This window comes from Medicago truncatula, chromosome 7 (assembly GCF_003473485.1).
Source record: "Medicago truncatula cultivar Jemalong A17 chromosome 7, MtrunA17r5.0-ANR, whole genome shotgun sequence".
Classification (NCBI taxonomy): Eukaryota; Viridiplantae; Streptophyta; class Magnoliopsida; order Fabales; family Fabaceae; genus Medicago; species Medicago truncatula.
The window spans coordinates 50,701,192-50,752,524 of record NC_053048.1 but is presented as its reverse complement, the minus strand read 5'-3'; the positions used below and the strand labels follow the sequence as shown (position 1 = coordinate 50,752,524).

General features: G+C 33.3%; 6 protein-coding genes, 2 long non-coding RNA genes and 1 other non-coding gene across 17 annotated transcripts; 6 read left to right on the top strand and 3 right to left on the bottom strand.

Moving 5' to 3' along the window:
- Nucleotides 1-221: 221 nt before the first annotated feature.
- Nucleotides 222-6,817, bottom strand: LOC25499554 (carbon catabolite repressor protein 4 homolog 1). Of its 3 annotated transcripts, none has more exons than XM_039827474.1 (12): nt 6,100-6,817; nt 4,008-4,752; nt 3,163-3,252; nt 2,991-3,074; nt 2,832-2,918; nt 2,654-2,740; nt 2,147-2,200; nt 1,973-2,064; nt 1,766-1,880; nt 1,478-1,622; nt 1,232-1,395; nt 222-740 (listed from the first exon to the last, which is right to left on the bottom strand). In XM_039827474.1, exons 1-11 carry the CDS (start codon nt 6,255-6,257, stop codon nt 1,247-1,249), a joined length of 1,806 nt encoding a protein of 601 aa, XP_039683408.1. In that variant the 5' UTR covers nt 6,258-6,817; the 3' UTR covers nt 222-740; nt 1,232-1,246. The 3 variants fall into 3 exon arrangements, with proteins under 3 accessions (XP_039683408.1, XP_039683407.1, XP_024626168.2); XM_039827473.1 differs by having other exon boundaries at nt 251-745; nt 6,100-6,815; XM_024770400.2 differs by having other exon boundaries at nt 251-745; nt 3,166-3,252; nt 6,100-6,811.
- Nucleotides 6,818-11,472: 4,655 nt separating this feature from the next.
- LOC25499553 (protein argonaute 4A) lies at nt 11,473-15,137 on the top strand. Of its 3 annotated transcripts, none has more exons than XM_039828342.1 (5): nt 11,473-11,810; nt 11,897-11,995; nt 12,603-12,744; nt 13,045-13,268; nt 13,985-14,103. In XM_039828342.1, the coding sequence occupies exons 1-4, from the start codon at nt 11,635-11,637 to the stop codon at nt 13,096-13,098; spliced, it is 471 nt and encodes a 156-aa protein (XP_039684276.1). In that variant the 5' UTR covers nt 11,473-11,634; the 3' UTR covers nt 13,099-13,268; nt 13,985-14,103. The 3 variants fall into 3 exon arrangements, 1 of the variants encoding a protein (XP_039684276.1); XR_005643268.1 differs by adding an exon at nt 14,859-15,137 and having other exon boundaries at nt 11,553-11,810; nt 11,897-12,744; nt 13,985-14,339; XR_005643267.1 differs by adding an exon at nt 14,859-15,137 and having other exon boundaries at nt 11,663-11,995; nt 13,985-14,339.
- LOC112416346 (uncharacterized) lies at nt 13,897-15,256 on the bottom strand. Its single transcript, XR_005643269.1, has 3 exons — nt 15,117-15,256; nt 14,867-14,959; nt 13,897-14,742 (listed from the first exon to the last, which is right to left on the bottom strand). It is a non-coding gene; the product is annotated as an uncharacterized lncRNA (long non-coding RNA).
- Nucleotides 15,257-17,871: 2,615 nt separating this feature from the next.
- On the top strand, nt 17,872-22,793 carry LOC25499551 (uncharacterized). Of its 5 annotated transcripts, XR_005642933.1 has the most exons (7): nt 17,872-18,461; nt 19,295-19,676; nt 20,135-20,188; nt 20,308-20,469; nt 20,586-20,734; nt 21,598-21,724; nt 21,819-22,793. It is a non-coding gene; the product is annotated as an uncharacterized lncRNA (long non-coding RNA). The 5 variants fall into 5 exon arrangements; XR_003006870.2 differs by having other exon boundaries at nt 17,872-19,676; nt 20,308-20,417; XR_003006872.2 differs by having other exon boundaries at nt 17,872-19,676.
- Nucleotides 22,794-23,784: 991 nt separating this feature from the next.
- Nucleotides 23,785-26,516, top strand: LOC25499550 (MATH domain and coiled-coil domain-containing protein At3g58370). The gene is made up of 4 exons (XM_013594837.3): nt 23,785-23,856; nt 24,598-24,733; nt 24,835-24,998; nt 25,501-26,516. Exons 2-4 carry the CDS (start codon nt 24,609-24,611, stop codon nt 26,346-26,348), a joined length of 1,137 nt encoding a protein of 378 aa, XP_013450291.1. The 5' UTR covers nt 23,785-23,856; nt 24,598-24,608; the 3' UTR covers nt 26,349-26,516.
- Nucleotides 26,517-34,610: 8,094 nt separating this feature from the next.
- Nucleotides 34,611-38,280, top strand: LOC25499549 (probable pectinesterase 30). The gene is made up of 2 exons (XM_013594836.3): nt 34,611-34,939; nt 35,680-38,280. Exons 1-2 carry the CDS (start codon nt 34,633-34,635, stop codon nt 36,357-36,359), a joined length of 987 nt encoding a protein of 328 aa, XP_013450290.2. The 5' UTR covers nt 34,611-34,632; the 3' UTR covers nt 36,360-38,280.
- Nucleotides 38,281-43,242: 4,962 nt separating this feature from the next.
- Nucleotides 43,243-44,563, top strand: LOC25499547 (ubiquitin carboxyl-terminal hydrolase 13). Its single transcript, XM_024769637.2, has 3 exons — nt 43,243-43,370; nt 43,439-43,598; nt 43,757-44,563. Exons 1-3 carry the CDS (start codon nt 43,368-43,370, stop codon nt 44,059-44,061), a joined length of 468 nt encoding a protein of 155 aa, XP_024625405.1. The 5' UTR covers nt 43,243-43,367; the 3' UTR covers nt 44,062-44,563.
- A 574-nt stretch (nt 44,564-45,137) lies between these two features.
- LOC25499546 (uncharacterized) lies at nt 45,138-48,319 on the bottom strand. The gene is made up of 8 exons (XM_013594833.3): nt 48,104-48,319; nt 47,829-48,029; nt 47,585-47,726; nt 46,957-47,027; nt 46,648-46,675; nt 46,418-46,544; nt 45,794-45,893; nt 45,138-45,503 (listed from the first exon to the last, which is right to left on the bottom strand). The coding sequence occupies exons 1-8, from the start codon at nt 48,315-48,317 to the stop codon at nt 45,409-45,411; spliced, it is 978 nt and encodes a 325-aa protein (XP_013450287.2). The 5' UTR covers nt 48,318-48,319; the 3' UTR covers nt 45,138-45,408.
- Nucleotides 48,320-48,372: 53 nt separating this feature from the next.
- TRNAR-CCU (transfer RNA arginine (anticodon CCU)) lies at nt 48,373-48,445 on the top strand. The gene has a single exon. It is a non-coding gene; the product is annotated as a tRNA-Arg (tRNA).
- Nucleotides 48,446-51,333: the final 2,888 nt, after the last annotated feature.

Sequence of the window (51,333 nt, the reverse complement as noted above, 5' to 3'; positions counted from 1 at the left end):
TTATGGCAATAATGAGTTCTTTAAATTTTACAGGTAATCCCAACAAATCACATCATAGCTAGAAAACATGTAAATGAATCTTTCACAGAACATGGAGCAAATTTTCATTTGCCATCAATATTGCCATTTTAGAGGCAGTGTGGAAAATTCAGGTACTAGACTTGTAATTTCCTTTGTAACAAAGCATTCGAAGAGATAATAAAATCAATGTTGTGAAGATATTTTATGCCAAAATAGAAAACTCACCCTGTATTGGTAAGTATTTCAGTGCATTTAAATATCAGTAGTTCACCCCAAAAAAAATATCAGTATAGCATTTCAATGTTGATATCTTAGTGATGAACATAGCAGGTACAAAAGAATGTAACTGAAGATTATCACTGCAATTATTGGAGATACTAATGCCCTAAGCTCATCAGCCGCACAATCGGACTGGCTTGAGGATGGGATCACTAGCAAATCGCTACATGTACTGAGCTAGTGAAAGTATAAGAAGAAATTTTTAGTTAATAAGGAAATAAATAGATTGGGGAGGGGGTGGGTGAAGGAGGCATATCAGTAAGGCATTATCATTTTTTTCTATAAAACAAAGGTGGCATAATACAAAGCAGATCATTGCAGGGAACCCCACATGGAGATACCTGAGAAAAAGACAAAGGCATGATCTGCCACTACTTTTACAACAATAACTTATCAACGAGATGCTTCTTTCGACATTTTGTCTTTACGTGTCACTGGATCTGTCCTACAAAAATCAAGAGCCTGTCATCAATAACGAACTGAAGCATCTTGCCATCCAGGCATACAAAAAAAAAAAAAACGACTCAAGCCCTGTCCAATGGGATATTAAAGCAAAACTAAACCAAAGACAGAAACAAACACAAACCACCAGCACTTCGGTAAAGTGCAATCTTGCAGCAAAAGGTTACATAATACTGGTGTAAATAATCATGCATAGTATGATTCATGATACATTTTGACTCAATTGGAAAAATTGGCCTTCCAATTCACAGTTCATATCCTGATCTAACAACCATGTACAAAAACGCTTTAAACCAATAAGGCGTCCATCAAATGATAACATAAAAATATGAATGCTAAAACAGATCTCTCCATAAAAGGATTGGTAAGTGAGAATTTGACCTTTGAAAAACCAATGCAAATAAAGCATATATAATACAAAGGTATATACAAAAATGAGATTATATGGGAAGAGGAGGAATAATGGTACCTTATTAGTTAAGAGTCATCGCCTGGGTTTATTTTTGCAGCAGCGAAACTCAGCTAAGAGAGCTATATGATCTGAGGACCATTCAGGAGAAGGTAGTGCTGTGTCTTTCCTCAAACTCTCCTCATCCAATAACTCTAATAATGACTCCACAACCAATGAATCCGCTGAAAAACAAAAAATTCACTAAATAAAAGGCAAATAGGATGTTGAACTGATCAAATGAGATGATGTTGCAAGATAGCTCACCTGTGTAAAATATATAATCAAGAGAGCCAATAAAATCTCTAGTGACATTTGTAAATAAAGGTTCGTTTGTTGAGCTATCCATTCTCCGCTTATGCTGCTCATATCCAAGACCAACCGTTCTTGCAAACGAAGAATAAGCACTGACCTGAAAATGTAATTAACCAACAACCCACAACCAATGAATATAAAATCAGGACCAAAAATTGAGGAAAGAGCACAATTACAGTGGGAGACCTGGAAAAAGTACATAATATTAGACAAACTATTCCAAGTTTTGCTATACATTACCAGTGGCAACTGGTGAATCAATTTGCTATGAGGACGCAATATGTTGAGTGGGTCAACTGCTAAATCAGGGTGGGATGGGTCTACCTTGCCCATTGCAAGAAGTGCATGAGGAGCACTACAACAAAGTCAAAACATAACCTTTAAAAACAGATTTCTGATAAGAAACTCTTGCAGAACAAAAGTATTGAAAAAGAGAAGCGATCAAACCTTCCCGGAACTGAATTGAAATCTCCACAAACCAGCATTGGAATGTCTGCACTGACGGCAATTTTCTCCAATCCTTTCAAGAGAGTGTGCACCTAAAAAGGGTAGTAAATTAACACGTGTTGCATTCAAAATAAACACACCGGTCAGAAATAACAAGTAAAAGAAATGACTTACCTGCCAGAGCTTGACATCCTTTAAATCTTGGTGGACATTTACATGTGTATTTGCCTAAAGCCCACAAGCAACATGAGAGTTAATAATAGATATTTATATCACCGATAAAAAGGTTTTAATCTAAACCAACAAAAGAAAAAAGCATGGAGAGATGAGAATTACAACATCTTCAAATGACGAATATATGAATAATGATTTTTTAAATACTTGAACCACACATATAGTGTTATCTCTTTAGAATTTTTTTGAAGAAAAACAAGCATACACCTCATAAGTTGGCAGAATAGTCATCATTTCTATTGTAAATGACAACCTTTACTGACAATACACAAGAAAAGAATGTTCACGAAGCATGACAGTAGAAAAGGGCATATCATTCAAAAGATAATACATGGTACAACTAAAAACAGGAAAATGGAAAAAAAAATTGAACTCATATGCAATGTAGATATAAAATACAGTATCACAAATTGTGGGCCTTGAAGGCAAGAGTAGACATGACTATACCACACACAGAAGTTGTCTTTTCCCTGGATTATCAACAGGCTGATTGTTAACTTTTGCTTCTAAAACAACTATTAGTGCGACATTATCCTAAAAATTTAAAGAAAACTTTGTAAGTACAGGTTCCAAGAAGCAATGACTTTCAGAAAACATAAGTGCAATATTTGGTAAAATAAGCTACCTTAACCAGCCGATTCAAGGCAATTTTCTTCTGAGTGGTTGGAATCATGGCATCTGTTAAAGACTGTGCAGCCTTATTAAACTCAACCTGCAAGCAAGCAAACAATAATTATAGTGCACAAACTTACAAGTACTACTGCACACAAAACCAAATTCCAACCTCATATTTCTTCACATGTGAGAATCTGTCTCTACGGAAAAATGTTGCACAACCATCAATTGTATTTATGTTGCCATTATATACCTGTGAACCCACCATAAATACATTAATATAAAAAAGTATTTAAAACTTGTGAGTTTAAAACTATAAGAAATCAGAATACTGTAACAACAACCTCGTTTGTTTTTCTCTTGTAAAGACCGTGATAGCCATGTTTGTCCAGTTCAGGAGCGAAAAATTCATCATAATGATCACTTTGAACCTGAGAGCAAACAGAATGCATGTTAGCTGATAGAGAGCCTATTAGAATATACGATGCAACATACAAATACGAAGAATTTAGTTGAGTTAGATTAACGGGGGAAGAAATGTATTCTATCACAAAATGACTAGGGTTAACTGGATCATCCCACCACAATACCACAGCCCAAAAGAATCCACCTATGATTTTAAAAGGAAAAGGAAATTAGACAGGCTCAAATATACCAAAGGCAACATCAGTCAAGCTTTTGCGATCCAAAAACATCTATGTTAAGACTGGTAATTCACTAAATTGAATTACTTACTGTTCACAAGAAATGGTTGAGCATCAATGGGGCAAGAACTAAACCAGAGTAAAAAATGAGAGCACACATAAAATGAGAATCTACACTCTAAAACATTTGAGAGGCCTTTTCTCGCCTACACAATATGAAATACAGCAAACTGTTTTCTCACTACTAACTGACTCCTATTTATCCTTTTCAAGTAACTAACTTCCACTCTTCTAAATAACTCCTGTTGCTGCCTCAATGATAGCTGTTACAGTTATTGATTTCCCTTTAAGTCCTCTTATTTTGTCTAAAATACACTCTTTTAATTAATAGGGGACTATCAATCTCATATGGAACAATAAAACAGATGTTTTTTATTCAACATCAACCCAGAAATATCTTGAATAAGATGAGTTGAATATCAGCACACTTATTAATTTAAGTTTCTCAACAATAAAACCATAGACAAATAACATTTATATACCTCCTGGAGACAAATAATATCGGCACGGTAACCAACTATTTCTCGTAACAAGTTTTGTCTGCGATACGGCCAGGATAGAGCCCATGAAGGGCAGTAATTGTATAGATCATTTGAGGCATATGAATCAGACAATATGTTGTATGATAAAACAGTAAAAGTTCCTGATGATGTTATACGCCCATCCACATCCAAACTACCCATCGCGTCAACAGGTATCAGTTGGCGAGGGATAGGTGAGGGAGCTGGAATGACCCGTGAAGTTAGTATAGTGTTTGTGTGCCCCACGGTAAGTTTTGTCTCTGCATCAACTACAACACACTCAAATTTAAGGACATGACCAACGTCATCGGCTGATGGGGTATATGTCTTTGATCGTCCAACTTCAAACCAAGTTTCACCGCCATTTCGTTGTGAAACAGTTGTAGGATACACAGTTGCAGACCCATTTGTCAGGTTAGCACTAGAAGCAGACGAGGATAAGCTGGTATTGATTGACCCAGACCCAGAATTATTAAATCTCCCAAATACCTCCTCCTCCTCATTTCCATTTTCATTAACTGCGCTTGCAGCACGGTCATGTAAGACTCGGTGGTGCTGCCATGCATCTGAGAAACACTTTGGACTGCAATGGTAACTTTTGGAAACAGGTATTTTAGCCTTAAGACAACCTAGGCACTGCAATGTGGCCTGCTCGGATGGATGCACACTACAAACAGCAACCTTTTTATCACTCTGTACACGATACCTACCAAATCAAATGATATTGTTAAATAGGAGACGTAAGAAGTTCAACTTTTATAACAGATCAACAGGAAAATTACACAAGGTATTCTGGATCAAATTGGTCTTGAACATAATCAAAATAATCATAAGCAATTATTTAAGTAACCAACTTTATCTGCTAATTAAATTTCTTGCAACACTAGTCCAAATTTTGACCCATAATGCCATAATCTTCAATAATTATCTATGTCTAAATTTCATGAAGGACCAGAAAAAGCTGATGTCACCCAACAAGCATGCTGAATCATTGATTACATAGAAAGCATACCCCATACCGTTTTTGTAGTATAGCTGGACTTTATTTATGCTTTATATTGTGTTTAATTACATTCAAAAAACGACAATTCAAATGATCAACCATACCTAGCAGAAAATGTAGGATTCATTTTACAGTTCAAAAACAATATAAAAACTTTAGGAGAACTTATAACCAATCCCATTTGTACAAACCAAAACGAAAATATCCATCTCCACTCTCCGCGATGATATCAGTGAAAGAGAAATACCATATCCTGTTGGTGTTTATGGCTAAAATTTAAATGACACGTGATTTATTGAGAAACAATAATATGTACAACACATACTTGAATTTCGATATATGTGAATAATAAAATCATGTGCACGCTAATACTGCAAAGGATAAGACCTGGGACATGAATGTGAATAAAACCATGCAAAACTGCATTAGCCAGTGGAGTACACACAGGAGAATATTTGAATGATCGCATGAATTAGCAAAGCTGATGCAAAATAGCTTCCAAAGAAAAGTAAAGTAGAAGGTAACAAAATATAGATTACACAGGAAATAGTCCAGAAACTACAATCTTAGCTCGAGCTTCTGTTATCCAAAAAAATAATAATACTGGCATTAACAATGCAAACAAAACTAAATTAATAACATGGGGGAAAATAAATAAATAAATAAATAAATTTGATTGTACTGTTTCAACAAACATATTGAAGCTCAAAGTATCACTCCGCAAGAAAAACCTGATAAGCTGATAGATACTGGATATTTTTTTTATAACATAAGCAAAAACAACTGAATTAACTACCCAAAGTCACCAAAATTGAAAATTGAATATCCACATTAGACAAAATGACAATAGAAAAAACAAACATAACTTAAGGATATGTTCAGATTAACTTATCTGAGCTTATCAATCACACAACTCTTCATATCTTCTTATAGCTTATATGAAAAACATTTTGACTTTATTTTATTTATGATTTATGATAAGTGCTTATGCAATTAAGTTATTTATCCAAACAGGGCTTAAAAGAGGGAAATGAATTGAGAAACACTGACCACTTATAGCGCAAAAAATGACCATCTAAAGGAGCGGATTCGGAGACATCGTCGGTTGTAACAGTCTTGTCAGGCCGGCGTAAGAGCACATAAGGCGTGAGCTCACAGCCTACAATGGGAATATCAGAAGGAAGATGCACACGCAGCACGTTCAGCATTCTTCACTTTTCACCGCAATCCAACAACAATCAATGGTAACAACACCGCAATTCAAGCAATTTTTATGGTGGCGGATACCAGGCGGATCCGCCATTTACTTCACCTCAATACCCGCCAGCCTTGAATCACCTCAATTCAAACCCTAATTCAATTCAAAACCACCTTTCGATCTAATTCGGAATTTCAGGGAAATTGAAAGTGGATGAATAAATCGAGCAACAAATCGGATTTCGAAATTTGTTCGTTAGAGAGATAAAATTGGGTTTTAGAGAGAGAAAGAGGAAATGGGATCGAAATTAGGGTTTTACAGAGAAATTGAAAGTAATTGCATAAAAAAAATGCGAATTGCAAAGAAGAGATAGATGAGGCTATAGTTATTTTGTATTTGTTTATGTCTATTTTCAGTATAAAATGATTTTTTATAAAGTTTGATTATTTACCTCATCAGACATTTTTTAGTCAAAAATTCTCTGTTCCAGCAAAAATTTTACCACTCTTGGTTGGATTTCAAATTTGACCGTTTTCTTCTTTCTCTTAATTTTGATTCTGAATTGAATGAATAAACTTTGCAATTTTATTAGTATCTTTCTTGAATAAACTTGCTGGTACTCATAGAATGTATACTTTGAGATTCTCTCAAAATAGAAAAAAAATGTCCATTACAAAGCGTGGGGACAAAATGTGCAATATTTTATCCTATGAATAGAAGTGACAGGAGTGCCAAGTGTGTTTGTAGTTGTACTGTAGGATCGCTTCTTTTGTGTTATTAGGACATTGATTTCTTTTCTCTTCTTTCATGTAAACATGTCTAAAAATTTACACAAGAAAAGATATATTTTGGATGTAAAATGATGGTTTAATTATCTCAGCATTGTGAGTTGAATTATATATATATATATTTTTTTAGGGATTCTGAGTTGAATTCTATGAAGCCCGGATACAGATACGAGTGCAGGTAGGATATGATACGGGTACGTGGATACGCGAATTTTTTTAAATTTAGAATACGATACGGCTAGGATACGTTGACAAATTTTTTATACTAAATCTTATATGTATGTGAAATACTTAAAGAAAATAAACACTGATTACTCTTAATTATTATATTATTATAAAAGTCGCGATTTTTGAAAAATAATACATGTGATCAAAATAAAAAATGTAAAGTTTTTTTTTATAAACCATATTATATTTTCATATGTTGGGATATCGAGAGAAGCATCATTAAAAAAACTCAACACAAATTTGCGATGAATGTTTGAATAATATCAACATCATCAACTGACTTGAATATCTCCCGTTCGATATAACATATCATCAAGTCATTGAACCACACATCGTTGATCATGTTGGTAACAATTCTTTCTCATAGGCTTATAAGATTATTTTACTAGCTTATTGACATGAGTTGATAACTGGTGTACTTCCAACTTTTGTTGATGTTGGTAATAGCTTTGGTGCACCCGCTATTGTTGAAGATCCACGAATTAGAAGTTAAAGTCTGATTTATTATGCCTTGTTGTAGAAGTGATTGTAAGTTTTTCTATGTATAAAGTGATTTGTAAGTTTTTTTTTTTATGTATGAAGTGATCGTTACCATATTTTAAATGAGAAATGGAGAATATACATAGATTTTGATCTATGTGAGTATTGAGTTTTGATCTGGGTGAATGGTATAATAGTTCATAGTTAGGGAGAATTATTCTAGTTAAGTCACTTCAACAATTTATTCTAAAAATTGATTATAGTAATCGATTTTAAATTCCAATGATATTGATCATAATATTTTATTATACTGATTAAATTAATTTTAGTGGTAATTTTATGAATTATTCATCTTTAGAATTTATAGTAGAATAGAAAATATAAAAATAAAAAAATAATGATAAGTTTTAGTGACAGCTAAACCGTAGGTAGAGGAGGTCCATAATGTATTTTAAAATGGTCACCTTAGAATCACCTACATTTTTTTCCGTAGGTAAATGTGGGAAACATGTAGTGACAGCCATTTGACAATGACAAACAGATTTGAATACGGAAATTTGCCCTATAGTGACGGATTTTGGCTGTTACTATAAGTCAAATTTCTTGCAAATTTCTTATAGCGATACAAAGAAAGTATTGGTTGAACCCGGGCGTGTGCCCAGGCTAGCTGGGCCTTAAAAACGCCCATGTTTGTAGGGTTTAGGAAATGAAAATCGACCGGACGAGGTTGAATGATCTTCTAACCCATTTTCTTTGTAGGGTTTGGAAAATGAAAGTCGACTCGGACGAGGTTGAATGATATAAGCACCATGAACTGTTGCACGTACTACAGATGTGTGAGCATGCCACCATAATGTTACTCCTTATTGTGTCATATTAAATTTGTATGTAAATTTATTTTTAGGAAGAATTGAACATTAGGTTATATATTCAGGAACATCTGCCCATGCACTAAATAGCTGGAATACTCTCTCTGGCTTTACATACATAGTTCAAAAAATTCATAAACAATTAGATGTTAAATTCAATATTTTTCGTCAACAAAAAAAAAAAAAAATTTAATTCAATATTTGGCTTGTAAAAAAATAGTCTCCATTCATGGATCAAGCATCAACTATAGAGACTGGATATACTTTTTAACTGTGACAAACCAAATCTTGGAAAAAGTTACAAAAATAATAGAAGCGAACCAGCTTTCAATTATTTTACACCCATCTTTCAATATTAAATAATAGGCTAAATTGCATTTTTGGTCCCTTAACTATTTAGGTGGTATTGTTTTAGTTCCTTAATTAAAATTTGATTTATTTTGGTCCCTTAACTTCTCTCTATTACACATTTTGGTCATTTCCGTTAGTTTTAATTCAAAAACGTTAGAGTTTCTTCATCTTCTTCTCCTCTTTTTCATCTTCATATCATCTCCATCAACCTTCAACAACAAGAATCACAAAAAAATTTCAGAAGAAAATGAAGAAAACTTAACATTTTTGAATTAAAACTAATGAAAAGATCAAAATGTGTAACAGAGAGAAGTTAAGGAACCAAATAAATCAAATTTTAATTAAGGGACCAAAGCGAGACTACTTAAATAATTAAGGGACCAAAAATACAATTTAACCTAAATAATATCAAACTTTTTTGTAGAGTGCATTCGCCTGAGCGTCGGCTCTTAGGGGTATTGCAATGATAGGATATATTAGATTTTTTAAGTGGAATAGTAGAGTTCATTTGCATGAGTGTCTGACTCCTGCATACACCAATTGAGTTATGATAATACAACATCATATTAGATTTTTGGGTTAAATATGTTTTTAATCCTTATAAATATACCAACTTTTCGTTTTAGTCTCTCTAAAATTTTCCTTCAACTTTTAGTCCCTTCAAATTTTTTTATCTTCACTTTTGGTCCCTCTTTTAAAGTAAACTCATATATAGAATTAATATTTTTTAATAAAATTTTCCAGAAAAATTTATAATATTATAAGAATTTCTCTCAAAAAAATTTAGAATTTTTTAACAAAACATGAATTTAATATGAATTTTTATATTTTTGAAGGTTAAAAATTCATATTTAATTTATGTTTTGCTAAAAAATTCTATTTTTTTTTACAATATTCTTAACATTTCTGCACAATTTCATTTAAAAATACAAAAATTAACTTAAAAATAGGGACCAAAAGTAATGGTTGAAAATTTTATAAGGACTAAAAGTTGAAGAAAATTTTTAGAGGAACTAAAACGAAAAGTTGGTATATTTATAGGGACTAAAAACATATTTAACCCTAGATTTTTTATATTAAAGTTTAACTAAATTCTATAAACTCATTTTATAAGACTAAGAGTGAAACTCTTGATCTATGCTCACATAGACAACCAAAACTTCAAAGATTCGGAAATTAACAATTTTGTGTGCATGGAGTCTAATTTCTTAATCAATGTGACAAGGTCACATATCCATCATAGAGACTCAATTCACCATCTTTAAGGAAACTCTCCACGTGAAACTTTTGTACATGACCTATGTCTCCTTTTCTTCATCCATTTTCAGGAACACCCCAAAATACCCTCCATACATCTTTATCACATGCTCTGAATCCTCTGCACACAACAACAACACACCAAATATCTTCTAACCCCTTTTCTTTGTAGGGTTTAGGAAATAAAAATCGACTCGGACGAGGTTGAATGATCTTCTAACCAATTTTCTTTGTAGGGTTTGGAAAATGAAAATCGACCCGAACGAGGTTGAATGATAAAAGCACTATGAACTGTTGCACATACAACTGATGTGTGAGCATGCCACCATAATGTTACTCCTTGTTGTGTCATATTAAATTTGTATGTAAATTTATTTTCAGGATGAATTGAACATTGGGTTATATATTGAGGAACATCTGCCCATATAGCTGGAATACTCTCCCTGCCTATACATACATACATAGTTCAAAAAATTCGTAAACAATTAGATGTTAAATTCAATATATTTCATCAACAAAAAAAATAAAAATTTAAGGCTTAATTGCACTTTTGCCCCCCTAACCAATTAAAATACAAAACAGCCCTGTATGTATTGGATCTTTGGCAGTTTTGGCCCCCAAAACCACTTTTGACTTAGTCTTCCCTGACGTGGCACCCACAATGGTCGACACGTGGCACCTCAGCGAAGACTAAGTCAAAAGTGGCATTAGGGGCCAAAACTGCCAAAGATCCAATGCATAGGGGGCTGATTTGTATTTTAATTAGTTAGGGGGCCAAAATCGCAACTTTTGAAAAGATATGGGGCTTGTAAAAAAATAGTCTCCATTCATGGATCAAACATGAACTGTAGAGACTGGATATATTTTTTAATTGTGACGAACCAAATCTTGAAAAAATTAGTCTAATACCCAAGATTGGTGAAAGGTTTAAAAAGTGTTATAATATCACATGAACTCATGTTATTCAAATTGTTTACCAATGAATTATTTGCTATGGGTTTAAAAAATGTTATAATATGTTGAATTGATTTATTTTCTATATAATTTAAGAACTCCTTGTTAAAAAAAAACAAAAAGAGAGTAATAAATTATAGCAACACTACAGAATAATTCATGTGACCCATGGATGGGTATGGTTTTAGGTACCCTATGCATCAGCCATAACGGTAGTCACTAGTCATTATGAACTATGAACAATGGTGGAAGAGATTATTTTTTGGGTTGGAGTTAAGGATAGCTTTACCTGGAAGAAGATGATGATTTTATTTCTAAAACGCATTAAAGATCTTGAGCCGAAAATGTTGAAGAGAGAGATACTTAATGGTGGAAGAAAGAGAAAAGAGTTTATTTATTTTTTCTTTAAAAGTTAATTATATATGACACTCTTATTTGTTGTTTATAAATAACAAGTGTTATGTGCGTCTCTTCTCTTCTCCTTACTTATTACTCAATGTTTTTGGTACAACCACCCCACCACATCTCAACAATACTCTTGCACCTTCCCACTCTCCCACCACCTCACCAAAAATCTCTTGCAACTTCTCTTATCAATTTGAATCTAACAAGCTATGTCTGCTCAAGCATCTCTAGGTGTGGAATAGAGTATCAAATTCATCAACATACTTAATTGTAAAAGGCTACTTCGATTACTAATTCATGTTAACATATTTGATTAGTCTCGAGAACCCAATTGAAGAAGAATCAGAGGATAAAGTTCTGCCGCCAAAATTCAAGTTCAAAGTCTCAGGGGTTCTTCAATCCTCAATGATTCCCTTGTGAGTAATGATACTGGGGTCCTTTGCTTTGTTATCATATTTGCAACATTTAAATAATATGACATCTGAATGTGCATTGCAGTGGATTTATAAGGCACACATTCAATTGGATTTTTCTAAGTACTTGCGTGCAGACACATGTTAGTGCTCATCTGTCTGCTTTTTTTTTGGTAGATAGACGAAATGGCAAAGCCATTATAAACTCACACACACAAGTGGAGGAACCGGGGTTCGAACCCCAATCATGACATCCGGCTTAACAATTTTGGCATTTTGCCAGTCGAGCTAGGACTTGTGGATGTCTGCTTTACTTAGTCTATATATCATTTATAAATTTGTAAAAATATATTAATGGAAGTTACGAAACTTTACGCGGTTATTTGAAAAAAAAATTCAGTTATTTGATTGGGTAAAAGGACATAATTGTGAATTGAATGATTTAAATTAACGGTAAAATTGAAGAAAAAAAATGTTTACACCAGAACTTGGCGCCACTTTATATATTTTCGATCCCATTTTAAGTTGAATCCTGTTGATGTGATATCCATTTATTAACTTTCTTAATGCCTGGATTCACAATTGTTACTTGAAGATGTGGGTATTGTAGGTTTACCTTGAAGAAGAGAGGTGCTCTTCCTGGAGTTTATGACTATTTCGATAACCAGCGAAAAATTGCTTTGCACTACTCAGCTGATCTGCCATGTATTAATGTCAGGAAGCCAAAACGACCCACGTATGTCCTAATTGAGGTAAATTACCTGATTTATCAACAGCTCACGATCTCACCTAGTCTCTCTGTCACTCTAGAAATTTATCAATAACTCACATCTTTACTGTTAAGATTATAAATTCATTTTCTCAAAGAATTCAAGGATGAATTCACAAACTAATGTTCCTATTTGATGTAGATTAGGTGCTTGACAATTCAAAAGAATCAATGAATGAATTAACAAACATTCAATTTTCTTTTCTTTCTGAAACTCGAATGATGTGCAGATTTATCTTTACTGTTTGATAACTATTTTCAACCATTTATGTGTTTTACTTAGATATGCTCATTGGTATCCCTGAAACACTACACCAAAGCCCTGTCCAGACTTTAATGATCCTCTCTTGTGCAAAAGTCAAGGCAGAAGCCTAAGAACGGATGAGGGTACTGTGGGGATGTAAGTCTCTTTGATATATATCGAGTAATGAATTGTCATATGAATGTCGCATCACTGAATATCATTTACAGGCGTTAAAAACAAGAGACTATGGCTCTGAACCCATGGTACGTATCTTTTGTTATTGTTTTCCTGAAAATCCCTATTTTTTTTCATGGTCATCCCCCATTCGTCTTTTATTGAGAAGCTGTTAGCGAGTGTCTGTTTTTTATTTTTCTTGAAAATATTGCAAGAAAAGCCACACAATAAAGCTTTTACTATCTAATTTGAGCGATTGAATAATAAATGGCTGTTTTTTTTTTAATGCTTAGCATCATACTTGAAATTTACATGTGTGCCCTGAACTTCTCGATGATTTTTGAATGTTTAACATCATTTTTAAAAGTTACATGCGTGCTCTTAACATTTTGAAGTGATTTTTCTGTTCCTGTTTGATAGATATAGTAAGCTCATATGGCTGTGCCAATGTTTTTCCCCACCATCTCTTTTATTATTTGGTGAAATTTATGTTGTAAAAAAAAAACATTAAATTTTTGGGATTCACTTGAATTTTACTTAATATATAAGTGTGCTAATTGTGTTGCTAGAATTGCTTCTTGTGAGCTTGAAACTGTGTACAACTAATGGTTTTATCTGTAGTACGACCATCTGCAAGCTGAATCCATACTCTCTTGTTTTAGATATATTGTTGTGCATGTTCTTTAGTGAGATGATGTTTTACTTTCTGGCTAATTATTTGTGTCAAATCTAAGTTACATTTTTATTTTTTTGGCGTTTGTCATCTATAACATATTTTTCCTAATGATTCGAATACTGTTCCCAGAAAATTGTGCAACCTGTTAAAATAGAGAAATGGTATGTGGTGAACTTTTCTGCGCGATATGATGTGCAGGGACTTGTGAGGGTTCTGATCAAATGTGGAGGAATGAAAGGAATTGTAAGTTCTATTACAGCATATTTACTGAAATATAGATAGGGGCTAACTCCATTCTGTTTCGTTTGCTCTTGGTAACTTGTTGAACAACCTTTTGATGTCTTTGAAGAAAATGGTCAGGTTAGGCTTGCTCCGCCTGTGGTCAGAGTTGAGAAAATGCTTGAACCCGTTCAGTCTAAACTTCCTGGGGCTCCCAAGTTTCTCCTTTGTCTGCTCCCTGAGAGGAAGAACACTGATCTATATGGTTAGTTCCTCGATACATTTCCATGATATATACGTGTTTCTAATGCATATCAAGAACACTCTAATTAACTGGGGTATAGGAAAACCTTAGAACATCAATACAAATAACATTTAATTTCTTCTAAAAAATCTCAGCTTATACCATTGGAGTTTTTTCTTCAAGCAAATGAATAAGCTGAACGAGATTTGGTGAAATATTGAATAGAAGTGCAAAACTCCTACTAGGTAGCAGCAACGATTATTAAGCCACTATATACAGAAATTCTTAATACTTACTCAACTTTACAAAATTGGCTTGTGAGGTGAGGGATGCTTCCCAATTACAAACATATTTTCAAGCCATACTCAGCTGCCCATTTTATTTGATCATATATAACTTGCTTTAGTCACCACCCCACTAGTATCTGAAAAACGTTGAAGAAATATGTCATGCCTTAATAATAAATTCATTTTTACAACATCAAACTTAGTTTTCTCTAGTATGACAATTGAAGTTTAAAGATAAGTTCAACTATTGCAGCTCTCTACCTCTTCAACAAGTCTGATGTCATCATAACACGGAAGATAAATCATGTGCATTCCAGGCGGCTCAATCTGACCACCAAATTGGATAACCTCATCCTACAATCATTGGACAAATGAGTATACAAGAAAATGCAAGGCAGTCATGTTGTTTAAGGATTTTATTTAAACTAAAACACCACATGCAAGCTCTTGAGCTCAAGGATTCTAGACATTGTATAATGAAAAAAATATTGTAACATTCAACATATTATACCTGCGCAATAAGGGCAACCAATTAAGGTCAAGATGAACTACCACTAAATGCAACTGCAAAACTAAAATGAACACAAGGGCATTACTTTGATTAGTAATTATATATTAACAAGCAAATTAACAAATCATTTGACATCAGCTATGTCCTACTCACGAAACTACAATACCAAACATGTGTTAGACTTAGAGGTTTTAGTAAGATGTTTAGTTAACCATAATATCTTTGTCACACTTATACACGGGGATGGATCTATGTAGTCCCCTTTGTAGGCATATGCCTGCACTATGTTTTGAAGTTTTTTTTATTTTTTTTAAGGGGTATAATATATTATATGTTAACCTCCCATTAATAGCCAAGATTTGTTGATCTTGAGTGTATTCAACACTAAAATCTCAAATTCTACTTCACATAAACAACCGATTATACAGTTAAAAGAAATCACAAATATCTAACTGGAATATGCCTATGAATAGTAAGTAAATCACTGAAGTAAAGACCAATGTTGTGGACAATATTCAGAATCATCCCTCTCAACCTCTTTCAAGCTCATGTTAACGCATTCATCATATTTGTCTCTTCAAAAGTTTAAAAGTCGTGTAAATGTAGCCAATAAAAGGGACAAACTCGTTAACAAATTTTGATCCTTCAAATGCTCTAAGGACGATAACTAAGTGACACATGTTTTTGGTCCCAGGATAATGTTTGTGATTTTCTTTAACCCAAAATTTGATCATGTGCTATATCCCATGTACTATGAAGTACAGAAAAGAAAGTTTGATTGTGGGATATGAAGAACCAAAATGCATGAAAAGTGGGAGGTGATGTTTAAGTCTTGTGTAATGAATTTTGAAAAGGACATAAGTTTTGAGAATTACACATCTTGGTTTTAAATTTGACAACTATATTGTGTTTTCTTCGTTAAAGTAATTTTTGTCCTGCAGTCTCGTCAATTTATGTGTCATAGAAATCTGATTTTGTTTTTTATTTTATTCTAAGACTAAAAATTTAGATAGGTAAACTAGGTACCTGACCGGCTTGCGGATTATGCACTTTCAATACATAGTGGTATTTATTATTTAGATCATCCATCATCTGGTTGTGTTAACCTTTTATAGCACGATGTAGTCAATATCTATTTTAATCGTCGTGTTCGTCTCTAATTTAGTTCAACAACCTCCTTTGTATCGAAAAAAAAGAGTCTGACTAACGAATGTCTCATAAATACATATGGAAATACTATATTGATTTTTTTAAAATACTCCCTACGATCGTAAATATTAGAAAAAGTTGAATCAATATAAGTTGATGGATTAATTCAAATTTTAAATCAAATGAATCAACTTTTATTAACCAAATTTTTATTTCATATGTAGGATCTAAGCTAGGCATTGCATGAATATGCCACTTTGAGACATAAGCATGTTTAATAAAAACGTGATTGTATGTACTGAAAATAGAAAGATGTCCCTAATGAGACATTTAGACCTATATGGAGCCATACATAAGTCTCAAAGTATTGATTATTGACGTTTAATTTGTTCTATACGTAACAAAGTCTTCTGTCTGAGAAAAAACGTAACAATGTCTTAATTTGATGAGATGAGAGCCTGTAAATAAACAATTAGGGAATTAAGTTGAAATCTAGACCAATAAAAAAAAGACATATTTTATTCTCATGTTCACATATGTGCTCTATAAATACAATGCGATTTTGTAAGAATTTTTCACTCACCCTCTCTCTCTTGTCTCTTGTTATAGGGTGAGTCTCTTTTAACTTTTAAAAAAATATATTTTATGTTACAAAAATTTAGAGATTTTTTTTTTTTTTTTATAGATTTTTTAAAAGAAATCTGAAGCTAACTTGTGTTTTTTTTGAAGGAAACTTGTATTTGTTTTTTATCCATAAAAATAACTTAAAAAAAAATGTTTTTTTTTAACTAGGTCATATGTTATCTCCTTGTTTTTGAAAAAAATAAAATTGATTGTGAGTTAAGATAATCTTAATAGATTTTCATTTAGAGTTAAAATAGATTTTTTCTAAAATCCTAAACAAACAATTAAAATGACAAAAGTGATTTTTTTTTATAAGAAAAATAGATTTTTACGGGGCCTAAGTTATTCACATTATTATTATTATTATTATTATTTGACTTAATTTATTTTGTATGTAGAATGAATTCATCAACTAATTCTTCCCGCACGCACAAATCATATGAGCCGCTCGAGTACACGGGCACTTCTAATGGCATTGACAACATGCTGAATGGGACTCATGAGGCTCACCACCACTTTTGGAAATGGGGGAAATGGGCGATATATATATTTTTGGCTGTTCTTGCTATAGCGGCATTAATAATTGTTTTTTTTTTCGAGAGTTTACCGGCGTTGCCTCCCGATTTCAAAAGAAGTTGACGAGGCAACAACATCACCACCAAATCAGGCGGTGCAAGCACCTGAGGGAGGGCTCTAGTTAGATTGTACCATTTATTTATTTTTTTGAAAGAAAGAAATTGTAGCATGTTTTATGAATAATAATAATGTTTTCATTAAGTACTCATAACCGTCTCTTTAAATATTGATTCTAATTTTTGTACATTTATTATTTTCATCCTTGATTTTTAATCTTACCAAATGGTGACAATTGACATTGGGAAGGATGGGCAATTTGGACTTTATACTTCATAATAATAATCTATAATGAAAAAGGAAACCACAAGTGATTCATAAACTAAGCCCTGGCCGGCCTGACCTGCTACCGTGACATTCAAAACCTACAATAGGACCGCAAAGCTCAGATTGAAAAAAAAGAAGCCAAAAGAGAGAATCCATTACTCCAAACTTTAATATTTCCACTTCAAGGTAGCAACAACAGTAATCCAGACTACTATCTATCAGCATCAGTTTGTGATGATTCAAACACTGCAAGTTACTTCAGCAACAAACCAAGGCTCACTCAGAATTGACATCCAACACCATGTTCATTTTTTAAATTTATGTAGTTGGAGATTCTAATTTCATTCCATAGTCATATATTCATACAATTTGAAATGATTGTCATGAATCTACTAAACTTGTTGGATGGTGTTGTTTTTAAATGTATTGGAGAGGCCTGATCTCCCCAAACCATGATGGGTTTGCTGGAAAGTAAAAAATATAATGGAAATAAATCTGTCCTTGTAATGTAAATAGATTTTTCTCATGGTTCAAGTTCAATGGCTGCAGTTGGTTGCTTGCGTACTATTAGCACAATACTTGAATCAGTGAACAGTCTTCCTCAACTTTTTGTACAAATCGAGCCTACCTTGCTTCACATAATGCGTAGCATGTTAACAACCAATAGTCAAGGTATTCCCTTATGAATCATGTTTATCTAAATGACTCTGAGGCTTTCTTTTGCTTCTATCACCTTGTCTTTTCAGTGTCATTGTGTGTTTGCTTGCATATACACATTTATTGAGCAAAGTTGATTCTACTTGATTATTAGTATACTTAAAAATAATCCGATGATAATAAATTGGGTGGAGAGCTCTAGATTTGAATGTAATTGAGAGACAAAAATCAAGCATCACTGTTTTTTTTTTTATAATTTATTATAAGTGGTTTGTAGGAAAGTGTCGTCCTTGTAGCTTTATAATGTAATAGTAGGATTCAGTTTGTATTAAAAGCAAAATAATGTGATGCTGAGAACAGAAGCTGGGTTATTTAGCACTTTCAACTTATCGGATGTCGTTAGACTGTGGTATTTAGACTATTGTTAGCAAACTTAAGCTGGGTTTTACTTGGTTATGTTTATTTCCATTATCTTCTATGCATGGTTACAGATGTTTTTGAATTTTTTTTGGAGATTGTACCATATATGACTTTTTTCTCTCCAACAATATCACTGGACATGTGGAATCTTTGGCCATTGATGATGGAAACACTATCAGATTGGGCTATTGATTTCATCTCAACTTATCTTCTTCGCCTTACAAAAGTTCATTACTTTTCAACTTCTTTTTATATGTTAATAACATAGAAAAGCTAGAGATGAATCAGTGTCTCCCAGTAAACCTGAAGATAAGTCTATTCAAAAACATGGAATATCTTTCAAATATTTTCCTGGTTGCTCTGACATCTAAGTTAATATAAGTCTTTATATATTTTCTACATGTTTACTCGATTAGTTTATTCTGCAGATATTCTGGTTTCTTTGGACAATTATTATATTTCAAAGGGTATCAACAGAGTTTGTGGAATATGATTTCCTCTGTATGTGATCTTTGAATTATTATCATTAATTGAGCCACCACCTGCAGGAGTGGGATCTGGTGATTGTAAATGATTGTTAATTTGTTATTATTTTTTCTAGCTTCTTCTTCTTGTTGTCTCTGACTATGGCAGATAAAAATATGGAGGAGGAGGACAGTGATATTGAGCCAGCTCCAAAGCTGATTGAAATTGTCTTCCTAAACTGCAGAGGACTGGTGGACCACTGGGTTGAGCCATATCTCAGAATTACAATTGAAAGTTTGCATAGAACTGGAAAAATCATATTTGAAATGTCTTCTCATTCAATTGGTAAGGTTTTAATAGAATCTTTATTGACATGCACAAATGAGATAGTTGGTTCTGTTGCTTTATTTCTTATTATTTGACATATTTAAAAGTTGGATTTTTTTATGGTCCATTATACCATGTTTTCCTTTCAATCCATGTTTCTATTTTGAACATTGGCTTACGAGCTACAACAAGTGTGTGGGTTTTAAAAAATTGGATGCATCTAATTTTGTATGACAGATTTTTATGCAATTGCTTTGTTCGCCTTGTTCATATGGTTTGCATATCCATAAGTGATTCTTTTACTGTGTTCAAATTTATAGTTAGAAATCAACTGTAACAAATCACTTGCGCGATGAAATTTTTTCATTCATTTTTCAATGAGTTCAGTTTATCTATTTTGTAAATTAGCCAAATTACTTAAAGATAATAGGGAAAGACACCAAATGCAACTTCATGAGGGGATAAATTTTTTGCAGATTTCAGATGGTCTATACTAAAACGCCGCATTGAATCTTATCATATTGCAAAAGGTCTGTGTCCTTGCTCTTCACCGTCCCCCCTCCTTGCCTCAATTACTAACTCCATACTTTGTTTTCACATTGCAATAGAAGTTATGATGTGTAGCATTGTGAAGGTCTATTCACTGCAGGCTTGTGACTATTTTTATGCTGGGAACATGGCAAGCAAGTTTGTTGGTTTGGTTTAACATCCTTGCTGGAACTTCCATCTGATCAATTGCCAGGAGAGGCTTTAGGCCAGGTATTCTGTGCCACTCTTGATCTTCTGGTTCCATACAAGGATCAAGTTGCAGGTCTTTATGTCACACTTTCTCCGTATCTATGACACGTTGAAGACTTGTAAATTACAATATGCTTGGCAGGAATAGACTGACGTCCATTTCTGTTTCTCAATTGTTGTACTTTGCAGAATCTGCAAAAGAGGATGAAGATGAAATGGACAGCTTTCAAACTGATGATGATGATGAGGATGAAAGTGGTTCTGACAGGGAAATGGGAGCTGATGCTGAAGGTGGGGATGAAGCTGACAGTAGCAAACTTAGAAAATTGACTGATCAGGTCCGTGGATATAATTCTCAAGACTGAAAGAACATTTGCATGTGTATATTAACCAAATATAGGATATGGAGTTTACCAATTTGCATGCAATAAAGGTTGCAATTTGTATGCAGGAAATCTAGTAGTAGTTCACAATTTGCTGAGTTGTTTATTGCTAGAAATTTAATGTTTGATATCATTTACGTGTTTAGAATAATTGTAAAATATTTTAATCTGTGTAGGTTTTATAATTATTGAAATGGAATATTTGAATTTTTAACAATTTTTAGTGTCTTAATTTTTATTGTTTTGTTTTTTTATTTATTTTTTAACATGTTTTATTGTTTACTACTAGGAAAAAGTACCAAATTTGACATATTATAAAGTCTAGACAATCTTTGACTTACAAGTCAATTTTTTGAGGCTGAGTTAGGCCCTGAAACTTCATAATTAGTTTCAAAGTAGTTAAACTTCTGCGGTTTATTATAAATAAGAAACAAAGTATGATTCCTGCCCAGAACTTTTGCTTAAAGTGATGTTATTGTTCATCCAGTAGAAGTATTCATTTGATTTTGACAAGAAACCACAATTCATTTGAATTATAGACTAGTTCAATAAACCTCCATAAAGTGCTTAACCAATCCAGTAAACCATCCAGCTACACAATTTGCTGGTTGAACCAGCTGACTTTTGATGAACTATTCTCGGCTTGGTTCATATTTGTATCTTTTAGGGATGAAACTTCTTGTTTTCCTTTCTCTTGGAAGATCAAATATAAATCATGCACTTCTATCGAAACAGTTTACATTTGTAATTTAATATTTGTTTTCATTTAATCATTTAATCTTACATTCTTATTGTCATTTTGCAACGTCAACCAATAGGAAAAGTCATTCAGGCCCAATGATGAGGATGATGATGACTAGGATGATGACTTCAGTGATGACGAAGAGTTACAGTCCCCAATAGATGAGGTGGATCCTTTTATTTATTTTGTGGATACAGTGAAAGGTATGCTGATACTGCCCCTTAAAGCATGTCAAAGGTTTCATTTACCAATAACTCTGGTTTTTGTTATAATTGTCTGAAATAAATTTGTCGGCAGTGATGCAATCATCAGAGCCAACGAGGTTCAGAACCTAACTCAGACACTTGAGTTCTCTTATCAAGCTCTTGCAAATGGTCAAGTTGGAAAAGTCAGCAGCTACCATAGATTCTTAAGCTTTTGGACGTACATTCTTGGTTCTTGTTTTGCAGTTATGTTCTTGATGCTTTTGTCATTGCACCCATTCTTTGTAAGTGATGAAGGGGATTGCATATTTATTTGAGGCATTTATTGGCTCGGTGGTCTTAGTGTGTTTGTGAGTCTAAGAGTTTGCAGTGTTGAAATGCCTGCGAGTTTAGGAAGTCAAATGATGTTGGATTCAGGAAACTGTGGAGTTTAGCGGCATAACTTTTCTATTGATTAGTGACAATTTAGAAAAGCCAACATCCTCGTGGTACTACCAAGGCCAGTGCTGATCCTGGACACTACCGAGGCCTCATAATGTGATTTCAATGTCATGATGCCTGATCGGAAATTAATTGAAAATTAAACAATGATATTACATATAATATTTCAGTGAAACTTCGTTAAGGAAAATAAAATCAACTAACAAGGAGTAAGCATTAATGTACCGGTCGCGAAAATGAGCATAGCGAATGGAGGAAAATCGAGAGAGGGGAGGGATGAGGTGTGGTTAGGAGTTAAAGTTGAAATACTGAGTGGCTATGAAGCAAAAAGCATTAACAAGCAATATTTTTAAATATTTTCCAAATGACAAAGTTCCATACTCAAGCAAATGTAAACTGTGTCTGTGTCCAAGTACTTGCCAGGAAGGAAACAGTAAGCAATCCATGAACAAGAGAAGCTATATGTAAGGATTAGTCAAATCCTTAACCAAGGGATTTAGCTTCCCCTCTTATTTATTTATTAGGATTATGATTCCGTTAGTTACGAAATTTGTGTCCCTGTGTTACTTCTATTTAAACTGTAATATTCAGCTGTAATAGGCATATGAATAAAGCAAATATTTATACAGAGAGCATAAACAAATCTCATCTTGTAATATCTATTTACACCTGCACAATCGTGTAATTGATTATATCAGAATATCTACCTAAATAATACTTTCTCCGTCTCAAATTATATCTCACTTTAGAATAAAAATTTGTCCCAATAAATGACAAAATTATCCTTATTTTTATTTTATTTTAATATTGTTACATTTCCAACCTGAATTCGTTTATAGAATCTTCGGTTGAGGTCGAAGAGGCCTTATTATCATCATCATCTTAAAAAGTAAAAATTATTAATAAAATCATTAAAAAAGTAAAATATACTGTAACAACATTAAAAAAGTAAAAAATATAACACAACTATTTGTATTATTTTCCCCTAAGAAGGATCTATTTGTGCTATTTTTAATTAATAATAATCCTCATGAGCATAACTCAGTTGGTAGGGACATGCATTGTTATATACAGGGGTCGGGGTTCGAACCTCGGATACCCCACTTATCCTCCTTGAAAAAGGAGAATTCTAGCCACTAAACTACCTGACAAAAAAAAAACTCATTCTTCTTTTCCAATTTTTGTAAGAACAAAGAAACTAGTGAAAGCTGCATTAGGTTATTTTCCCTGAAAATGTTTATTTTGAGAACCCTAAACCATATATATATATATAGGATTTACTAGAACACATCCACTGGCTTTTAGGTGGGAGTGTTTTTAGCAAGTTATAATTAAAAAAATTAATAAATATAGTTTAAGGTGTATGTTGCTATAACACACCTTCTAAAAAAACAAGTGGGTGTGTTCTAGCAAATACTATATACATTTGCTAGAATATACCCACTTATTTTTTTAGAAGGAGTATTTTAGCAAGTGAATAACTAAAAAGTGGTTAAATACACTTTAAAGTGTAGTTTTGCTAAAACACTCCCACATAAAAAACTAATGGGTGTGTTCTGCAAACCCCGTGTATATATATATATTTTTTAAAAAGTATATATATATATAAAGAGACCTTGATTCCTTACTCTCACACTCTTCTCTCTGAGAGTTTCACTCCTCCTTCGAGAGCCGTATCTCTCTTATTACCGGTAACCTTAATTGCTTCTCCTTTTGTGCTTTTGCTTTCTTCTTCACATAATAATTATCGTTATTACCCTTTTTTTTTTCTTCTTCTTCATAGTTGCTATTCTACACTGATAATGAATGATCGTATGCTGTTTAAATTTTGTTGATCAAATGCTTTTTGTGAATTCTCTCCAACTCAAATTTGTTATATGAGAAATGTTTAGTGGACACAAAAATATGACATCTGACACTATAAACTTAGGGGTTCGGATAGGGTTTGAATTATTTTCTCCTATCTTGGAGGAAAAAGTAGATGTTGGACATTTATAAGTGAGAGCACCCGTAAATCTAATACATGTCTAACTCACTTATAAGAATGTTCAAAGTTCAATGTGATGATCCCGAAACCCCATGACCCAACATATTTTGTACACGTCAAGCACAATACCATGTTTTGCGTGTCCAAATAATAGAACCATCCCTCCACATAAAAAACTCCGTGTGGCACCGACAATTCACAATGAAAGTGTGTGACACTGACACTTCACATTGTGAAAGCGCGTGACACTAACAATCACCAACAATCCGACACAGTACACCGACAAAGAACACCTACACATACATGTTGCATTCAATCACATTTATTTTCTCATATTATTTCCGGTATTTACATGTGTGTGTGAGGCGTCTAGGTCGGTGTTGGTGCTTCGTAGGTTGCTTGTCACGGTTAATCAACAATCTCTTATAAAATTGGGTTCTTGAAGGGTTTGTAGGAATGGAGGATCAACAATCTAGGTTTGAATTGTTTGAGAAATTCTCATGGAAGGTTGAGAAATTCGCTCGAGTGAGCAGCATCCAGAAGGTTTACTCCGAGCCTTTTGTTCTTTGCGGCTATCCATGGTATTTAAATGAATGAATTCCTACATGTTAGAATTTATTGAATAAGTAGATTTTGTGCTATTTGACACCATTTATATTAATTGCTTTGGTTTTGGTTTTAGGAGGATTCTTGTTTACCCATATGGGAACGGGGACAATACAAACAGCATGTCAATTTATTTGGATACTATGCAATCTCCCAATTCTTATCAGGGAGGGACCAGAGATGTGACATTTAGGCTTGTTGTATTTAATCAGTTCGATAGCACCATGTCAATCAAACAACGTACGATTCATCCTCTTTCCTTGTCTGTTTCATTTTATTCCCTTGCTTTCAAGGTTAAGATAATGAGTTTAAATGGAATACACTTACATTGTAAATCTTTTTTCTTTGACTCATACATTTAGTGTATGTAAGTCAATCAGAGTCCATTAAGTCACTCTTATAACTTATCTTTTTTTTTTTGGACTGAATCTTGTAACTTAATCTTAAATCAATGGTCTGTAGTGGCGCAATATAATGGACTTTCATGGGATGTAAGTGTAAAATTAATTTACACTCAAAGTGTATGCCCCTTATTCTCCTAATGTTTATTTTCTCAGTTTTTGGTCCTCTATTTTGGTATTTTTATTTTACGGGTTAAACAAGGGGTGGAACTTTTGTTTCCTCCCAACGTAATACAGAGGTCTTGTTTTGATTGAGTTTTAGATATTTTATTTATAAAATTGCATGATTTCATTTTTCACTAAAGTCAGCCAAATTAACTCTTCATATATGAACTTGACAGAGACTCATCATGTGTTCAGTGAAAGGGAGAGAGACTGGGGTTTCACATCTTTCATGCCTTTAGTTGAGCTTCATAATCATCGCCTGGGGTTTATTGTGAACGATAGTTGTATTGTTGGTGCTGAGGTTTATGTTCACAATTCAAGATATGAGAATGAAATGAATCGGACCGGTAACTTAATGGCTTCACTATTATCTAACTCCATAACATATGGTAGTCATATTAGTGGTGGACATATGGAAGTCCCAAGGCCTGAAGCCCAAGTCCCAAATCTGGAATCTCTTTCCGAATTTCCTATATTAGTTCGTACTGAGCCTACAAGAGACATTGACATGGAATTTTTCAAATACTCAATTGGTGAGCTTATGGATTTCATGGGTTTAGGGCAAGTGGAAACGTATTTTGTTCCACTACTAGAGAAAGCATGTTCTCAACATCCTTCACTCATTGAGTGTCAGCAGAGGAGAAGTCGCAGGTTCACTGAATGGGCTTTCACCGCTTTGGGCAGAGTTCTTTATTTCCTTAAGACTAGAAAGGCGAAAGACATGAATGATCAAGCTTGCAAGGATCTTCAAATTTTATGGGAGGAACTTGAGATATTTGGATTTGATCTGGCTTGGCTAGAGCCTCATGTTCAATTTGCTTTAAGAATGAAAAGTTACGTGGAGAAAGATGTGCAGATGGAGATGCTGAAGGAGAATGCGGAAGGTATAGCGTTGGAAATGGAGAGGCTTAAGACAAAATTGGCTACTCTTGAGGTAGATCTTAACATAGCAAGAGACTTGTTGATGGAAGAAGGCTTCAATGGGATAGATTTGAATGTTGAACTAGGATATGGGATACCATAGACCTCTTTCTCTACATTAATATGCATGTTTATATGGATGGATTTTTAATGTCTTGAATAAATTGTGACTGCTTGTCTATCTCTCTAATAATACAATGTTATTGCAGATTCATCTGTTGACAACTGAAGTCTTTTTATTATATATATTCAACTATTGTTCATTGTTCAATGCGTATTGTTGTTGATCCATCTCAGCGTCCACAAGATGAAACCGTACATTGCAGTCTAGATCCAAAGATGGCTTAAATAAGGCCATTTTTCTGTTTGACTATTCATGCTCAATACACAATCTTATTAATTTGATTATTTACTTGTTGTGTAATTGTTGGTTCTAATGCAGTTGGTTGACATATGTTTGACAAATATTATTTGCTGTTTTCACATCATGAGTAATTTCTGCACACATGCTGTAAGATTGTAGCCTTAAAAATAAGTTAACAATGTGGAAAAACAGGATAACTTATTAGACCGTATATCGAAACTGATGTATTATTATTGGAGTAATGCTATATATCTAGAATGGTTTTATCACGATCTCATCCTGAAAAGCATGTTGCCCAATCAAATTTTGGCCTGGTCGGAAATCATGGATGCTGGTTTCATATATTTGTTTAATGAAGCGGTAGTGAAAAGAAATTGAAATCTAAGGGACATTAATATGCCAAATCACTCGTGAAATTTTTTCTCGCTATACTTATCATTACCGTTATTATTGACTCAAACTTTGCAAGAAGTAAAGTACTAATGGAGAAGCACTTGCATAATCAAGCAATCAATCTCCATCTTCTTAGGGTACACATCACATGGCAATATCGCGACAGGAAAATATTTTAAGGCTGAGGAAAACCGAGGAAAATGATCATTGGGAATAATGCATTGCCATTTAGTGCATTTATTCATTTCTACTACATTTTAAATTGTGTGATAGCTCTTAACCAAATGCAGTGATCCTCCAATATTTTAGAATCCTATTGCGACTCAACATTAGCCACCTTTAAGAAACCTCATTTCGGTTTGCTATTTGTGCAAACAATTTTTTTTTGGTTAACATGTTACGGATGGGAAATATTTAACAACTTAACTGATGGCATATTACTCTTAAGTTAACCACATTTTTTTTATCTAAAAGACTTAAAACTTGGGAACAACTTAAACGATGCTAATATTTCTAAATGAGTTTTCTATCCTATGCAATAGGTTAAGACGACTACTACAAATGATAATATTTTTATTAAAACAATTATTTACTACAAAATTATGTATATTTAATATTAAGTGCACACATTTCTTCCACAAAAGTATGTTATCATCATCCCTCACTTATTAAGCCTCGGCTGAAGATAAGTTGCAAGTTTACTGACTTGGCATTCGCCACATTGGGGAGAGTTATTTATTTTCCCAAGACTAAAACGAGTGAAAGATATGAATGACCAACCTTGTAAGGATACTAAAGTTTTATACGAGGAACTTGAGAAATTTAGATTTGATCTCACTTGGCTAGAGCTCCATGTTAAATGTGCTTTAGGAATGAAAAGTTTTGTGGAGAAAGTTGTGCAAGTAGAAAAGCTGAATGAAGGAGAATGTGGTAGCTCTAGAGTTGGAAACGGAGGCTAAAAGCAAAGCTGGCTAATATGAATTGATTTCTATATGTTCAACGTTATATCTTTAGAAGCACTATTTGAAAGTGTCTTTATCTAATTAACGAAGTCTTTGTTTTGTGCCCGGCGCGTATATTGAAAATATCACATTTGTGAATTATAAAACCATTTGCTTGCTTAAAACATGTATTCTGTACATAACAAGTTTGTCTTCTAACTGAGACATGTGACATGTCCAAGTTTTAATGTACAGTCCTCTCCCTTGAAAATAAATCTATATAGCCAGTGATCCAGCATCAGCAACCATTATCAATACAAAATTACATAAATATTCTCCCTTTACCATTAAAAGTAGGGTTTAATAGTCTTTTACTTCCTTGTAATATAGATCATTTCCGATTTTACCTCCTGTAAAATATTTTTTTTTGGATTTCGTCCTTGTAATTTGAAGATTTTTGGTTTTGGCCCTTCATGAATTTTGACTGTACAAAATCAAAGATATGACAAGGGGTAAGCTGAAATTTGCTCAAATTAACAGGGTGTAAACCGAAATTTTGCTCAAATTACAAGGGGGTAAACCTAAATTTGTTCAAATTACAGAAAGTGAAATTTTTCATGAAGGTCCAAAACCAAAAAAATTTCAAATTACAAGGATTAAATTAAAAAAAAATAAATTATAAAGAAACCGAAAGTGACATATATATTACAGGGTAAAACCTGTTTACTGAACATTTAATTTCAAACGAAGAGACTATTTTGTTGTGTGTTGTGTTCAAACAAAGTAATGGACCATTGCATCTCATATCTACATTATTCCAAAAATAGACAATCAATTGTCTCTCTCAATCAATTACCAAACGGTGAATGCGCACTGAAAGCATAGCAGTTATTGTCAAATATTCTTTTTGATAATATCTACAATATTCTGCTGTGACTTGTTTTTCTAAAAGAAATCTGCTTCGAGCAATATTAGATATAAAAGGTAATTAAGGACAAATCATTTTCACGCGGAATGTTTCTGATAACGTACTCTCATCCAACTATTTTGACGCGGAAATTTTTTAAATATTTAATAGGATTTAATGACCAATATTTCAAATTTGAAATATAAAAAAAAAAAAAAAACTGATTTAAAAGGTAATTAAGGGCAACTCGTGCTATAAATACAAAAACCAATAATGTAAAGATTTTTTAATTATTACTCCCTCCATTCTTTTTTTTTTTTTTATGTTTTAGATGATTGCACAAATATTAAGGAATCATTAAATTATAAGAATAATTATATGGTTTATACTAAAATACCCTTACTTACTCTTTGATGGTGAGTTTTAAATGAGTACATCTTTGCTCCATTTAACAATGGTCCATTTAATCCGTTTAAGATTATGGATGCAAGACATTTGACACAAAAACATAAGGCTGAAATTTAAAACAATAAAATAAAACCAGTAAAACATTGTTGCATTGTATTCACTCTCCCTCTTCATCTACACTTGACCGCCGCTCTTCCCTCTTTCTCTCATCTCGTCGTCAACCTCCATCTAGCCGCTGTCCGTTGCCGGCCCTTTGCATCAATCATCATCTTCATTATCTTTGCAACATCAATCAATTAAAACACTCTTTCTTATTCCTCTGTTCTTGTTCGTAGTGTACAATTTTGTTTCTCTCATCATCACCGTCGATGTCTCTTCCTCTTCTTCTCGTCGGAGCCAACACCGCCACCCCACTCCCTCGATCCACCGACGGCTCTCTCTCCCCCAAAACAAAAACTAAAAATAGTACAACTTCAATCAATCTTTCAACGTCTAGATCCAAGTCTGGAATAAAAAACACCAGGAAAAACATCAGAAACACCAGAAAATAAATCAATCTTTCAACCTTAAAATAATTCTTCTTTTGGTAATCCTTAACAAAACAAAGAAGAACCAATGATCAAAGGTTGATTTTTTTTAAAGAATAATCCATAATCAAATTCTTAAAAGTTTATAAATTTAGGCTTAATACATGTTTTGGTCCCTTAACTTATTTTTGAATTTCATTTTGATCCCTTAACTTTAAACCGTCTCAATTTGGTTCCATAACTTTGCCTCCGTTTACCTAAGTAGTCCCTTCTGTTAAAAAAATTAACAGAATGTAAAGTTAAGGGATCAAAATGAAATTCAAAAATAAGTTAAGGGACCAAAGCATGTATTAAGCCTTTTTTTTTATATAATAAATGCTCTTTTGGTCCCTTAACTATTTAATTGGTATCACTTTGGTCCCTTAACTAAAAAAAAGATTGTTTGAGGATTTTAAGTTTTTTTTAAGTCTCGTTTTGGTCCCTTATGTTAGGTTTCCGTTAGTTTTAATAAAAAATGTTAAGTGTGGACACGTGTCACCTTGTCATTGGCTCTGAGATTTTTTTTTTTTTTTGTAAAAAATTCTCAAAACCAATGAAAAGGTGACACGTGTTAACTCTGGGACACGTGTCACGTTGTCATTGACTTTGTAAAAAAAAAATTGTAAAAAAAAAAAAAAACAACTCAGAGCCAATGGCAAGGTGACACGTGTCCAGGAGTTAACTTTTTTTTAAAACCCTAACGGAAACCTAACAGAAGGGACCGAAACCAGACTAAAAACAAAACTTAAAATCCTCAAACAATCTTTTTTTTTAATTAAGGGACCAAAGCGATACCAATTAAATAGTTAAGGGACCAAAAAAGCATTTAAGCCTAATAATTAAGAAGCAAATGATTTGTTATATACTATATAACATATAACACTTCAGATTGAAAGGTTGTTCAGTTTCCAACAAATCAAAAGTATCATAAGAAAACCAGAAGCATATTAAAATTTCAAAGCTAATTAATTATCACAATAAAAAGAAAACCAGAAATAAGTTTAAAATTACAACATTTATTAACATTTATTTTTGAATTTCATTTTGGTCCCTTACAGAAGGGACCACTTAGGTAAACGGAGGTAAAATTATGGGACCAAATTGAGACGGTTTAAAGTTAAGGGACCAAAATGAAATTCAAAAATAAGTTAAGGGACCAAAGCATGTATTAAGCCATAAATTTATTAACTTTAACTTAATATTAGGCTTAATTGATCATTTGGTCCCTTAACTTAATTATTTTTTTCGAATTGGTCCCCTAACTATTAAACGTTTCAAAATGGTCCTTTATCTTTGTTTTAGTCATCATTTTAATCCTATTTTATTAATTTTAAACCCCTTAAAAAGAAGACCGTTGGATAAAGGAGATCCATCGGATCTTACGGTGTATCATCAACACATAATTTATATTGCTTTCTTTCTGATTTTCATCTTCTTCATATAACAATCATCAACATTCATAAACCAAAAACCCAGAAAAATCATGAATCAAACTTAGGAACTAACAAACACAAAAAATCAAACTCAATCTTTTCCCCTCTTTCAGATGCCAAAGTAGCAAAATAACAAAATAATAGGTTCATGAATTTTCCAACTCATAAACCGTACCCTTATTTTTTAAAAACCGAACAATTCTTACATGCCATGCATGTATTCGCTAGCAATTTGAAGGTGCTTCTTGAATTGATATTGATTTCACTTTTGAATCGTTGTTTCTTCTCCAATTCAATGTTTGCGGGTTCCCTGTCTTCTCTCTTCCCTGTGTTGTCGACAATGGTGGTTTTTTTCTTTGTTTAGAACAGTTTTGATTGGGAGAAAGTTGTAGAGGAGACAAAAATTCTAATATTTGTATTTTTTATTGTGATTGTGTTTGTATTATGATGTTAATTAGGGTTTGGAATTAATTGGAGTAAGTTTTTGTTTTTAATTAAAATTGAAAATCAAATAATATAATTAATTAATTAATTTGGGAGAAGGTTGTAGAGGAGATGAAAATTCTATCTATCCTTATAACCAAATCAAGAGAATTCGTTTATCTAATAAATTAGTGGCTTGAGAATCCGTTGAGTTGTTTCTGGGTATTAAGTGGTAGATAGTTGCTTGGAAACGAAATCAGATTGTTTAATAATGTTAATGCTAGGGTGTTTTGAACCTGAAACCTGGGGGCTAGATTTAGCATTTTTTTTTCTCATTAAAACTTGCAGAGGCGTATTGGAATGAATATTTGTATAAGTTCAAAGATCAATAATGGTGCTAAGCTTTTCTTGTTTGGAACTGCATTTTCTCCCACGCACTAAGATATCATGTTGTTCCTCTTCTGAAATTCTTCGTTAATTTTTTTTGCTTGATATGCCCACGGCTTGCCTTTGTATCCTGGAGATGACTTGGATTGGATGGTGATAGGAGTAAGATGTAATCAGCATAATTTTCCATTTTACTCGTGATTTTTCTGGGTTTATGGTTCATGAACGTTGATGATGATTATATGAAGAAGATGAAGATGAGGAAGAAGAGGAAGAAAACAATATAAATTATGTGTTGGTGATACACCGTTAGATCCGATGCACCTCCTTTATCCAACGGTCTTCTTTTTAAGAAATTTAAAATTAATAAAATAGTACCAAATTGATGATGAAAGCATAGATAAAAGACCATTTTAAAACATTTAATAGTTAGGGGACCAATTCGAAAAAAAAAGAATTAAGTTAAGGGACCAAATGATCAATTAAGCCTTAATATTATATGTTGAAAATGAAATTTGGCAAATTCAGATTTGACTAATGTTTCAATTGGGAACCTGAAAGAGATTTGGCAATGAGAACACAAACCAGAAACAATGGAGGGGTGGCGTTTGTTTTTGATGAGATGAAGGAGGAGTACATGATGTGTCTTATTGGAGGAGGAAGAGCAGAGGGTGTGTGTTTATTTTTCGGTAAAATAATGTTTTTTCTAAACATTTTACTCTCAGTCATTTATTTTATTTTTGCCACATATGAAACATCTATGAAGTGAATTTGTATAAATGGAGGCTCCTTAAATGGAGCAAAGATGCACTCGTTTTAAATAGTGCATGGGTAATTGAAGTAATTATTAGGAAATGGATCATCTGCAGCATTTTCTCTCCTGCACTCCCTGCTGCCCTTTTATGTTCCTATCTCTCTAGGGATGGCAATGGGTACCCAATAGGTAGGGTACTACAATGCCCATCCCCATACCCACATTTGTAAAAATTATTCGTACCCTCGTGGGTAACAACTTTAGTGCTCTTCCCCATACCCTATGGGTACCTAAGTGCCCATACCCGCATCCATTACCCGCACTTTAACTATGAAAAGACAATAAAAACATCACAATTGAAATAAAACTATGGTCTAAATCTATTAAAATTAACTCAAAATAATACGAATCATAATATTTAGTCAAATTAAAAACATCCAAAATATCTCTAAAAAATTGTACACCTGCAGGATAGAGTTGTTATTGTATTAAACAGTTTTTTTGTTTAGGTTTTAATTTAGGTTTAAATAGCTAAATAAATTATTTAATTATACAATAAAAATAAATAAATTACTTATGATATTAAATAAATATGTATATGCGGGGTTGTGGGGCTGGGGTTGGATAGTATAATACCTTTACCCGTGCCCATATCCATTTAAATTCGTGGGTATTACCCGGACCCGTCCCCAAACCCATGATAGCAGGGTTTTACCCTACCCATTGTGGGTATTTTATGCGGGTATCCATTGAACTTGGGTCTAATTGCCATCCCTATATCTCTCACACGATTTCCTTCTCTCTCATCATTACTTCTTCCTTTTTTATTTATGGTTTCTCTCTCCTCACACACAAAATCACAACAGCGGCATCCATACACTTATTCCATACTCTTATTATTTCAGATTACTACTCCTCGACAATTGTACTCATTCTAAATTTTTTAACCCATTTTTTAATTCAATTGTGATAAGTCAATAGTCCCAACTTATTTAATTATTAAAGTGTGTTTTTCAACAAGGGTAAAATTGGATAAAAAATATTAAAAATTCTAAAACATCAAATTTTTTGGAATGAAGTTTAAGTTCTAAAACATCAAAAGAAAAGGAATGGAGGGAGTATGGTATAGGTGTTGGGATCCTCTCCATTTCGTAAATAAAATAGAAATGTCCATTACGATAGTCTTGAAGTATATAAATTATATAAATGGACACATTTCTAAATTTGGAGACATTATTAGTAGGACATTTATACACTAAAATTTTGGTAATGGAACAAATGTGAGAGGATCTTGACTCACCATCCCTAAAGCACATTTAATAGTATATTTGATGATGAAATTAATTGTCAATTGTCAACTAAACCAAAGAAGAGAGGAGAGTTAAATGTTAATGTTAAAAATGCACTAAATTTTGAATGATAAAATGAGTCACATTTAAAAAGAAAAGAGAGGAGTAATATGCATGGACGAATAAGGAAGGCAGATTTGATAAATAAGGAAGGAAGGAAGTACAACAAGGAAGGAAGGAAGGCAGATTGCCTATGTAAATTTTGATTTACCTTACTCTTTGGGCTCTCCTTATGGTAATTATGGATATTGATTTAGAAAAATAGACAGATTTGATAAATAAGGAAGGAAGTAAACAACAAGGAAGAAAGGAAGAAAGGAGGAAAGAAGGAAGGAAGGAGGAAGGTAAGAGAGGTAGGGCTTTAAACAACTGTTTTCCCTTTGTATAAATAGATATATGTTGATGCAGTTAGATACAACTGAAACTGAGGTGAAAAATCAATTAAGCTTCAAACTTTCATCCATGGAGTACTCAAATAATAGTAATGTTACAGCGTTTGTTATGTTTTTGTTCCTTGCAGCACTCATGTGTTCCTCTTCCCATGTTATTGTATCAAAGGATGGGAATACAGGAAATTATACAAGCTTGGCTGAAGCTGTTAAGAATGCCCCAGATTTAAGCGACCAACCTTACATCATTCGTGTTTTAGCGGGCATTTATGAAGAGTGCGTTCTCATTCCACCAAATAAGCCTAATATTAAGCTCCTTGGTGATGGTTCAAACCAGACAATCATTGTTTGTCACCAAAATGGTTCCGTCGGTACCATAGGTATGCTTCCTAATTATTCTTACTCTCACTTAACTTCCAATTCATTCATTTTCCATATTTGATTCTTAATTTATTTTTTTGGTAATAAAGATCACACTCATTTTGAATTTTGAAATGAAGGGAGTACGTTATTACTCAAACCCTATATGAGTTTGCTAATAAAATAAAAATAGGCAACCATAGGTCATTTTATTTAACTTATACAAAAGAAAAGTTTTTGTTATGTTTTAATGTCATAGTTCAAATGTCAATATCATCAATGAAAATAGCGAGGGAGTAAGTTTTAGCATTTTGGAAATTATGAGTCTCTCCTAAAATGGTGGGATCCGTATGAGTCTGTGTGAGAGAAAATGTTTTGAAATGAGTGTTACTAACAATTTAACACTACTCTTAAAATAATTTGCAGAAAAGAAAGAGAATTCATTGGAATATTTCTTTTATGTAACTTTGAAACCCAGTCAATCTTATACTATACTACGTATATATCACATGACTGGAGTGAAATTTGCTAGGGAGACCCAGCACAATGCATGTATAATTAGTCAAAAAGGACCAAATTGAAATGAAAAAAAAGATAAAGGACCAAACTGTTATCTAAAATTAAGTTAAGGGACTAAAAGTGTAATTTTTCCTTATTTTAAAATTCATCCATGATTACAATGAATAACTATTTTAATTATCATAATAATGTTACAATAGTATTTCCTCTAAATAAGGTTATGTTGTGACTGTCCTTATAGACGTCCGTGGAGAAGGGCTCATAGCTCAAGACATTGGATTTGTGAACTCAGCGGGGACAGATGCAGGTCCTGCAATGGCCGTTCGAAACGAGGCAAACAATAGTATATTCCTTCGGTGCTCCATTCAAGGATTCCAAGACACCTTATTTGCTGTTTCCGGAAGACAATTCTACAAAAACTGTGAAATATATGGTACCGTCGACTTCATCTTCGGCAACGCTGCAGCTGTATTTCAAGACTGTATGGTTTATGCACGCTATCGACAGTTCGTGGTATTCACCGCACAATCACGTGGAAATCCATCTGAAAAAACAGGTTTCACATTCCAACATTGTAATTTCACCATGTCACCTGAAGATGAAGGCAAAAAATCAGAGGTGCGTGGAACATTGGGTCGTCCTTGGAGGGCATATTCCACAGTGGCTATATTGCAATGTTTCATAGATTCCTTTGTGGATACTAGAGGTTGGGAACAGATGGAGGGACAACCCAATGATAAGGTTACTTATGTGGAGTTTGAGAATGTTGGACCTGGATCTAACACTGATGGTAGAGTGAATTGGCCTGGTGTTAAAGTTATTCGCAACTCGGACCAAGCACTCCCGTTCACTGCTTCATATCTCTTGGATGCTGACTCTTGGATTCCTTCTAAGGATGTTCCCTATGATAGTGGACTATAGTCTATAATATTCTTGTTTGTGCTCCAAGTTTTGTTTCACCTCTTTTTTTTTTTACCTTCTTTAGTCAATTCTGGTTATTAGGCCTTTATTTTTCTATTCCAGTATCAGTTCACATATATGCATTTAGAAAGAAACATGTTACACTTCTAAAAACATGCTATTACAACGTATTATGCCTTTATTCAGTCAATTCTTGTTATTTGTGCAATTATGATATTTTCTTTTGAATAATTTGTGCAGCCTTACTATACACTTCTAAAAATATAAAAGATATATATATTTTAAGAATTGAATCCATTTACATGGTCAATGTAAAATGGTTTTCACATTCTTCAGTTAAATCATTATAAACATGTTACTATTGTCAAGGAAGTTTCTATATGCTTGAATCTTGCCAAATACCAATTTTGTTTTCCACAGCATTGAACTTTGAATCGTCTTCTTGATTCAACCAAAAGCCTCCAAATCTGTCAAGTCTTCAAACTCCCTTGAAACTTCATCCTAATTTGAGGTGATTCCTTCTCAAGATCTAATTTCAATGAATTTCAAACAAAAACTCATAACCCTTTGAGTTCAAAGAACCTTAATCACTCAAAGATTGAAGAACTAGGTAGTATTCTAAAAAGAAAGTTCTTATTCTTTGTCACACTTATGTCTTTCTGGATACTGCATACGCAAGGAATAAGAAATTGATATAGATGTATTCGGAATAGAAATTATGATCACATTAGTAAGAATCATTTTTAAATTATAGTTTGTTTATAAATTCATAAGTATTGGTTAGTGAAATTATAGTTTCTTTGCAAATTCAACTGAATGAATACTAACAATGCTAGAGATGTCATAATTAAACAACAATTTCTGCTGCTGCTGCAGCACTGTGGTAGTACAGGAGCCAAAGTTTTATATCTCATCTTGCTCTGTCCCGTGTGTCAAACTCCACAGTTGCTTCAGATAATGATAATATTTGTGTCAAAAAAGAAGCTCCTATAGCCTGTTCCTACTTCCTATGCGTAGATTAATTTTAAGGTTAATAATATTGTTATTATTAACAATAATATTGTTATTATTGTTGTACCAAAAAAAAAATATTGTTATTATTGTGAATGAACAAAGTAGCTTTCATTTGATAATATATTGAATGAAAGTAAACCTGTTTCTGGAAGACTTGGCTTTATTTGGTGTTCAGATTAGGTTATAATTAAATTTGGTCAATGTATTTGTTACTTCTGGAATCTGAATTGAGAAGCTTGGAGAAGTTATAAAAACTGAATTTTAATTTGATGCCATGAGGTGTTATAAGTTTCATTCTATGCAAAATATGATAGTGTGTAACATCAAGTGGCCGAGTCTAGGATAAGGAAAATGTTTGTTTGTGTATGCTAGCTACTGATTGGGGATTAATTTGATCATACTACTTATTTGCTTTGAAAATTATTTTGATATAATTTGTTAAAAGATTGTGCTTTGCATAACAAATTTGCTAATATGGAATAGCTATACTTATGCATTCTGCATTGTTATTGTTGTAAATTTAGGCATAAATTATCTCTACAAATAATAATCAACGAATAAATATAAGAATCAATTTATGTGTTAATATGAATAATCAAGGGAGATTTCAAGGAAACTTATCTGCTTTGATGTTGTTGTATAATTAGGTCACCAGCACAGCTCTATCAACATCTTTGACAACCAAATCAAACCAAGTCTGAGACGTGCTGATCGCGTTGTCCTTAAGGATTTTTCACGTAATTATATGCTAACCGCCCAGGATTTAACAAACCCTTCTCAATTAGAATGGAGGATACAGAACTGGCAAAAAGAAATATTTCAGGAAGAAGAAACCCAAAGTTGTTGACTGCACAAAAATTAATATATGGGGCTTTAATTTTGATAGGAAAGAATAGTTGTTTTTCATTTCTACTGATCAAGGGCTAGCTAGAAGAAAAGAGCTTAACTCCACTTCTACTGTTTTTTCACGTCAAAAAGGTTTTTTTTACATTGACAAGTAAAAAATTGACTTTGTCATGCCAAATATAAAGCCTTAATAATAGCTTTCAAGTTGGGAACGTTTGGAATAAAATATAACCGCCTTTGACTCAGTGAACAAAGTTAAATCAGCATAAATAAATAGTTAATTGCATTAATTTTTGAAATATATCATATAAAAATACAACAGTAGTTGTATTATACTCTGAGTTTTTGTGTGTTTGTGTTTTAACATTTGATTCTAATAGAACTCAAGAATTTCAATAAAGGAAACTGTAAATAATTTGATGGAAATGTGATGAGCTAAGCTCTACAATGATGAAAAATGGAAAAGAAAAGAAGTAAAGAGTCTTATCATGTTACTAAAGACTAAACCAGAGTTGCTGAGAACTCCTACTAGAGCACTTGTACTCATTAGACCAGAGAGATATAACTCCCCAAATAGAGTAAATGAAATTACATTTCGGACGTAATAGTAACATGATAAGTCCCAGATAAGGTTGAAATGTAGGCGAGCTTATGGATTTCAAGGGTTTAGGACAAATAGAAAAGGCTTTTATTCCACTATTAGAGGAAGTATGTTCTCAGCGTGTCAACAGAAAAAAAAAAATAGCAAGTTTAGGGAATGGGCGTTCAACCCTTTGGGCAGAGTTCTTTATTTCCTTAAGACTAGGAAGGTGAAATATATGAATGATTTAGCTTGTAAGGATCTTCAAATTTTCTGGGAGGAACTTGGGCCATTTGGTTTTTATTTGATATGGCTAGGGCTTCATGTTCAATCAGCCTTAGGAATGAAATGTTATTTGGAGAAATTGAATGAGGTAGAAAAGCTAAAGGATAATGTGGTAGCTCTAGAGTTGGAAATGGAGAGGCTTAAGTCAAAGATGGCAACTGTAGAGATAAATCTTAATGCTGCAAGAGACTTGTTAGACGCAGAAGACTTCGAGGTGATAGATCTGGATGCTGAACTAGGATTTGTGTGAAACCATAAACCTATAGCCAAATATGCATGTTGGTATGAAATATTTATGGTTCTCGATGTCTTTAAGGATTTATTTTCAAAAAATAGTGTGAAAACAATACTATTGAACTACCCCTTTGCAACGCATTTTAAAATTTGTAGGTTAAGATTCATTTACCTACTTTTTCCCATTTCTTTCCCCTTCTCCTTTTCTCAGGTCAAGCTTGCTTGCCTCAAGACTCAGTGGCAAATCTCCCTGGGAAAAAGAAAAAAAAACTTATATAGCCTGATCTAGCATCAGCAACCATTTGTCAATAATTACTGATGCAGTGTTGTTCTCACCCTCAATTGAAGAACTTATGGATTTCAGTAGTGTAGGACAAATGGAGGAAACATATTCTGATAATCCTTCACTCAGTGAGCGCCCATCGAAGAGAAGTCGCAAGTTTACTGATTTGGCATTCGCTGCATTGGGGAGAGTTATTTATTTCCTTAAGACTAGAAAAGTGAGAGACATGAATGACCAGGCTTGTAAGGATCTTCAAGTTTTATGGGAGGAACTTGAGAAGTTTAAATTTGATATGGCTTGGCTTGATCCCCATGTTCAATCTGCTTTAGGAATTAAAAGCTATGTGGAGAAAGCCGTAGAAGTTGAAAAGTTGAAGGACAATGTGGCTGCGGTAGAGCTGGAATCGGGGAGGCTAAAGGCAAAGCTGATTGCTGCTAGGGCAAATCTTGACATGGAAAGAAATTTGTTGAAAACGAAAGGATTCGAAGAAAGAGATTTGGATTCTGAATTGGGATGTGGGAGTTGGAGACCATAGACTTATAGCTATGTATGGATTCATTTCAATGTCGTTCATAGTATTATATTTTGAATCATTATATGAAATGTGTTTTTTTATCTGGTTAACATACTATACCTTGTTTACCATGGTTGTTTTTTGGTTTAGAAGTTATAAAGTGTTAGGTATTCACGACGACTATTCTTTCATTATGAATATATCTTTTGATATTAAGATTGCCTGTGAACGGTCTGATTTATGAAACTATTATCTTGCTCAATTGCGTATGAGAATATACTTTGTTATCTGTTGTGTATGTGTGTCGTGTTAGTGCTTCTTAGGATATAAATGACAACGCAAAGGTAAATCAGTAGATGGCAACCATACTCTGCTGCATCTCATATCTATAACTTTTTGTATGATAATATGCCATTAATCATCTAAACAGCCAAACGGCTAGTGTGCACTAAAAGATGCAAATATGATTTTGCTGTAGGACCTGAAAGAACATACAACATCAAAAATAAAACGGTTGGCTGTAAGTCTTCTCTCAAAATTCATGTGTTCCCACAAACAATTTGGAGTGGTTATTATAATATGAATGCTAAGTTACTTGAATAAAAAGAACTCCCAATTGAAGGTCATATATAGGGCCTGTTTGGATAAACACTATATTTACTGCTTTTATCATGATATGCTTCTTTGCATAAGCTGTTTTTATAGAAAAGATAAATTTAAATTGTTTTTGTATATGCTATAAGCTGTTTTTATAAGCTATATCGAAGAACTTATGAAAATAAGCAAAAAAAAAAAAGTGTGAATATTGTCATAAACTATTTTCACAGGTTCTCCCAAACAGTCTCGTAAAACTTATATTAGTAGATAAACTCAAATAAATCAATTCACGCAGGCCTATAGTATAAATCAAATTAGATTATGTATGACATGATCCCTCTAAAAGGTGTTCATGAAAACTAGCTAAATGCACGGCCAAGTGAAAGCAACAATTTTCAGTTTCTCACAAACCGTAGTTTTTTGGATGTGAGTCAGACAGTCCAAACACGTATGCATGAAACATGAGGTGTCTAAGACCATGACAAAGATTATGATATTGAGTGATCAGAATTTTGGTTTTTATGAATGGTGCCTTCTATAGGCTTAGTTTTTGAGTCGTTGATCAGTTGATGAAGGTCATTACAAAATGGCACACACCATCAATGTCCATTACAAGGCGTTACAAAAAAGGTTAATTCTGGCTAGCCGTTAGAGGTATTGATGAGATGGAAGGATCTCTATGCTCCGTAGCATTGAAAAGATTCGTGAATTAGCATTGGAGTAATTTACACCGTAATTTATGAATGAGAGGATCTATGTACGGAGTAGATTAAAGAGACCCATGAACTTCCTTATGGTCGCCAAAAACTAAAAAATAAATGAAATGCATTAATTGAATTAAAATGGCCAATAAGAATACAAATTAGATCCTCTTGCAGAGTTTCTTTTTTTGTGGGTAATCATCTTTTTTGTTTTTTGTCTTTTTTGTACTAATGGAGCATAAACACTCTAGTGTTGAGAAGTTTGAAACATTCACGTGGAAGGTTGAGAACTTCTCTTGCTTGAACACCGAGGAGGTTTACTCCATGGTACGTTTTTTGAATGAATGAATTCCCACGAGTGGATACATAGACTATACACTATTTGACACAATTTATTACATTTCTGTGTTTTGATCTGACTTTGCTATGGTTTAGGAGGATTAGTTTGTTTCCGAGGGGTAACAAACTCAACAAAGAAGATGACAACTTATCAATTTATTTGGAGGTTGTGAAAACTGCCAGTATGCTCGAGGGATGGAGCAGAGATGTGAAATTTAAGTTACTTGTATTCAATCAGCACAATACCAACAGAACAATCACAGAAGGTATTATGAATTGTTAATTTCTTTGGTTTTCCATAGTCTATTTGAGGTATGTCAAACTTACTCACTTCACTTTAAAAGAGTAATTCAAACATTTTTCCATATCTCGTTTGGAGACTTCATTTCTTATCATTATCTTTTTTAGCAATAATTATTTTCACGCTTTGTTTTGATCATTATCTTATGCATTCATTGTTTTTTTTTTAATGCGACCAAATTGACTCTTGATACATGAATTTGTCAGAATCTAACCACAAGCTCAATGCAAGTGAGGATTCCTGGGGTTTCGAATCATTCATGACTGTTGCTGAGCTTCATGATCCTAACAAAGGGTTTATTTTGAAGGATGCTTGTGTTGTTGGTGTGGAGTTATTTGTTAGTAAGTCGAGCCATGAGAAACCAACAAACCAAGCAGCTAACTTAACTGCTTCCCTAACATTGGGAAGTCAAACTGGTCTTAAAGAAGTGGAAGTCCCAATGCCAAAGCCAGAAGGTCAAGGTCCAAATGTGGAAACTCTTTCGTTACTTGTTGATATTGATTGATATTATGTCACCAATGTTTGGGTAAACTGGGAAAGTTTTAACCAATTTTTTTTTTAAATCTCATCAATCACATTGGTTCACTTTCTTCTTTGTTAGTTTTATTTTTAGGGTTGCTATCACAAGGGCATTTGTTAAGAAAACAAAAAGTAGAAACTTTACATTGAAAACAATATTTTTTAAACTCTTGACTTTGACAATCTTGAGTGTGACAGGTGGGCTTTTTTGTTTTGGATAATGTTGTTCTATGTTTATATACTTAGAGCATCCATATTCATACCACTCATTTGAATGGTATAAATAGGTCCCACATAATACATTATATTATTTCACACTTCTCAATTATTTAAACCACTCATCTAAATTTTTTAAATATTTATACCACTCTTCTAAAACTTTAAAATGGGTCCCATTAAACTCACAATAAACCAATCATAATGTGACAAATATGTCTTTATATATTTTTTTTATTCTTAAACCACCGTAGTATTGCAGTGGAACGGTGGCAAATTTTTGCTTCCCTTTCAAACCCAAATAACCACATATTTCTGACACACTGTATTTTGGCTAAGTAAAGACACGGTATTTCTAAACCGATATTTATGCTCTTTATCAACTCTCCTACCAGAATTTGTTCTCTTAAATAAAATATATGTTTTTTTTTTGGTTTTGCATGTTTTAGTAGAGTTTGGAGACACGGAGCATAAACAATCTATTGTTGAGAAGTTTGAGACATTTACATGGAATGTTGAGAATTTCTCTCGCTGGAACGGGGGGACTTACTCTGAGCCTTTTGTGCTAGGTGGCTATCCATGGTATGCTATTTGTATGAATAAATTCTCACATGTTAGAATTTAGTGATCTGATTTTGCTTTTGCTTTAGGAAGATACTTCTTATCAATGGGGTGACAATGTAGGCGACTTATCAATTTTTTTGAGTGTTGTGGAAACTGCTAACATGTCTAAAGGATGGAGCAGACATGTGAAATTTAAGTTGTTTGTACTTAACCAGGTCGACAGCAACAGGACAATCTTCTCTGATGGTATTTTTTTTCTTTTTGTTATTGTGGTTTCATTTTCTTCCCTTTCTTTTTATGTGTTGTTCAAGTTAGTTTACACAAATCAAGAAAATAAATATATAAGTTAGAAGATTTTTCCTTTAGAGTAGTTTAATTGACTCTTGATTCATGCTTTTTCCCAGAGGCTCAACACGAGTTCACGGCAAGTTCCAATGGCTGGGGTGTTGGATCTTTGGTCTCTTCAACTGTTCTTCATGATCCTCATAGTGGGTTTCTTGTAAAAGATGTTTGTATTGTTGGTGTAGAGGTTTCATTTTATAAGTCAAAATACAAAAAGCAAGTGAATCAAGCTACTAGCTTAACTACTTCCTCAACATCTAGTGGTCAAACTGAAAATCTGGAAGTTGAAGTCACAAGGCCAATGCTAGAAGTTCCTGGCCAAAATCAAGGCGAACATATGGATTTCAAGGGTTTAGGACAAATTTGAAAAAGACTTTGTTTCATTACTAGTAGAAGTGTGTTCTCTGCACCCTTCACTTGTTGAGTCCCAGCAGAAAAGAATGCAAGTTTAGGGAATGGGCGTTCACTGCTTTGGGCAGAGTTCTTTATTTCCTTAAGACTAGAAAAGGGAAAGATATGAATGACTTATCTTGTAGTATGGATCTTCAAATTTTTTGGGAGGAACTTCAGCCATTTGGTTTTGATTTGTCTTGGCTAGAGTATCATGTTCAATCAGCCCTGGGAATGAAAAGTTTTCTGGAGAAAATGAAGGAGGTAGAAAAGCAAAAGGATAATGTGGTAGCTCTTGAGATGGAAAAGGAGAGGCTGATGGCAAAGTTGGCGACTGTAAATGTGAATCTTTATGCTGCAAAAGACGTGTTGATGTTGATAGCAGAGGATCTCGAAGAGATAGATTTGGATGCTGAACTAGGATTTGTTAAACCATAAACCTATATCTTAATATGCATGTTGATATAAGTGGATTTCGATCTCTTGAATGTTTTGTCTCGAAATTTTTGTAAGAAAATATATTTTCTGGCCTAATTAACAAGTCATTTCTTATTTCCTTTGCTTGCTTTTGGTATAGTAGTCCAAATTGGAGTCTCTCAGTCTTTCCCAATCAAGAAAAATAGAAGTGCTGATCATTGAAAAATAATACAGAAGTATAAGAATTAAGAGAATAGTTTTATTGATTGGAACTAAGCTGCTTAATAATTTTGGAGCTTTTAGAGAAATGTGTTTGGCCCTGCATTTACACTTATAGAGAATATAAGTTAATAAAAAGATAGGCCAAACATTACATAAGATATGTGATGTTAGTGAAAATCCATATCAATAAATGTAAGCTATGCCAATGAACATGAGTTTTCATTATGTTGTACAGTATATTTTATAGTCTTTAAAATTGAAATCGCCTACCTATGTTGTAGATTGCAATGCATTTTAAAATTTAAAGTTTTAAAGATTCATAATATTATTTTGCCTATTGTCTTTGCCCTTCTCAGGGAACACATCCTTCCATCAGGACACAGTGGCAGACCTCCATGGCAAAAAAAACATATAAAACCTGAATCACCTTATCTTGCATCAACTAACATTGCCAATACCAAATAACAAGATAAATATTATACTTTGGTTACAACTTACAAGCAGAAAGAATAATTGGACGCTTTACTAATTACTGAATCTCCCCAAAAGGAATGGATCATATTTTAAACATCCAAAATCATTCAAGATTTCAATCGATGAGACTAAACTTTGTCTTGGAACATAAGTTACAACTAAAAAAAGGACAAATCAGAAGAAGTAAAATGTTTTCCGTTGAATCTCATATCTACAATATTCTGTATGATAATAGACCATCAACCGTCTCAACGACCATACGGTTCATGCGCACTAGAAGCAGCAAATATGATCTTGCTTTAGGTCCTGAAAAAACAGACGGCAGCATCATGAATAAAATAGTAGGTGGTAAGTCAGGGGCTCAGGGCTAGAATTCAGGTGCTCCCATAAATTATTTTAAAAAAAAAATTGCTTCTGTGGAGTGGCTTAATGTATATGAATGGTAAGTTGCTGGAATAAAAAAAATTCCCAATTGTAGGTCATATGGATGATTAAACTATGCTAAAGAGGGATCTTGAATGGAAAATCATAAGCATCACATTATTATTTTGCAATGGTCGAATCAGGAAGAAGCAAAGATGGCACAATACAACTACCTAAATCAAATGAAGAAATATCATCTTGACGGAAGAAGTTACTTCCATCGGTCTTCTTGCTTAGGCTTGAATTAATCTTATCAACAGCCACAAGTAGATCCTAGAAGGCCAAATCACACAAAGAAACCAAAAAAATTAGGCAAATAACAGAATCAGTCCAAAGTATCTAAGAAGCATCACTTAGAAAAACACCAACAATATATCATACATGATGTTAATGTCCAGAAACTTTCAACATGATTATTGATTAGTGTGCAACTGTTAAAGTTCAGACCTTTTACATATAACTTACAATTTTTGACCTGGATTTTTAGGACTGTTTAGTTTAAGGAAATGCTTCTATTTTTATTTTCTAGTTTCATTATAATTATCAAAATAACATATTGTGTTTACTTTTCTTTGTTTTTAAATATTTATACAAGAAACTATTTTTAAATATTTATATAGAAAATAAGATAACATTTTCATAATTATTGATAATATAGTAAATCAATGAGTTACCTTAAACAGAAAAACAGGCCCTAAATTGGCAAAATCCAGTTAACTCTCCTTAATGTGGTTATGAAAAACTAGCATCCCTTTGGTATATAAACACATAATACTGAAAGCCATAAAAAACCTCACCTCCCATGATGCTAGACCCTTCATATAGGGAGGAAGACATTCAAATTCGCTCTTTAATATCTTTAAAGTGGAGCTGGTAGCTTCAGCTGACTCCAAATTCTCGTTGTCTCCCTCTAAATTAGGTACTCTGTTCACTCATAACTTGAGGAGTGAGAATCATGCAGGTATTTTAAAAATAGAAGTGCAAAAAGCCCCTCAACAGCAAATGATATCCACAAAATTAAACTTACTTCTCAAGTTCTTGTGAAGATACATTACCTGCAAGCATTGATAAAGAAAGATAGTGGCAAAAATGGAATTAGCAACATGAATTAATCAAGAAGCCAGGTCTAGTTTTCATGGAATCAACAATGTTGCTAGTGCCCACAAAAACTAGTAAACAAAAGTCACAAATAACAGTCTAAAAAACCAAAACCACTGGGGAAAATGGAACAATGTTAACAAGAAAAAGAAGAACCTTGCAACTAAAACAAGCATTAAAATGAAATCCTAGTAAGTAACAAGCATGCCTGTGGAGAAAATTGATATTATCCACTAACCTTCAGATGCTAAAGTAGCTAGACATGCATCTGATAGCCCAAGCTGTTTCAAACTTAAAGATTCATCAATTCTAAAGAGAATCAAGGACATAACCAGCTTTTCAAGAACCATAACCAATCAAACGAGTCAATGTAATTTAACAGTTAATCTTTTCCAAAGCTATAACGCAGTTTCCAGGGAAAACTACAAAGCTATCACATTCAATCATATCATTTTTTCAAGTTATAGTTGGTGTCGACGTGTCAGTGTCGTGTATATGTGTTAAGAGTCCCACATCGGATAGGACATGGCCTGACAATGTGTTTATAAGTGGGGGCAATCCTTACCTCTCAAGCCGGTTTGTGGGGTTGTGTTAGGCCCAACCACGATTTCTAAGAATATGCTTCATAGATTTTGTGTCCCTACAACATTTTACCATCTGGCTGAACCAACAGGACTACCCTATGTGATTTTTATTTGCAATTATCCAGGACTTAACATTACATCTTCATAAATTCAGCATTCTATTGTACCCAAAAAAAATCTATGCATACATTCTAAACATATATGGAACCTAGAGATCAACCAAAGTATGAAAAAGTCTTCAAATTTAGTCTAAGAAAAAAGGGAGGCAAGATATAAGGATACAAAGCATCTTCTTCGAACTTCTTGAAGCCAGAATCGGCCATTGAGAGTGATCCATAGAAAGAAGAGGGACTGTCCAATTTATCATCCAAAACCTGCGGCGCTTGTACGTCGTAATCTTCATCTTCCTCCTCAATTTCAGGAACTAAATCCAAAAAAACGAAACAAATTTCAATCAAATCACGAACAGAAAACTACGAAACATGAAAAACAAAACTTAATAAATCACAAGCATTCTTACAAATACCTTGAACGTAACCGTAGCAGCTTTTTAGACGATCTTCGAGTTCAGCTAGATCGGTTTGATTCTTCTTGTACAATTCGTTGCAGTGACCTAAAAGCTCTTCAAACGAAACTGTACCAGACATTGAATCGAGCAATTCGAGATCGGCACTTGCAGTTGAAACGCGGCGGTTGAGGCATTGTACGAAGGTAGATGCTGTAGAATCTGTATCGAAGAATTTATAAATTGTATCAACGGAAAGGGGAATTTAGAGAGAGAGAGAGAGAGAGAGAGAGTACTGAGAGGAACAGGTCTGCGATGAATGGATTGAATAAGAGCGTCGGAAGAGGATTGAAGATGATTGCAGAATGATTCCAATTCGTTGCAGAAGCTTGAAATTGGATCTTTCGACATTGTTGTTGAATTGCTTCTTCTTCTTCCGAGTGAGAATTGGGTTGAACTTTGCAGCTCGGTTTTCGAATTTCTTGTTGATGGAACAATGAGCGGGAACATCACAAATATATTCTAACCTTAATATCTTTATGTTAATCATAAATCAACAAAACAAGCGCCTGTAGCTCAGTGGATAGAGCGTCTGTTTCCTAAGCAGAAAGTCGTAGGTTCGACCCCTACCTGGCGCGAATTTTATTATTTTGTCCTCTTTAATTATTTTGCTTTCCCATGTGCTCTATCAATTTTTTGAGAATTGCTGTTCCCACATTTGATAAGGTTGTGCCACACTAGTAAAATACGATTTTGCCCTCTCAGTAGTTAACTGCCGAGAATTTTCTGCTACAAATCTGACATAAGCTCTCTCATCCATTATTCATTTTATCTTCTTCAAATTTCTTTCACAAATCTCTCTAAAAAACACAAGTAAGTAATTATAATGCTATTAACTTACATTTTAGTTGTTATAAATGTTTTTATTTTTTAGTTTTTGAGTTCATTTATTATTTTTTTTGTTTTTGAGTAGATTTACATGTTATAATTAATTTTTAGGGTGCATGTTATTTGATTAATGTTGTTAAAATATTTGCATGATGTTTATGTTATAATTTAGAATTTTAGGGTTATTTATTATTTTGTTGTTTTATATTTATTTTAGTTTTTAATTAGATTTACATGTTATAAATCATTTTTAGATTTGATGTTAGTTGATTAATTTAGTTAAAATGTTTGCATGATGATTATGTTATAGTTTAAAATTTTAGGGATATATTTTAATTTGGTGTTTTATATTTATTTTTTTATTTTAGTAAGAGTATATGATTTATTTTAAGAGTAAATATAAGTTGAATAATTTTGTTATATTTTACGTTATAACAAAAAAAATTATGTTAAACATAAGTTGAATGATTCATCCAGTAATGCTTGCAACATCTTGGACTTACAAATATTATTTTATCGTTGACATCTTTAACATACAAACATAGTTGATGATATTATGTGATAGTTTTAAGTGTTACACTTTGTGGGGTGTTACACTTAAAACAAGGTAGGATAAAATTAGATTAAATGTATTCTTGTTAGTCTGATGAATTGTTGATACTATAGGGACTGAACTTTTGATGCCATTGTACAAACAGTGGGTGTTACTCACAACATTTTTGATATTATAGTGTTAACTTCACCCAAAAAGTCATTTTCGTGACTTCACCATAGAATTTTCCTATAAAAAAAAATATTCGCCATAGAAACCATATAAAACCCTATTTGTTGCCATTGTTCTCTTATTTGTTGTCATTGTTCTCTTCTCATCTTCAACCTTTAACTCCCCTTCACCCAACAAAAAACTTTCAACTCGTTGCTTTTAAAAAATTAACAAGTCTGAATGTTTTTCCACGAAGGAGTGGAATCTAACATGGTTAGTATCTAACTCTAATATATTTACATTATTCCTTGTATTTCCTTTGAATATGTAGTTTCTTATATTTCAAATATTTACCGACAAACTCTTGTTGATCTTCGTATATAACTATGACTATTCATTATTATTTTTTCATGACAGATTTTTTCATGACAGAGTTGTGCTGTTAAAGTGGACACTAACTGCAAAGGATGGTGTCATACTATGACCGAAACACTGAAGAAAATCAAAGGTGTGTTATCTGTTTTCATCTTTAACCATGCTCCTCGGGCTATTACTAATGAAGTTAAAAGGATTCAAAGGTATGTTATGTGTTTTCATGGCTCGAATGTTACAACCCTTGATCGTGCGCCTATTAATTCATGGTCTCCTCCCCCTGTGAATTGGGTGAAAGTTAACTGTACTGGTGTTGTGACCTTTGCTTTTGGCATGGCTGCTTGTGGAGGAATCATTCGGAGCTATGATGGAAGTATGGTGATGGCTTATGCTCGAAACTTGGGTCGCTGCTCTATAGTCCTTGCGGAGCTTTGGGGAATTTATCATGGATTGGCTCTTGCAAAGAATCAAGGGATGAGGCATGTGATTATTGAGAGTGATTCTCTTAGGGCTATCAATATGATCCAGGGTTATGTTTCTCCGTCGAGGACCTATTATCAGATAGTTCGCCAGATCTTTGAACTCAGCTGTGTAATTGATGAAGTCAAGTGGATACATGTTGCTCATGAAGCTAATCAAGTAGCTGATTCTCTCGCCAAACACGGGCTTAGTTTAGACTCTGATCAGTTAAATGTTTTTCATGTTGTTCCAGATTTTCTGTCTGATTGTCTTAGGGGTGATTTGCCTAAGTCGTTTTATAGTTTTTTTTGAGCTTTGACTCTTCTATTTCACAAAAAAAAAAAAAAAATGCAAATGATGGTCTCATACTATGACCAAAATACTGAAGAAAATCTAAGGTGTGTTATGTGTCTTCTTTGTCTATTTTATTTAGGATTCAGTTACGGCAGGTTTTGTTCTTTTAAGATTTTCTAAAATTTGCTTCCATTTTCTCTTTCAAAACTCATTGTGTTTTGTCCCTTACTTTATGCAGTTATTTTTTCAAAGTCTTTTAGAACAAGTTGTTTGTGGTCCTTGAGATAGACATCAAAAGAGTACTGTAATCATTCTTGAAGAACCACAAATTAACATGATATTTTAAAAACTAATATTTTGATTGCCGCCACCATCTGAAAATATCCCACTACAAACCCTAACCCTCCAACGTCATTTAACTAAAAGAGCAAGGTTAACAAGACACAAATTTCTCACCCCGAGTCCGCCTTAGCTGTTAGACTTACAAACCTCTGACCACCCAAATCCGCGAAATCTTGGTAGCCCCCCTTAGAACCACTCCAAAGGAAGCGTTTATGAAGGAGTACGATCCTTTTCCACACCTTAGGTTGGATGTTTTACCCATTTTAGTTTTTAATTTGTGTTTTTCAAGGCCTTGCTAATCATTATTTATGTTTGGCTTCTCTTTGTATAATTATTTAGCAGTTTCACACAAATTTCATACTCTTATAGAGAGAAAAAGTACTTTTGTTACTTGCATAGTAAAAGAATCTAAACTATCTTTGCTGCCTGTTTTTTGTCCAACCCAGGAAACATTTGCTCTACTTAAAA

Excerpts from the sequence above, each read along its gene's own strand:
- LOC25499554 (XM_039827474.1), bottom strand. The coding sequence starts at position 6,257 with ATGCTGAACGTGCTGCGTGTGCATCTTCCTTCTGATATTCCCATTGTA. Across the intron at positions 2,201-2,653 it reads AAAGACAACTTCTGTGTGTG|GCAAATACACATGTAAATGT; the intron begins GTATAGTCATGT and ends TGTGGGCTTTAG. Across the intron at positions 2,065-2,146 it reads AGGATGTCAAGCTCTGGCAG|GTGCACACTCTCTTGAAAGG; the intron begins GTAAGTCATTTC and ends TACCCTTTTTAG.
- LOC25499553 (XM_039828342.1), top strand. The coding sequence starts at position 11,635 with ATGTGCGTCTCTTCTCTTCTCCTTACTTATTACTCAATGTTTTTGGTA. Across the intron at positions 11,996-12,602 it reads CAATCCTCAATGATTCCCTT|GTTTACCTTGAAGAAGAGAG; the intron begins GTGAGTAATGAT and ends TGGGTATTGTAG. Across the intron at positions 12,745-13,044 it reads CCACGTATGTCCTAATTGAG|ATATGCTCATTGGTATCCCT; the intron begins GTAAATTACCTG and ends TGTTTTACTTAG.
- LOC25499550 (XM_013594837.3), top strand. The coding sequence starts at position 24,609 with ATGGAGGATCAACAATCTAGGTTTGAATTGTTTGAGAAATTCTCATGG. Across the intron at positions 24,734-24,834 it reads GTTCTTTGCGGCTATCCATG|GAGGATTCTTGTTTACCCAT; the intron begins GTATTTAAATGA and ends TTTTGGTTTTAG. Across the intron at positions 24,999-25,500 it reads CACCATGTCAATCAAACAAC|AGACTCATCATGTGTTCAGT; the intron begins GTACGATTCATC and ends TGAACTTGACAG.
- LOC25499549 (XM_013594836.3), top strand. The coding sequence starts at position 34,633 with ATGGAGTACTCAAATAATAGTAATGTTACAGCGTTTGTTATGTTTTTG. Across the intron at positions 34,940-35,679 it reads TGGTTCCGTCGGTACCATAG|ACGTCCGTGGAGAAGGGCTC; the intron begins GTATGCTTCCTA and ends CTGTCCTTATAG.
- LOC25499547 (XM_024769637.2), top strand. Across the intron at positions 43,599-43,756 it reads CAGGACAATCTTCTCTGATG|AGGCTCAACACGAGTTCACG; the intron begins GTATTTTTTTTC and ends GCTTTTTCCCAG.
- LOC25499546 (XM_013594833.3), bottom strand. The coding sequence starts at position 48,317 with ATGTTCCCGCTCATTGTTCCATCAACAAGAAATTCGAAAACCGAGCTG. Across the intron at positions 47,028-47,584 it reads AAGTTCGAAGAAGATGCTTT|AATTGATGAATCTTTAAGTT; the intron begins GTATCCTTATAT and ends GATTCTCTTTAG. Across the intron at positions 45,894-46,417 it reads AGGGTCTAGCATCATGGGAG|GATCTACTTGTGGCTGTTGA; the intron begins GTGAGGTTTTTT and ends TTGGCCTTCTAG.